This window comes from Chenopodium quinoa, unplaced genomic scaffold (genome assembly GCF_001683475.1).
Source record: "Chenopodium quinoa cultivar QQ74 unplaced genomic scaffold, ASM168347v1, whole genome shotgun sequence".
NCBI lineage: Eukaryota > Viridiplantae > Streptophyta > Magnoliopsida > Caryophyllales > Amaranthaceae > Chenopodium > Chenopodium quinoa.
The window spans coordinates 2,213,979-2,286,067 of NW_018743033.1; the positions used below are offsets into that span (position 1 = coordinate 2,213,979).

General features: G+C 36.5%; 4 protein-coding genes and 1 pseudogene across 4 annotated transcripts; 1 reads left to right on the top strand and 4 right to left on the bottom strand.

Moving 5' to 3' along the window:
* Positions 1–675: 675 nt before the first annotated feature.
* On the top strand, positions 676–3,341 carry LOC110730639. Its single transcript, XM_021910458.1, has 6 exons — positions 676–716; positions 1,218–1,302; positions 1,356–1,407; positions 2,200–2,268; positions 2,477–2,544; positions 3,063–3,341. Exons 1-6 carry the CDS (start codon positions 676–678, stop codon positions 3,339–3,341), a joined length of 594 nt encoding a protein of 197 aa, XP_021766150.1.
* Positions 3,342–6,946: 3,605 nt separating this feature from the next.
* Positions 6,947–9,035, bottom strand: LOC110730472 (zingipain-2-like). Its single transcript, XM_021910270.1, has 2 exons — positions 8,507–9,035; positions 6,947–7,781 (listed from the first exon to the last, which is right to left on the bottom strand). The coding sequence occupies exons 1-2, from the start codon at positions 8,973–8,975 to the stop codon at positions 7,210–7,212; spliced, it is 1,041 nt and encodes a 346-aa protein (XP_021765962.1). The 5' UTR covers positions 8,976–9,035; the 3' UTR covers positions 6,947–7,209.
* A 3,468-nt stretch (positions 9,036–12,503) lies between these two features.
* Positions 12,504–14,199, bottom strand: LOC110730473 (macrodontain-1-like). Its single transcript, XM_021910271.1, has 2 exons — positions 13,393–14,199; positions 12,504–13,305 (listed from the first exon to the last, which is right to left on the bottom strand). Exons 1-2 carry the CDS (start codon positions 13,862–13,864, stop codon positions 12,713–12,715), a joined length of 1,065 nt encoding a protein of 354 aa, XP_021765963.1. The 5' UTR covers positions 13,865–14,199; the 3' UTR covers positions 12,504–12,712.
* LOC110730640 lies at positions 14,197–19,334 on the bottom strand (annotated as a pseudogene).
* Positions 19,335–44,844: 25,510 nt separating this feature from the next.
* On the bottom strand, positions 44,845–45,948 carry LOC110730641. The gene is made up of 2 exons (XM_021910459.1): positions 45,505–45,948; positions 44,845–45,408 (listed from the first exon to the last, which is right to left on the bottom strand). Exons 1-2 carry the CDS (start codon positions 45,946–45,948, stop codon positions 44,845–44,847), a joined length of 1,008 nt encoding a protein of 335 aa, XP_021766151.1.
* Positions 45,949–72,089: the final 26,141 nt, after the last annotated feature.

Sequence of the window (72,089 nt, forward strand, 5' to 3'; positions counted from 1 at the left end):
CTTTTTGGTTTATCTTGTACATGTGGCAATGATATAGTAGAAGGTTCAAAATTTGGGGAAAAAATTAGAGGGAATAAGTGAAATTTTCAGCGCCTCTCCTCATTATTGAATTTCTTTGCCGTTGCATTAGCTTATTTAGCCGTTGTATTAGATTCTTCAACTCAGCTAATGCAACGGATCTAAAATGCCGTTGTATTAGCTCTATCTTATAAAGTGTAAAGTAATATCCGTTGCATTAGCCTAATCTATTGCGACGGTAACAAAAATGGCGTTGACATTAGCCCTTTAATGGCTGTTGCATCCGATTAAAAATATAGTAGTGAAACAAGATCCAACGCTCCACATCTATCCCTGTCAAAATAATGGCATTATTATAAATTTTAGATTGTATATAAGAAAAATTAAAAAAAAATTATCCAGCTTTTTCTCTCTCTAGATATTGATCTAGGTCTTGCCTTTCTCTCTCTTCTATCCCCAAAAATTTCTGAACGAACACTGCTTCGATCGTAATGCTAAGATATCTTTGGATTTCGACTTGAATCTACAACTATAGTTAGGTATTTGCTGTTTTAATTATTTTTCCTTTGATATTTGGCTTCAATTGTTCAAATTTTGGTATTGAATAAGGTTTTTGTGATTTTGTTGAAACCCTAGAAATCGCGAATTCTTCATCAAATGGATTCAACCGAAGCTACTGTTACATATGAACGAATTATGTAAGTATCAATTTATTGATTTACTAGCATTAAGTTTTCTTTAGTGACCTTGATTTGTTTTCTCCATGATTTTGTATGGTAAATTTTTGTTAATTCTTTCTTTTGCTTTTCATAATCAGGTATATAGACTATGGATAAATATCATGTCTCATGTTGCATCTCAAATTCTGGCTAGATTGATGTTTAATTGGAAACATTATTTTCATTCTCTACTTTATACTCCTGTTTTGGATATATGATGCACCAAATTTTTTAGAAAAAAAATAGGACACCCGATTAAATTTATAGAAGTGGTCCTGTCCAAAAAAAAAAAAAATACATCACTTTTTATGTGATTTTTAGTAGTTTGTATCATGTGATGATAGTACGAAGCAATTTTATGAGATTCTGGCTTAATTTTGTTCATTTTCTGGTTTCTTAATGTTTTATACTCGTTCAATTAGTTTGAATGTAAATTGATCGTTGTAATCGATTTATGATTTTTATTGTTATTCATTCTAGGGACTCTGCACCTTTCGATGGGATGTTGGTGGCTTTGGTGGCACTCGTGAGTTTATATTTGCTGTTGGTGGCTTTGGTGGCACTTGTGAGTTTATATTTGTTGTTTGGTACAAGCATTTACACTCATGATTAACACAGGGACAACCTGTTATTCTGCAGTCGTATGAGCTAGAACACGATTTACCCACTGGTAAACCTGCTTAAACAAACAAATTAGTTAAATTGTGCGACTTCAAATGCTTTATAGAAAAGTCAAGGTAAAATAGATATGTTAGCATATAGTTTTGTTTACCAATTGCAATAACAAAAAGGAGCACCAACAGTGCTGATTTGACAGTCTTTTCCATGTCTTTGGATACTTAGGAAGCTATTTGGACTCGAGTTGGTGGAAATTTATTTTGCTTTGTTGTTTCTAAGGATCTGTTTGTCTTCTATTTATAGAGGTTTGAAAAGCACTCGAAACGTGTTAGAGCACTCTTTCACGTATCTTTAAATTTAGGCTTGTAAGTAATTACATTAGTAAATAGAACTTTTTGGTATGTTATGTTGGTTTAGGGAGATGGGAACTTCTCGTTTTGTACAGCAGAGCTGTTTGGTGATGAACATCAATTGGATCTGCATAACCCTCAAAGCTAGTAGAGCTCATCTTAGTAGCTTCATATGTGTGAGGGATCTGTATAACCCTCAAAGCATAAGTAGTGCTTTCATTTTTTTAATTTGTGAACTGTTTTAATTAATGTATGATTAAGCTTATGTCACAAAAAAAAAAAAAACACACACACACAAAACAGAAAAAGATTGAACCTTGTTAATTTTGATCATCATGAGTGATCACTAAGAAATACTTTACAAGTTTGAGATGAATTTATGATGTCTTTATTTTTTAAAAAACCGTATCTTGTTTGGGAAATTGATGTTTAAAGTTAATTTTTGCAAAAATATACTGATATAACAATCTTTCCCATGTCTTCTAATACAACAGAGATCACTGAAGTTAAACAGCAAAAGCACAAGGTTATTCAGAGTTTCAGATGGTCTATCACTCTTATATGTATATATACATTCTAGCTTACATGTTACATCTGCTTCTGTGTTGTAAGCTATCGCCTTAGGATCCATAGTCAGACTATTATTCAAATTTGGAAAAAGTTTAAAATCCAAAAAATTTACCATTGTTTTTAGGTGAGACAGAGGACTTAAATTCTGTTATATTATTCATCTATTTCCCTCTTTTAAGACTTTCTTTTATGAAATGACAGGCTTTAAGAATTTTGAACTGCACTCAGCGATGTATGGATTAATGTCGATGAGAAAAACAAGAAGAAAGGTATTCAGGTTAAGTAAGCAATGCACCATGCCCTTGGTTCAGTAAAGCCTTATTCTAGAATGAAGTTATGAAATTGTACTTGGCCAAATTTGGTCCAATTTGTGTTTTTTATCGTCTTTATCATCTGCCTAAACAATACTTAATGCCAGAGTAGTAAATATGAACCACAAAATATTTTACAGCAATGTGAGTACATGTCCATTTCCTATTACTGTTGACACTCATTGTTCAATGTGAATATTGATGTCTAACGCGTATCAATTTCTTGATCTAATGTCGCCTTTCGTGTTCAATAAGGGAAGGTTACAATGTGAAGCAACTAATGCCAATTCTATTCATAATATGGAGTTAGCTGACAAAATCTTCTTAAGATGTAATCGTTGTCTGGTGGCTCACATCACATTGGTTGTTGCAATGCAAATGTTCAGGTATAAAAGCTGGAGATTGTGAATAAAGACGCATCGGCTTCTGGTGTTGCAGTTTCTATTCATAATATTTGGTGTTTCCTTCGCTTGCAGTCTCAGATGAGTCCTAGTCCTGTAGGGCCACCAAATTCGACTGCTCAGCCTGCTGGACCTGGCCCTGCTAAAGGATGGTACATACCTAAACAACAGGCCCCTGATGCACAACTGCAGTCCAACATCAATTACGTCTGCAGCCAAGGAGTTGATTGCAAACCCATTCAACCAAGTGGTGCTTGTTACAACCCGAACAATGTTAGGGCTCACGCGACCTATGCCATAAACACATTTTACCAGACAAATGAGCAACTGATTTTTTGCTCATTTGTCAAGTGAGCAATTATTTTTTGCTCATTTTTCAAATGAACAAAAAAATTCAATGCTCCTTTGTCAAATGAGCAAACTATTTAATGCTCATTTTTCATATGAGCAATTAATTATTTGCTCATTTGACAAATGAGCAATTAATTTTTTGCTCATTTGTTAAATGAGCAATTAAATTTTTGCTCATTTGTCAAATGAGCAATTAATTTTTTTGTTCATTTGTCAAATGAGCAATTATTTTTTGCTCATTTGTCAAATGAGCAAAAAATTCAATGCTCCTTTGTTTAATGAGCAAACTATTTAATGCTCATTTTTCAAATGAGAAAATGATTCTTGCTCATCTTGTCAAATTAATGCTCATTTGTGAGTGTGTTTGAATGTTTTAAATACGTTAGCCTACTAGCTCAAGGGTAGAGCATTGTGCAAATGCACAAAAGATGTGGATTTGAATCTCACGTAGGTTCATTATGTAATGTGGAGACATAAGTTTGTATGAGAGTTTAATTTTAACAAAGTTTATATAGTTATAAATCATTTCAAACCATTTTTTTGCTCATATAATTAGTACGAATTTGATTTTTTTTTTTTAATTAATTTTGTTTATAAAGATAACCTATGTAGGAATTGAACCTACATCCCCTATGCATTTGCATAGTGCTCTACCAATTGAGCTAATAGGTTCACATATGACATGTTGCAAATTTAAAATCCAACTACACTGCAAATAGGAAATCTCAGGGTTTTAGCTTTAACAAAAGTGATTGCTCATATAGTCGTACTATGTTAACTGCTATATAGGAAAGCATAGCCATATGGATTTCTTGTAATTTACCGCATGTACAGCAACATAAACCACGTTCCAAAACACATACTCCTTATGCCATTCGCACTAGAATCACTATTACACTGTTCGTTGTTGCTAATCATTTCTGCAAAATATTACAAAAAACAAGTTAAGAACATAATAAAGTAGAAAATATAGCTTTAGTTATATTTGCTCATTTTAAATTTTGTTTGCTCATTTTTATTATATTTACTCATTTTAATTCTATTTTGCTCAATAACAAGTTAATCACACAGTAAAAGATAAAACATAATAAGAGAAGAGGGGAGAAGTAGAAGGGTGGCAGCAGTAGCAGGGGGGCAGAATAAGGGGTTGAATAGCAGAAGGTAGACTATGTTCTACACTACAAAGTATGACATGTAAGAACTCCCAATTCAAACCATGTGAAATAATTTTACTACTAATCATAAAAAACACTATATTTGTGTAGCAAAAAGTGAACAAATAATCAACTTTGCCGCCTATAATAGAACATGTATGATATATTTGCTGACTATGATATATTTGATTTTTGCCATTTCTCACCATCTTCCTTACACCATACCATCACCACCACCACCACCACCACCAAACTCCCTCTCCTTCCTCTGCCCCTGCACCCTACCACCACCACCAGCATCACCACAACCTGTCTCACTGTCACTCCCCTGCCACCGTCACTATCCCCTGCACCCTACCATCACTAGCTTATTTTCCTCATTTGCTCATTTTTATATTTGCTTTATTTTTTTTTTTTTTTTTGTATTTGCTCATTTTAATTATGTTTGCTCATTATATTTTTTTTTTATATTATTACACATATTTAGGTTTGCTCATTTTAAATTTGATTGCAAATAAGAACTTAATAACATAGGAGCATAATAACATCATTCGTAAATAAGAACATAATAAGAACATTGTACTGAATATGCTGACCATAAATATAGTACTAAATTTGATTCAGAATAAAAACTAAGCCATTGTCAATGATTGTACAACTCAATTTTTTGAATAACTCAAATAATGCTTCAATTTCATTCACCGTAAGCTCAAAATCAAATTCGAAAACTAGATCCACAAAAAATTAGAATTAAATGAAAATTCATCAAATTTCGGAAACTTACATCGAGATTCACGAGCAAGGCGAGTGAGGTCGGTGTGAACTTGCTTATGATTCCGAAAACAAATCGTCGATCTTCAATTTTTAATGTCCATTGTAATCCCACCTTCAAGTTGTTTTGAACTTATCAAAATTGGAAGAAGATGATTTGAAATTATCAAAATTACAAAAATCAGAATAAGAAGTTTGGGAATTCAATTGAAATTATCAAAATTTAAATCAAATTAAGAGAAATTCGAAAAAGAGAAATCAATTCAGAATTTGAAATTATGTAGCAGTGAAGAAGAGGAGAGTGAAATCTCACCTTCAAGCTTTAAAGAGAGAGAAAGAGGAGTATACAAATTGTACGTAATTTGGGTTTTGGGGGCTGATTTGTTTGTTTTAAGAATTACATTACTGCCATTATTAGTTGAATAATCTCAGCTGTTGGATTAATACAATCTAATGACTGAGATTTACTCTCACATATGAGATGAGTTCTCACATAGGAGGTGGTTCTCACCGGAGCCCGACCCTATATATATATTATATATAGAAAAAGGAGGGAGTAATAAGTAGTTTTTGTGAAAAAATAACTTTTTAAAATGGATAAAATATTATTAAACCTGATCACCGTATGGTAAATGTAATAACGGTACAATTTTTTTAAAAATAAAAAATGAAAAATAAATTAAAAAAAAAAAAAATTCTCACTACAACTCTCCAAATTATATCTCTTCAATTTCGTTCTTTTTTATTTTTATAATTTTTTTTTTATGTCCTCCAATTAACTTTCACCCCTCCAAATAAATTTAAAAAAACAAGCTTTTATTTTTTATTTATTTTTTGTTTTTAATATAACTTTCACTTGTACAGAAAAAGGTACATACACTATATATAATCCGTGCGTTAAGTTAGCGCGAATACACTCTAAATAGCACAATAAAGGAGGCGATGATCAGTAGTAGTACTCACTCTATCAAGATTCTAAGTCAGGAGCCCATGCATTGACATACTTTGTTTTGATTCGTATTCGTTTCAAAATCTTCGGTAATTAACTGGCTATATATTTTTTTAGAGCTGCCAATCTTTTACACGATACGAAAGTACAATCGAAACTGGCATGATACGAAAATGAAGTTACTGAGACAAAACACAAAGTTGACACAACACGACACGAAACCAATCCAAACACGACGACCCGTTTAGATTAAGTGGTCAAATTATGCAATTATCCTACATTTTGAATATTTTTTGATAGATTTTATATACAACACGAAATTGACACGAGATCAAACACGAACACGACACGACACGAATTTTTGCTAACTCTACTACTTTTGCTTTATCATAGAAATAGACATAAAATAAGGAAATTGCAAGCTACGAACCAAGGTACGTATAGTGCCCACTATTTTCTTTTGTGGTACATACTTAATTATTTTACTTTTCATATATCTTTGATTTTTCATATTTTTCTATGAATCATAGATATATTTAATTTTGTATTACTATGTGTAAACAAAGTTGCATTTTAGAAATTGTATTTTGTGACGATTAAAGAAGATTGGTATGTAAGAATGTGACTTATACATAAGATCACCATTTAAAAATTTATGCATTAGATTTATAACTACCAACGCCTAGTTTAGTTCACATTGAAAGGCTTCAAATTTGCACAAAGTCAAAATAGGTAATACTGTTTTTGCTTGTATTCAATCTTTATAGAAATCAACCAAATACATAATTTTAACTCACAAACAATCCATGCATACATTGCATGGTTAACTACTTGAAGAAAATATAATATAAATGTATGTCCGAAGTAGGACTTTTGAAGTAATATAATAACCTAACAAAAGTTTAAAACATAAACTCATTCAATCATAATATAATACTCCGTAGCTAGGCAACCGATCGAAGCTCAAGCAATCTCAAGACCATCCTTTTGACGTAAATCAAACAGGATAAGAAGCGTCCAATGTGAGACCACATTTATTCTGTCCTCGAATAATCCTCATATAGCCATTTTCGCCCCAACTTTCGCCCCACGAGTTCTTCAACAACCAATAATCGATCCCATTAGTATCTGTGCCATACCCGATAGCAGTAACAGCATGAGTAATGTCATTGCCACACTCTCCTTGGAAGACTCCACTTTTGTAGTACATGAACTCATCCCCGCTACCATCGATACCAACCGAGACAGGCTGCTGGGAAACGGCTTTCATTAGGGCACCCTCGTCATTTGGTGGAATTGATTCATAGCCGTTTATTGTCACCATACTTGATTTGACTAGGCATTGACTCGGCATACCATTGGATGCAGTGTATGGGTAATCGTCTTCTGTTGATATACCTTGGTTATTTTCAATGTATTCGAAAGCTGTTTTCATCTCACCGCCTTCACAACCATTGTTACCTTGCACACAATCAACAAGTTGCTCCTCTGAAAGTGAGATTAACTGTCTTGTTTTTATTAGGTTTAGCCCTTCTACTGCTGCAACTACTGAGAATGCCCAACAACACCCTACAATTTTAATCACATGATAAAAAAAACATTTAAATTTAGAGAGAAAAAAATAAAGGGGTAAAATACAAAAAGGAACAGAGTGAAAATTCTGCCATAGTCATCCTTAAAATGAATAATACTACCTACTCAATTTTGATTGGCTGATTTTTTATTTACTTATTTGTTGGTCAAACTTATTAAAGATGATTTTTCTTTCAACGCGTTTTGTATGTGGCTGACCACACCATGTGACCGATTTTAAAAAAACAAAGTATCCCATATAAACTGACTAAGTAACCCATATATCTTGACCGACTAACTCTTATAACACTAATCGAGTAACCCCTATAACACTAACGAAGGTACCCTTATGATAGTTGGCCCACGGTGTGGCCAGCCACATATAAAAGTTGGTGATTTTTTTTTTTTAAAAGTCCATTCATTTTTAAATTTTAATTATTATAATTTTTTATTTGTCTTTTTTAAAAGTCCGTTCATTTTTTATTTTAATTATTAAATTCACAAAAATCTTTTTTTAATTTCATAATTAACTATGAGATTTTTAAAAAGAAAATCATTTTTAAATCAAGTTTGACCACCAAAAAAATAAATAAAAAAAATCAGCCAATTAAAATTGAGAATAATAGTAGACATTTTAAGAATGACTACCGTATATAAACGTTCGGAACAGAGAGTGTAGTAACAATAGGATCATGTAAAACTTTTCTCTAATGATTTCATACCACATTGCCCTTGGTATTTTATCCCTGTGACAGCTCCATATTCTCTCCAATCCATTGAAGGCGTGATGTCAGCGTCAGTAAGGTTTTCGAACCTAAACCTCGTTGTCACCGGACCACCAAATGTGGAATCAGATCGCTTTTTATAACCAGTGTGAGTAGCTACAAACTCCTTAGTGGTTATATCAGTGAACGCATTAGTACCTAATGTGTATAGTTTATTTGAAGATGCATTAGCATTGAAATTTTCTATAAGCTCAACATTCTTTTTGAATATGTTAAAACGATTCTCCTTCTCTATCTCATCCTTGTAGACTCGCCCATGTCGTGCCATCCAAAGCTCGTGTCTCTCTCGTAGAGACGAGGCTTTGTGATGGTCGAGAGGACGAGCCAAAGATTGGGTGGCCCAAAGCCCCGATATAAGGACTAAGGTTAAGCATAAGAATTGGAAATGTTGGTTTGTGAAAGCCATCAAGTAGTTAAGATTATGAGAGAAGGTGTATAATATATATGTTGGGAGATAATAAATGTTGTTAAGTTGGATGCACAAAATGGTATTAATGTGTCTATCTTATATAGGCATCTCTTAATATGAAATGTAAACATATTTCTTAACCAATCTTTACGTTTTACATTACAGTTCATGGAAACTACATAGTTGACGTAGAATGATAATTTGTCTTCCCCTCCGTAATTATTTAGATTTCTTTTAAATGGTCTGTAATAAGAATAAGTCGATAATCAAGAAATGATAACTCCATTTTTTTTTACTTGACCCGCTTTGACTTTTAAATTATTCACCACCCCTTCTTTGACCGTCTTTTATGAATAATGTATAAGGAAAAACATATTCATGTGAGATGTTTAAATACTATCATAATATATAACTTTTATAATTTTTACTTATAGAAAATTAAAATTATTAATCGCTAAAGTTTTGCATCGGCAAGCATGATAAAAGAAACAGGTCAAGTTAAAAAAAAAAAACCAGAGGAAGTATTTAATAATTCGAAGTAATAAGTAATTATACTCGCGTAAAAATTGGTATTATATATTACCATTGACAAATTCAATAATACTTTACATAATTATAATACCCCTCTATTTTTAAATTTTATTATTGTGTCAGGTTCAGATTGTATACATGATTTTTTTTATAATCTATTAACTATTACTAAAACAAAATATTGCTGGCATCATCTGTCCTCAAAACTGTATAAGTGTCGCTTTCTTATTAAAAATTTCCCCGCCTAAAACCATTGATGATGTCATTTTTTTGTGAACTTTTTTAAAAAAAAAGTTTTTTATTTTTTATTTTTTATTTTTTTTTGTGATATTTCGTAAACAAGTTAAGTAAATTCTTTTAGTATCGGTCTTGCGTACAACCGGCTTACATTAGTGTTAATGTAAAACCGGATTCGCACATGCGACAACCTTCTTCAAACTCATCTTCAACCTTCTTCATATTTTATATTAAAAGCAGCGCAAATTTCTTCTTCAACCTTCTTCTTCAAACTTCCTCTCACAATTTCGCAGCCGCAACAAAACATCTCTCAAATTCGCTGCAATTCTCTGCAAAACAGCTATGAATTCTCTAATTCACAAATTATTACAATCTCAAAAACAAATTCAAGCTCCAATTTCAAACGTTGATTGTGCAATTGATGTTGATTGTGCAATTGATTTAAACAACGAATTTTTGCAACAAAACCTAAATAGAAGTATAACTTTAAAAAATAGAAGTGTAACTTTAAGAAATAGAAGTATAACTTTAAGAAATAGAAGTGTGACTTTAAGGAATAGAAGTGTGACTTTATGGAATAGAAGTGTGACTTTAAGGAATAGAAGTATGACTTTAAGAAATAGAAGTGTAACTTTAAGAAATAAAACGTAAAAAAAAAAAAAAAAATTGTTGGACTGGCACGTGTGAGCCCAGTCCAGATGATAGAAGTGGGCCGGTTTTACACTAAGTTAGTGTAATCCGGTCTTTTTCTAGAATTTGTGATTCTTTTAACAACTTTAATCTAGAAAATCAGAGTAAAGTAAATTGAATAGCAACTGTATTCCTTCCAATGAATTTATGACAAATTTGAAAGATTAATTGTATATACGAGTTCTACACTATAATTTATTTTTGTTAAAATCGTGCATCACACGGGAATAATCTAGTACAAAAATATTACAGAGCATTTTGTAGTCCTATGATTTTTTTTTTATTAATTTTTTTTTTTACCTTTTTTGGGAAATTAACCGCTGGGAACCGATTAGCCCTTAATTATGTCATGCTGCTACTACAATGCAGCCACTTCATGTTTACTACAACAGGCATCATGACATTAGTTAGTTTAATTCGTCACAATGTGAATAGAATTATAATTTGTTTTTGCTATTTTTTTTTACATGAGTTTAATAAATGATTTTGCTTATTTCATATAAATCCTTGTTTCTCCAATGTTGGACGTGAGATGCAAGGTCAATAGACCAAGAAATGAGGAATGGTCGCTACACGGTTCCACCGCCGAGCCGCAAACATTTTTTCTTTTTATTATTTCTTCTAGATGACGTGCTTTTGGATTATAACGAAAATTACCTGATTTTTTGCTCCAATCCAAAACCAATTTAAATTTGCAACTTTGAACTCCTTGCTTTGAGAGAAAAGTAAGGGAACTGTTGTAAATTTTCATGTCTTGTGTCACAATGTGTAAAGTGATAATTATTGGTTCTACCACAATGTTTTTTTTTTTGTTATGAGACTTATACGAAGTATATAAAATATCAAATTTTGCTTTTATGATACAATATTGTAGAAAAATTTACAATAACACAAATTCTTATATGCGAATGGTCACATCGTACAGTTAGCCATTAAAAGGGTTACATCATCAGTGCTATAGGGGTAACTCGGTCAATTTCACGGGGTTACTTCATTAGTGCTATAGGGATTACTTAGTCAGTATTATAGGGTTACTCGGTTAGTAATTTAGAGATTACTTTGTTAATTTACAAGCGGTCACATGGGGTGGTCAGCCGCACATAAAACACGTTATTAGAGTAATTATAAGCAAGTACATACTAATCGCGTGCGCTTGATATTTTTTGAAATCTTTATTCCACCAAAACAAATAAGCCAATAAAATCTAGGTCACACTTAACACACAGTACTTCCAAAGTTGAGTATATAAATACATATATTTATTTGGCCTATATAATCTAGAGAAATATCTACTCTCTTTTATTCACAAATAGCAAAATATATTATATTTTTTAAAGTTGATAATTGGCTTAGATGGTTAAATAACCATCCTTCTTAAAAGAGGTATATAGTACGTACATTTTTTTTTCGAGAAAGGGAAAAAAATCCTACCTATTATTTAAGATCATAATATTCTCTTTAAATAAGGTTAATAAGATCATACTCCCTCCGTTTTTAATTACTTGCTCCACTTTTCATTTTCGGTCGTTTTTAATTAATTGCTCCATTTCTTTATTTGAAAAACTTTTACAATATTTAATTCATTTCTCTCAACTAGTAAACCCAACATAAATCATATTTTATTAATTTTAGATTCTTCCGCCTTCAATTCTCTCAACTAGTTTTGCTTTTTGCAAAATTTTATTCTTCTACCAACCCCACTACCTCCATATTTCATTACTTCTCCAATTTCTTTTAAAACTCCGCGCATGGAGAAATAAAGCAATTAATTAAAAATGGAGGGAGTATAGATTATATAAGAAGTGTTGTTTTAGAGTATCCTTAATTGTTAATGATTGACCTTAATCTAAATATATTTCAAGCTATTTATAATGATACAAATATACAACCCATTAAAAATTTAAAATAAGATTAATAGTTCACTATTTATAATGTTTGATGTTGGTATTCAATTAAGTAGGTGTACGTAATATTCATAATTTTATACATCAAAATTTTAAAATACAGTTTACTAAAGAATAAAACGGACACTTCTTGTATAATAAAAAAAGGGCACTTAAATGTACTAATAACAAGCACTAACTATAATACGGATCGGAGCGCCAATCTAACAAGCAAAGCAAAAGCACATTTAGGCTAAATTATTTTAGCCAAAAACAAAATCCTAATTTATGCAACTGACTAACAATTGCTCCTAAACACTGGAACTAACTAACCACTAATTTGACTTACATACTTCAACATTCTTCCATGAATAACATGTAATTAAATAAAAATTATATAGGATAAGAAGCGGCCATGGAAATGCCACATTGATTTTGATCTTTGATGATTCTCATATAACCATTCTCACCCCAGGATTCTCCCCATGAATTTTTGATCAACCAATAGTTAGTCCCATAGGTGTCGTCGTAACCGTACCCGATAATAGTAACAGCATGATTTAAATCGTAATAGGAGGTTCCACACATTTGGTTGTAGTAAATTCCCCCGCTGTAGCTCTTAAAATCTGCAGAGCTAGCGTCGATGCCAGCCGAGACAGGTTGTCGGGAAACGGCCTGCATCAGAGAGATTTCGTCGTTTTGAGGAACATTTTGATAGCCATTAATTGTCACTGTATTGCCTCCAGCGTTCCAAGCTTGGCACTGACCCTGATAGCCGTAGTATGCAGTGTATGGGTACTCACCTTCAGTTGTTATGCCTTGGTTTTGTTGGGTGAATGTGTAAGCTTTCGAGACATCACCGCCACGACAACCGTCTTCTTGAACACAATCGATGAGTTCTTCCTCTGATAGTGAGATTAATTGTCCAAATTTAATTCTATTTAGTCCTTCTACTGCTGCAACCACCGAAAATGCCCAGCAACCCTCTGTAATTTTTTAGCATAATGACTAAATCAAAAATCAATTTTAAGAAAATGCATATATATAAAGTAAATTATAGTTTAATTTCATACCACATTGGCCTTGGTACTTTATCCCTGTAACAGCTCCTTGTTCTCTCCAATCCACTGAAGGCGAGATGTCATAATCGGTAAGGTTTTCGTAACTGAACTCCATTGTCATCGAGCCATTGGATATGGAATGAAATTGCCTCTTATAACCCGTATGCGTGGCTATAAACTCCTCAGTAGTTAAATCAGTGAAAGCATTAACGCCTAATGTGAACATTTTGTTTGATGAAGCATTATTACCATTAAAATTCTCTATGTACTCGATATTTTTCTTAAATATGTTGAAACGTTTCTCCTTCTCTATCTCATCCTTGTAAACGCGACCATGTTGAGTCATCCATTGCTCGTGTCTCTTTCTTATTAGCAAGGCTTTGTGAAGGTCGAGAGGACGAGCTGAGGCTTGAGATGCCCAAAATCCCAAAGCAAGGATGACAAAAGAAATGGAGTGGAAGTGATAATGATTTGAGAAAGCCATTTAGCTTTAGAGAGTATAGCTACTATTAGAGGAGTATGATGTAATTGGGTAATTTAAGTGATATACAAATGAATGGCTATTTTTGAGTGGCAATACTATTTATCTTAATTTCAAAACTAACTATGATCCACTTTGTTCCTATAAACAAGGTTTTTTTAAAATTATAATTTTTTTTATTTCAAATTCTTAATTTTCATTTTTCAAAAAAGTAGTGAACTTTTAAAATCTAATATAAAAGTAACTGGTTGTTCCGTCTTAAAATTAAGCACAAAAATTGTGCTTATTTCTATTTTTATTTATGCAAAATTAATAGAATATCAAAATCAAGCACTTGTACAAGATTTTTTTTTTTTTTGCTTGTATTCAAATTTGCACAAAGTCAAAACAGGTAATATAATTTTTGCTTGTATTCAATCTTTGTAGAAATCAACCAAATACATAATTTTAACACACAAACAATCCATGCATATATTGCATGCTTAACTACTACTTGAAGAAAATATATCATAAATGTATGTCCGAAGTAGGACTTTTGAAGTAATATAATAACCTAACAAAAGTTTAAAACATAAACTCATTCAATCATAATATAACCATCCATTTGACAAGTTTCTTCCATGCATATTATTAGTATGTAATCATACTGGATAAGAAGCGTCCAAAGTGATATCACATTTATTTTGTCCTCTGATAATCCTCATATAACCATTCTCTCCCCAACTTTCGCCCCATAAATTCTTCAACAACCAATAATCGATCCCATTAGTATCGGTGCCATACCCGATAGCGGTAACAACATGAGTAATATCGTCGCTACACTCTCCATGGAAGACTCCACTTTTGTAGTACTTGAACTCATCCCCGCTACCATCGATACCAATCGAGACAGGCTGCTGGGAAACGACTTTCATTAGGGCACCCTCGTCATTTGGTGGAATTGATTCATAGCCGTTTATTGTCACCACACTTGATTTGACTAGGCATTGACTCGGCATACCATTGGATGCAGTGTATGGGTAATCATCTTCTGCTGATATACCTTGGTTATTTTCAATGTATTCGAAAGCTGTTTTCATTTCGCCGCCTTCACAACTATTGGTGTATATAGTGATCAAGGCAAGACAATTCCAAGCATTGATCAAAGTAAGCTGGTTTTTGCATTGATTGCTTGCTTATTGCATGAAGATGATCTAGCTACTAGTATTGAAGATTAGACATGTCAACAATCCTCTAAAGACACACCTCAGCAATCCGTGTGAGTTGTTCATGTCAGCATTCTGTTATTACAGGCTATAACAGAATTCTGCTATGCCATAACAAAATTAGATTCCTTTTGTAACTGATTCTAGTAGCTTCTTTTGTAATACTTGAGCTTGTACCTTCTATAAATACTCTAGCTCTATATCTTTTGTAATTGATTGAGATTACTCTGATTTCAATTAATAAAAACAAGAGTTCTCTTCTCTCTTTAAATTTTCTGGCTTGTTCTTCAATGAAGTTCACAATTCAGTGAACATCAATATGGTATTAGAGCCTAAGAGCTCCTGATTTGTTGTTTTTTCCGCAATTTTTCATTTGATTTTAGTTGAATCTTAATTCGTTTTTCACAATTTTTGTTTCAAATTCAAGAAGAATTTGAAGTTTTATTACACCTAAGGTGTTTCTGATTCAGAAATTCAAGAAGAATTTCATTTGTTTTTGTTATAATTGAATCAAAATGGCTGGTTTGGAATCAAACAATCAAAATCCATGGACATATTTCTTGACAATTGTACATACTCAATAAATACATGGACATTCTTAATGAAAAATAAGTCTGATTCAGTTGATATTCTAGAGAACTTTGTTTAGTATGCTTTTGCTCAGTTTGGAGTGAATGTGAAGAGTATTAGAACAGATAATGCAAAAGAACTCTGTGAAGGTAAAATCTTACATGTTTACAATTCTAATGGGATTGTACATCAGAAAAGTTGTGTTGACACACCACAACAAAATGGTGTTGTGGAAAGGAAGCATAGATATCTTTTGGAGACTGCTAGAGCTTTATACTTTCAGTTTAGAGTTCCTATCAGATTTTGGGGAGAGTGTTTGTTGATAGCAACATACTTAATCAATAGAATGCCTTTGAGTATCATCAATTTTGAGATTCCATTTGAAAGGTTGAATGATAAGAAAGTTGATTTAAGTAATTTGAGGGTGTTTGGGTGTTTAAGATATGTGTCAACCCTAATGAGTAATAGATCCAAGTTTGATGTCAGAGTTGTTCCTTGTGTCCTAGTTGGTTTTCCACCAAATCAAAAGGGATATAAAATGCTTAACCTTGTAAGAAACGAGCATGGATGATTGATTATGTCTATCTTGCTTCAGACAATCTACACTGGTGCAATGTGGTTAAGTTTGATGAGTTACATCACCTCAGAAAGAACACATTAGCCATTCTTCCAAAGTAACTGAGCCTGTAAGTTACCTGGAAGCTTCTCTTGATCCCAGATGGGTTGATGCAATGCAAAAGGAGCTTGATGCTCTCACTGCAAATAATACTTGGGTGTTTACTGATCAGCCCAAAGGAAAGAAAGCCATTTGCTGTAAATGGGTATTTAAGGTGAAATTAAATAAAGTATGGCACTATAAAGAGATTCAAGGCAAGACTAGTTGCTAAAGGCTTCACTCAGAAATATGGTGTTGATTATGCTGAGACTTTCTCTCCATTAGTCAAAATGTCAATTGTCAGATGCCTTATTTCTATTGTTGTGAATAATCAATGGTCTATTCATCAATTGGACATCAACAAATGCCTTTCTACATGGAGAATTGAATGAAGAAATATATATGAAGGTTCCTGATGGTGTTCTAAATCCTGATAAGAAGGTTTGTTTGCTGAAAAAGTCTCTCTATGGCTTAAAACAAGCCAACAGGCAGTGGTTTGCCAAACTTACAGCTAAGTTGATTTCTCTTGGTTATAATCAGTCTAAAAATGACTATTCTCTCTTTATTAAAGACTGTCAAGGTTCAAAAACCATCATTGTTGTTTATGTTGATGATATCTTGATCACAGGAGCCGATCCTTCCTCTATCAACTCTCTTAAAGCTAACTTACATCTTAAGTTCAGTATTAAAGACTTGGATGAGCTCAGCTATTTTCTTGGTATTAAGGTTGCCAAACTTGGTAATGGAGTTGTCATGACTCAAAGGAAATTTACCAAGGAATTTCTTGCCGATTGTGCTACGGATGCTTCAAGGGTGGCCAAGACTCCCTTACCTTTCACACTGAAGCTGCATGAAGATGAACATGAATCCTTTATTGATCCTGTTCAATACAGATGCTTGGTTGGGAAGGTAAACTTCTTAAATCACACTAGGCCTGACATCTTCTTTTTAGTGCAGACTCTGAGTCAGTTTTCGAATTGCCCTAGAGTTTCTCATTACAAGGCCCTTCATCATTTGGTGAGATATGTAACTCACTCTATTGGTCAAGGCATTTTCATATAACCTACACATTAGCTAGTTTTGCAAGGTTACTCAGACTCTGATTGGGCTGCATTCCCTGTTACCAGAAGATCTGTTACTGGCTATATCATGATGTTGGGTAAGAGTCTAATTTCTTGGAAATCGAAAAAGCAAGGCACAATCTCAAAATCATCCTCTGAAGCTGAGTACCTGGCACTTGCAGCTGCAGCATTAGAAATTACATGGCTTATCAAGCTACTATAAGAGTTGGGTGTTAATAATTTGAAACCTGTTCAGTTGAGGTGTGACAATCAATCTACAATTCACATTGGCAAAAATCCAGTCCATCATGAACGGACTAAACATATAGAGTTGGATTGTCATTTTACAAGGGAGAAGGTTATGTAAGGTCTCATTGAGCTGACTTATGTTCCAACCAAAGAACAGTTGGCTGATATCTTGACCAAAATACTTTCTTCTCAGCATCAGGATCTTATGTCCAAGCTAGGAATGCTTGATCTCCAATCATCCTCTAGCTTGAGGTGGGGTATTAGTGTATATAGTGATCAAGGCAAGACAGTTCTAAGCATTGATCAAAGTAAGCTGGTTTCTGCATTGGTTGCTTGCTTATTACATGAAGATGATCTAGCTACTGGTATTGAAGATTGGACATGTCATTAATCCTCTAAAGACACAACTCAGCATTCCGTGTGAGCTGTCCATGTCAGCATTATGTTATTACAGGCTATATCAAAATTCTGTTATGCCATAACAGAATTAGATTCCTTTTGTAACTGATTCTAGTAGCTTCTTTTGTAATACCTGAGCTTGTATTCTTCTATAAATACTCTAGCTCTATATCTTTTGTAATTGATTGAGATTACTCTGCTTTCAATTAATAAAAACAAAAGTTCTTTTCTCTCTCTAAATTTTCTGGTTTGTTCTTCAATGAAGTTCACAATTCAGTGAACATCAATAACAACCATTGTTATCTTGCACACAATCAACAAGTTGCTCCTCTAAGAGTGAGATTAATTGTCTTGTTCATATTTGGTTTAGCCCTTCCACTGCCACAACTACTAAGAATGCCCAACAACACCCTACAATTTTTTAGCACATATCATAACGAAACATTTAATTTTAAGGAATGTAATGTAACAGTAGTAAATACAAGGTTTCTCTCACTGATAAACAAAAATTGTTTATCACATTGCATTTTATTAAATAAATCAACAACTTTTTCATTGATGTGGGCTCCATAAGAGATGGTGATTTGATATATTTGTCGATTTATTTACGAAAATGTCATGTGATAAACATTTTTGTTTATTACTAAGAGAAACTAAGGCAAGCTTGTAAAGTAATACTTCCTCTATTAAAAAAAAAATAAAAAAAAAAAATAGTAACACTTCCTTTGTTCCTTATTACTTGTATTGTTTATCACGTTTGCAATTTTTTTGTGAGAGAAAAAAAAGGTCAAGGTGTAAAACAAAAAAGAGCAGAGGGTGTAGTAACAATAAGATTATGTAATACTTTTCTTTATTGATTTCATACCACATGCCCGTTGGTCCTTTATCCCTGTGACAGCTTCTTGTTCTCTCCAATCCAGTGAAGGCGTGATGTCAGCATCAGTAAGATTTTCGTACCTAAAATTCGTTGTTAATGAACCTCCAAATGTGGAATTAGATCGTTTTTATAACCAGTGTGAGTAGCTACAAACTCCTCATTGGTTAAATCAGCGAAGGCATTAGTACCTAATATGTACAGCTTTTTTGATGATGCATTAGCATTGAAACTTTCTATACGCTCAACATTCTTTTTGAATATGTTGAAATGCTTCTCCTTCTCTATCTCATCCTTGTAGACTCGCCCATGTCGAGCCATCCAAAGCTCATGCTTCTCTCTTAGAGATAAGGCTTTGTGATGGTCGAGAGGACGAGCCAAGGCTTTGGTGGCCTAAAGTCCCAAGATAAGGACTTAAGGCTAAGCAGTAGAGTTGGAAGTGTTGGTTTGTGAAAGCCATTAAGAATTTAAGATTACGAGAGTAGATGTATAGTATGTATGTTGGGTAATAAGTTGGATGCACAAAATGATATCAATGTGTCTATCTTTTAAAGGCATCCCATAATCTAATATCATATCATATCGTATCACTAATAAATAAAGCCGGTCTCGCATCCAGGCCACGAGATAGCGACACTTTGCATTCCAGTTTTTCACCAAGTGTCGCGCCACATAGGAGACAAATATGTATTATTGTGACACATATGATGCTAGGTAAGCGATTCTTGGATAGATTTTTTTAAGATAAAATTGTTTTATAGAGTTTTATTATCACTATACTTCTTATATTTCATATATACAAAATTAATCATAACTTTTAATAAATATCGTATAACTCGATTTTATTTCCATCATAAAATTCGTTTCAAAAAGTTCATTAAAATAAGATCCATTTATTATATATTTAATTTGGTTAAAAAAATAATAAAGAATCAGTAAAAATAAGTTTTAATTGGTAAAAATAATTTTGGTTTGGTAACTGATGTATTCATTTTATATATTATTTTATCCCCGTCCCGTGATCATAGTTAGGAGTATTATTGGCTCTTTAGAGCCAATTTTATTACTAATATGTGTTTTCTAGTGTTTTCGTAGTTGTGGTATTATTCTACAGGAAACTGCAGATTTGGGAACATTTTCCAGCACTTAGTGGAGCCACCGCGAGCATTGGAGACGAGACGCATTTCTATGATCGTATTCCGAAGCCCAGGACCGTATTTGAGGAATTAATCCGGTGATTAAGGGCTCAATGAGGAGATTTGGAGCTTGGGCAATTCGATCCAAGAAGGATGACGAATTGGGCTAAGGTAACAAGGCCCAAAGGACGAAGAAGAGTAAGCCCAAGCATCCGCCCGACCGGGCAGTGCCCTCGCCCTGAGGCGCGCCCAGCCGGGCGAGAGGAGAAGACCATAGGGCGAAGGTTCGCCCGGATTCGCGCCCGACTGGGCGCGAGCAAGGCTTTAAATGTGAAAAAGGCGCGCCCGGCCGGGCGATGCCTCGCCCGACCGGGCGCGTGTTTACTTTAGGATTTTTATTTTGTTTTAAGTTTTTCTTTAATTAGCTTTAAGAGTTTAGTATAAATACGCTTTTGTTAAGTGAGTTTAAGGGCGTCTTTGACACGGACGACTTCCCTTTCTCTCTCTCTCTCTCTTCCCTCTTACTTTCTCTCTCTACACTTTATCTCTCTACACACTCTTGATTTATGCAATTCATTATTTCCTTTAATTTTGGTAACGATTTCTTCCCTCTTTACTTTCAGTAACTCCATTGTTTTGATTTAATTATGCTTTCTTTAATTGCTTGGCCTAGTTTAATATTAAGTATGTGTGAGTAGTTTAATTCTAGGGTTATGGGGATTCATGAATAATACGAAGGGGTATTTTATTATTATTTATTATCGATGATTGATTAATTTCCTATTGATTGATTTAATGCTATGCAATTAGATTAGGCCTGGTTTAATTGTATGAGTTTTGCAATATTGATTCGAGATTCGAGAGATGAGAATTGATGTTAGGCTTAGTTTCAATAGGCATGGTAATCTATTAATGGTTAGGTCGAGATTCGAGAGATGAGATTTAATACCAGTAGATTAATTATGTGATTATAATACGTAGCGACAGCCCTTTATAATCTGGTTAATTTATGCATTGATAGTTGATCGTATGTTTTACCCTGGAGTATTATTTATTGGTGAACCTGTACCCTAGAGCTCTTTATTATTGATTATTCCTTTGATTTATTTGCTTAGTTTTATTATTAGTTTAATTCACACAAACACAACTTGGTTACTTAATAATTTAGATTATAATTGTTGATTAGGAATAAAAGAGCATTGTTTCCCTGTGGAATCGACCCTACTTCCCTATCTGATTTAGTTAGAGAACTTAGGAATTTCTTTTGATTGGGTGATACGACTAAATCCTGTTAGTAACAAGACTTTCAGTTTAATAAAAATAATTTAAGTTCAATAACAATAATTTCAAGTCAATAATAACATAAATATCCATACAAACAAAACTACCAAAAGTACACTATTATATGATATTGTATGTCTACATATCTTGCATTATCAAAAGGGATTATATGTCCATATTTAACATTCAAGCCAAAAGTTTATCCTAAAATTTTATCAACAAATTGGGCATCGCCGAGACATCGACACTTGGCATCGCCGAGACATCGACACTTGGCATTCCAGTTTTTCGCCAAATGTCAAGCCATGCACGTAGGCGACAAATAGATATGATTGTGACACATATGAGGATAAGTAAGCAAATTTCGGATAGAGTTTTTCAAGATAAAAGTATTGTATAGAGTTTTATTATCGATATACTTCTAATATTTCATATATACAAAATTAATCGTAACTTTTAATAAATATCCTATATCTCGGTTCTATTTTCGTCATAAAATTCATTTTAAAAGGTTTTTTAAAATAAGATCCATTTATAATATAATTAATTTATTTAAAAAAATAATAGAGAATTAGTTAAAAAAAATAATTTAAGTTCAATAAAAATAATTTCAAGTCAATAATAACATAGACATTCACAAACAAAACTACAAAAAGTACACCATTATTTAATTAAATAAGCGATATGACATCGTATGTCTAAATTTCCTATATTATCAAAAGGGATTATAGGACCATATTTAACATTCAAGCAAAAAAGTTTATACTGAAATTTTATCAACAATCTGGGCATTGCCGGGGCACAAAACTAGTATATATATAAAGGGGAGTTTTTTCCCAGGATTTTAGAGAGCCACCTAGGATTTTGAGTATTAAAAAATTATTAGAGCGCCATATAGGATTAGTATTTTTAGAGCATTACGTATAAGATTATGCCACGAAGGATTATTATTTTAAAGCGCCACGTAAGATTAAAATAAAAATTTAAATTTATTATAAAAATAAAATACTATCTTTTTAAATTGAAAATTTTATCTAAAAGAAAAGAAACAATTTATTTTATTTTGTATATATAAAAAAAATACTATTAAACATAAAAAATGAAATTCACGTTCAACTGATAATTTTAAAAAAAAAAATTTGGATTAGATAAAAAAAAATAATGAAAATTGACAAGTGATTATAATAAATATTTTATAAAAATATACTAATAAAAATAATAAAATCATGTTCAATTATATGAAGGGGATTTTTTCCCAAGATTATAGGGAGCCCACCTCGGATTTTGATTTTTTAAAAAGTTATTAGAGCACCATGTAGGATAAATATTTTTAGAGCGTTAGGTATAGGATTATTCCACGTAATATTGTTATTTTAAAGCGTCACGTAAGATTAAAATTAAAAATTTAAATTTATTATAAAAATAAAATACCATCTTTTTAAATTGACAATTTTATCTAAGAGAAAAGAAAAAATTAAAATTATTATTATTATTATTATTATATATGTGTGTGTATATATATATATATACACGAAATAATAATAATAATAATATTATGACAAGCTAAGTGATTATAATATAATATTTTATAAAAAGCTAATTATATAAATAAAGTAGGCATATTTGGAGAGCATTCGGAGTGCCACGTAAAAAATATACTTATTTCGACCAATAAGAAGAAAGATTTGTCTTTAATTTTTGAATTAAAAAATTATGTCACCACCTAGATAAAAGTAGCGAATTAGATTTTTGATATATTTAAAATTTCAATGCCACGTAGATTATAATCCACGAATTAAATTATTTTAATGAAAAAAAACAAAGTAAAAATACAGGAAAAGGTAAATTTATTAACGAGTATAGAAATCCAAAAAATATACAGGAAAAGATAAATCTCTAAAAAGATATTTAATTGGGTTCAAATTATGAAAATATCCTACTATTCAAAAATTATCTCCACGTAACTATACTTGGTGGAGAAATATGGTGGGTTTAAATATTAATTTTGTTTTAAAAAGATTTATGATATGGTGAAAATTATCACCACGTAACTAAACTTGGTGGAGAAATATGGTGGGTTCAAATATTAATTTTTTTAATTTATGATATGGTGGAGAAATATGGTGGAGAAATATGGTGGATTCAAATAGAAAAATACATAACTATAATATGATAATTTATGAGTACATGTAGATATGCATGGAATGAGAATATGACTTCATGATAACCCAATAAAATAAATAAAAAATATTCAAATGATAAACGATTATAATAAAGTTTGATACCTACCATTATAAGATAAATTTTAATTATATTTATGATAAGAAATAAAAATTGTTCGTTAATTATAATTAAATCAAAAATTGTGATACCTAGCTACCATTATAAATTGACACATCATACGACACAAACAAAATTTCGTATCAATACAAAACCCAATCAAGTGTTGTGTTAGTTTTTGGTCATCAATGGTCGGTAATTTTTAACTTAATTTCTAAAATCCTATGTTTAAATTTGTATTTGTAATTATTACTTGTGTTAATTTTGGGATACTTAACGATTATATGTTTATGTTTTATTTACTAAATTTTGTTTTTACATGCATATCTAACGCATCATACGACACCAACAAAATTTGTATCAATACAAAACCCAATCAAGCGAATTTTTTGTTAGTTTTAGGTTATTAATGCCCGGGTTATTTTTAAAATCCTATGTTTAAATTTTTATAATTGTAATTAGTACTTACATTGTATTTATTTGGGATACTTAATGATTATCTGTTTATGTTTTGTTTACTGGATTTTGTTTTTACATGCAGATCTAATTTAATTAGAGAATAAAATTCGAGCAAAAATGATTGGAAAATCAAATTACATGTTTCTCGCCTATTTGACATACTAAATTTCTGTAAACAACATAGCTTAAAAGTTTGGAATTTGGATATGGTCCTAATGGAAGAGGAGGTATTTTTTTTTAATTTTTTTTAAAATTGTTTAATTTACATTTATTATATTTTTTTATAAACCTCTTTGGTTTTTTATTAATTAATTTTATTAAAAAAAAATTAAATTGTAATTTAAGTGGCTTAATCAAGTTATTAAAATAACTTCTTTTTTTTTAATTATAGGGTGATTACGTTCATGCCTCAATTAACACCAGCTTTGTTCAACACTTTCATCCAAAATTGATTGAAGAAAAAGTTTACTTCTGTAGATACTTTTCAATTGTTCCAATCCAATGCCTTGATTTTTGTCATTATATTGATTTAATAAAAGTTCCATGCATGAATAAACACAGGGATGGACCGCATTTTAATTGCAATTAGTGGTCTTGATCTAATTGATGCAATAATTCATATCATACTACTTTTGATTAAAGATGTAATGGATGTATATTCTTCACGACATTGTAGACTAAATATAACAATGTGGAAGCTAGCTAATTGTTGACTAGCTTAGTTTAGTTACTAAGAAATTTTATGTTGAACATTGTTAAGCATATGTGGTTGAAATTAATTTCTTATTTGGTTAAAAATACCAATGCATAGATTTGATTTTATTTCGCAACAATTTTTCATTTATTAGTAAATATATTGATTCACTTTATATATATGTAAAGATTTAATTTATATCAATTTTATTTTTTCTAACATAAATAATGAATAATGAATTAGGATTTAAATTAATTAAACAATTAAAAATTTATCTTTTCACATTAAAGATTTTAGGTAACGGATGAAATATCATACTTATAATTTATTTATATTTGATAAATTCAATTATAATGAATAAAGTTGTATTATTACCAGTAGGTCTAAGTCCTTCTCTAACTAGAAGAGCAGCAAATCGTCTGCTCACTAAATAAATTACAGTAAAAAAAAATAAAATTAAACTTTTGTAATTTTGTCTGAAATTATTAATACATTAAAGCAAATAATTTAAAAACCTTAGATGAAAAAACCGTGCATCGCACGGGCTTTCATCTAGTATACTAGTAAGAAAAAGGATATCACGTTCAATTAAAAAAAATTCAGTTTTCTAAAAAAAAAAAAAAAAGGTTTTGGAATAGATACAAAAATAAGAAAAAATCATTGATATTAAAAAAAATGTCCTTTCTCTTTTTCTAGCAAAAAAACGTTCATCATTTATCATTTATTCGTCTTAAAGATTAACTTCTGTGTTAACAAAATTTATCATATCTAGTAATAAACTTTATTATGAATTGATTTCATCTTATGATTTGTTATTATTATAAATAGGTATTAATTCCAATTAAATAAGAGATTTGTAATTTCTTTTAGACTTAAATAATTCAAATGCCATAAGTAAAATTGGCGAATGAGATTTTAAAGTTTAAATTAATTAAATATAAAATATTATCTTTTGATATTAGAAAATTCATCTTAACATTTAATAAATGAGAGAATATTCACAATTTATTTTAAAATAAATAAAATAAAAATGTTAACTGCGAATATGATATACTACGTACAATGAATAAATAAAGTAACATATTTTATCACAAATATGCGAAAAAAATATAAATTGCAAAAAAATACAAATAAACCGTACATTGCATGAGTTTCATCTAGTATGAAATGTAATCATATTTCTTAACCAATCTTTACGTTTTATATTACAGTCATGGAAATTATATAGTTGACTTAGAATGATAATTTTTATTCCCCTCCATAATTTGCGGGTGTCAATGTTAATTCGTTTCCTTTCAAACGGTTTATAATAAGATTCAATCGATAATCAAGAAAGGATGACTCATCTGTATGCACAATACTGTATATATGACACTTAGTTGACCATTAATATTTAATTATACGAAGTAATCAATAATAATAATAATACTCGTGTAAAAATTGGTACTCATATTAATATTATATATCACGATTGAAAAATTCAGTAATAACTTACATACTTATAATAAAAATGAAAATTTGGTTTTTATTTAGTATGTTATAGAAATTTCGTTCGAAATATACAAGTGAATAATATCGATGTTAATAAGGTGTATAATACTCCCTTCAATTCATTTTTATTTTATATGTGTGTCATGTTCTTATTGTATACCTGTTTGTTTTTTAGAACCAAAAATATTATATGGGTTTTTAATATATCAATTTCGATACAGTTATAAATTAAAAGCCAGAAAGGAAAGAAATGTTGGAAGTTCTTGAGTGAAAAACAAATAAAGAAGATTGAAAAGTGAGGAAAAGTCCCACAATACAATACTACTAAATGCTTCCTTCGTTAATGATAGATTGAGAGTAGTAATTTACTACAACTTATTTATGAAAAGTGGTAAGAGACTAGGAGGGAGAATGCCCTATAAAGGTGCATGCGTGCCAAGCTGGGCTGGCTTGAGTGTTGGGGAATGTGATAGCGCGTAGGAGTGTCAATTCGAGAAAAATGTTCGATTTCGGGTTGGGTTTATCGGTTTTGAGTTTGAACGGGTCGGTTTATAATGGGTTGAAATAATTGGGTTTGGGTCGATTTTGAAAATTATCGGATCAGTTCATTTTTTTTTTTTTTTTTTTTGTGGTTTCTATTAGAATCGGGTTGTAATTGGTTTGGATAATAATCAGTTCGGGTTGAACTAGGTTGGTTTTAAAACGGGTTAAGCCAGTTTCGATTCAAACAATTCGGTACCTAATCAAGTCGGGTTGTAATCGGTTCGGGTCATAATCAGTTTGGGTTGAAGTGGTTAATTGGTTTCAAAATTGTTTTTGGTTCAAAACAATTCTGGTGAAATCAGGTCGGGTCATTATCTGTTTAGGTCATATTCGGTTTGGATTAAACTAGGTCGGTTTGAAAACGGGTATATCCAGTTTGAAGAGGGTTTTAGTTCAAATCATATCGAGTTAATTCGGATCGAAACATTATTGAGGTAGGTTAGTTTGATAATGGGTAGGAACGGGTCAAGTTATAATTGAGTTAAGTCTTAAATAAGTTGGGTTTATCGTAGTGGCTTGAAACAGATCGGATCATAAACATATTGTGTTACAGGTTGTAAACAACTCTATCATAACGGATTACGGGTTATAAACGGTTTCTCCTCAACGAGTTTACAGGTTGGAAAAGTTTTGGTCTCAAGGGTTACAGGTTGAAAATAGTTCGGTCACAACAGGTTACGGGTTATAAACGGTTTGGTCTCAACGGGTCACAGGTTGGAACGGTTCGGATTTATCGGATTTTCGTCGGGTTTTAACAGTTACAGTTTGAAATAGGTCGGTTATTATCGGGTTCGGACGTTATCGGTTGGGCTTGTTTTCGATTTCGGGTTGTAACGGTTGGGCTTGATAACAGGTCGGGTTGGGTCATTAACAATTTGCAGCAATTCAGTTCGGTTCAGTACTGATTGGAAAAAATTGGATCAGGTCGGTTTTCGATTTTCAAAAATAGGTTTTTAATAATTAGGTTCCTTTTTGGATCGGTTCAGAGCAGTCGGGTTTAACGATTCGGATTAGAAATTGACAACTCCGGATGGGTGTGTTAAGACCATCCTATCCTTAGGTTTTTGGGTGCTCATCTTTAAGGACTCTTAAAGTTGTTATTTTCTATTATGCAAATTTATGTTATAGCAGTTTGGTTTTTTTCAATTTAATTTTATTTGAGAAATTTGACCACTGAGAATTGGTTAGCCCTTAATTTCGTGCTAGTCCTACAAGGCAACCACTTCACGTCGTGACATTTGTTACTTTGTTAGTTTGGTTCGTCGCAACATGAAAATATTTATAACTTGTTTTTGCTTTTTCTTTTTTTCCTTTTTTTCTTATTATTTTTTTACATGAGCTTAATAAATGTTTTTGCTTATTTTTTTTTTATTTTTTTTTTTGAGATAAATGTTTTTGCTTATTTTATAACAAGAAATATGTTTAAAGCCATTTTTTCTCCAATCTTGGATGTTCTTTGAAAAGTTAAAACATAAGTTTTGATGAGTGGACGTGAGATACAAGGTCATTTATTAGACCAAGAAACGAGGAATAATTCAACTTAATGTGGAGTAGCAATAAGCAATTAGTCTAATAGTCATTACGCTAACGGCTAACACGGTCTACTGCCGAGCCCCACACATTTATTTCCTTTCTAGATGACGACATGACGTGCTTTTGAATTTCAACGAAAATTAACTGATTTTTGCTCCAAAATCCGGAACCAATTCAATTTGCAACTTTGAACTCCTCGCGAAAACTAGGGGAATTGTTGTAAATTTTTCATATCTTGCAGCACAATGTGTAAAGTGATAATTATTGGTTCTACCATATTGTCTTTTTTAAGGTGAGTACGGGTCATGCATGCCAACATGCCTCGTGTAGTCTTGCACAAATAAGTCGTATCTAAAATTAATGAATTAATAAATTAATGAATTAATAAATTAATGAAATTGAAAGTGAGCAATATTTCACTTGGTTAGGGCTTCTCTTCTGATTTCTATTTCCTTTTATTCATTGCACTTTTACTTATTCAATATTGACTTTTGACTTTATACCTTTACCCCCTTTAAACTATAAAACAAACTATTTGCTTTTGCTACTTGCGTTTTTTTCATAATCCTTTAAGATATTTGTTACAACATTTATATATAAAATATCAATTTTTTGATTCTATGATACAATATTCTAGAACAATTTAGGCATCGTTTGGTTGCATTAGAGAAATAGAAACCCATAGGAATTTATAATTCGTGGGAAGTTTCCTAGAAAATGCTAAAATCATGTTTGGTTGATATGAAGGAAATTGTATTTCCCATGAATACATTTCCTATGTTTTGTTTGGTTGACCTTATATAATTCTCATATATTATAACTACCATAACTGCTTTTCCAATTTTTTGAGGCAAAAATTATAATTTTATCCAAAAATACATAAGGGAATTTTGATTGATCAAGCCATAGTGGGGAATTAAATTCTCATGTTTTTGAGGAATTTCCATTTACCAAGGAAATTCAACTTCCCACATATATATTAACCAAACAATTATGCATATACTCTCTTCGCATGATTCTATTTCCACCAATAGTAAAGTGTAACCAAACAAGGATTTAGAATAAACATGAGCAAGTACATACTAATCTTGCTTGATATCCACCAAAACAAATAAGCCAATAAAATTTGGGTCACACCTAACACTCCTATATTTATTTGGGCTAGATAATCTAGAGAAGTATCTACTCTTTGTTATTCACAATGTGACAAAGAGAAAAATATATATAGTACATTTTTTTGAGAGGAAGGGAAAAACATCCTAGCTATGATGGATGATTTTATGGTAGTTATCCTTAAAATGACTATCATTATATTAATTTTTTATTAGCTGATTTTGATTTTTTTTAATGTCAAAATTATTTATAAATCATTTATCTAATTTTGAAATCTATTGATTAATTGGAAATAATTTTTGAATTGTTTTTATAATTTTCCTAATTAATTTTCAAAATTCTGTTTTTATTATTAGTGAAATTAAAAAAGTAGTTCATAACTAAATTTTAAAAACTTACAAAAATAAAAATAAAAAAATAAATTTTGAAAGTATGAATTAATATTTATAATTAATTTTGACATAAAAACTAAATAAAAAATCAGCTAATAATAAATTTGTATAATGGTAGTCATTTTAAGGATGGCTACCATAGAATTTTTACTTAAAATAAGGTTAATAAGATCATATAGATTCCCGCAAAGTATCACTACTATAGCGGCTCAAAAAAGAAAATAGATCATATACAACCTCTGTTTCATATTTTTTGCAACTTTAGGATATTATTTGTAAGATATGAAATATATCAAAGTTGCAAAAAATATGAAACAGAGGTAGTAGATTTTTTTTTTTAAGACAGATCATGTAGATTATATGAGTGTTGTTTTAGAGTATCCTAAATAGTTAATGATTGACCTTAATCTAAATATATTTCAAGTTATATTAATGATACATATATACAGTACAATCCATTAAATATTTAAGAAAATTTAATAGCTTGTATTTAATCAAGTTGGTGCACGTAATATTTAGAGAATTTTGTCAACAACTGCCATTTAAATGACCAATTTTGAAAACAACTATCTTTTTAATTTTTTTTTTTTGAAAAAACTACCACAAGAACACAAAAACTTTGAGTAGCACTACCATATATAGTTTTTCGGCAAGATTCTCCGTTTTGGGGGCCTATTTTGTAAAATTTCCCTCCAAAAAACCAATACAAAAAAATGTCCATATAGAAACAAAATTCTAGCGACAGAATTCAATCCGTTTCTAAATTAGAGACGAAATTAAAAATTTGTTTCTAGATTAATTTAGAAAAGAAATTTAAAAAAAAATATGTTTCTAAATTGGAGACTGAATTAAAAAATCTGTCTCTAAATTAGAAACGGATTTTTTTCCGTTACTAATTAGAAATGGATTATTTTTCCGTTGCTAAATTTAGAGACGGAATTTTTTTTTTCGTTGCTAAATTAGAGTTTTTTTTTTTTTTTTTTTTTTTTTTTTTTTTTTTTAATAATATGAGCGACAGATTTTTAATTCTGTCTCTAAATTATTTTCAAAACAAATTATGTAAATTATTACTTTAGAGACGAATTATGTAAACTAGTCTCTGAACTAGAGACGGATTTGAAAATCCGTTTCTAAAGTAGAGACGGATTTTAAATTTCGTCTCTAATAATTCTTTCAGTTATTATTAATTATGTGCGTAGAAGTAAACAAATAATATTTGGTACAGTTGGTAAGAGTTTCACTATGTGACTTTGAGGTCACAGGTTCGACTTCTACCTATAGCGATTCTTGAGATTGGGGATTCAAGGAGCCTTACATGCAAAGCCGAGTCGGGTTGACCCGAGTGAGGCTGAACCGAATAGCATATATTATAGACACAAAAAAAAAAAATTTCCATTGCTAAATTTAGAGACAGATTTTTTAATTTTTCCGTTGCTAAATTTAGAGACGGATTTTTTTTTTCCGTTGCTGTATGAGCGACGGATTTTTTTTTTCAGTTGCTAAATTTAGAGACAGATATTTTTTTCCGTTGCTAATACCAACGACAGATAAAAATAATTTGTTGCTAAAACCAGCGACGGAAATAAAAATCCGTTGCTAAGTTAAGCAACGAAAAACAAATACAACGTCACTAGTCTTATTTAGCGACAACAGCTTTGCCAAAGGAGTAATTTTGAATCAAAATTTGTCACTACCTATATTTAGCGACATAAAAGCACAATCTAGCAACGGATTTGACCTGTTGCTAAATGTCTATTCTTTTTTGTGGTAACTCATATTAGATGACAACATTGATCTACATTAAGTAATACACTTCAATTGCCCCAAACCCCCCAATTTCATAAAACCCCAAATTCATTTTTTGACCAAGAACCCTAATTTTGAGATTCAATTGAGAAATCAAATCAACTACAACGAGAAATTAAAGACAATTGACCTATAATTGTGTTCGGCTACCAAATTCCTATTTTCTCTATCGCAATTGATTTAAATTTTACAAAGTATGGTCTCTCATCCGGAGATTCTTACCGGAAAATTAAATGTGGTAGTGCTACTTAAAGTACGTTTTTGAGTTTTTGTGGTTGTTTTTCAAAAAAAAAAATTAAAAGGTAGTTATTTTCAAAATTGGTCACATAAATGATAGCTGTAGTAAATCCCCCGCTGTAGCTTTTAAAATCTGTAGAGCTAGCATCGATGCCACCCGAGACGCAGGTTGTCAGGAAACGGCCTGCATTAGAAAGATTTCGTTGTTTTGAGAAATATTTTGATAGCCGCTGACTGTCACTGTATTACCTCCAGAATTCCAACCTTGGCATTGACCCTGATAGCCGTAGTATGCAGTGTATGCGAGCTAAGATTTTTATTAAATATGTTCCAACGTTTCTCCTTCTCAGACTCATCCTTTTAATCGCGACTGTTCCGGATAAGATCCGACAACCCGCATCCGAGATCCATGACGACCCTATCGTCCGACTGAGCACCTACACAGGAAATAAGGATTAGCTAACCCCGGAATGAATCTGGGGATAACTACTCTGATGACAAAGTCAAAAAGTGTTTAAGAAAAGGAGAAGAGAAGATATCAAGAGAGAGAGAGAGAGATTAAGAGAGTGAGAGAAACAGAGTAATAAATGCTACCTCTTTATGAAGAATTAAGTTGGCTATTTATAGAAGACTCAACTGCCACATGACTGCATGCCATGTAGATAATGTTCTTGCCAAGTGTTGGTCGCCTAATGCCACGTGTTATTCATCTGACAACCGTTATTTATGTCGTTATAGTAGAATGTCGTTATACGCATTATGACCTTTAATAGGTACCCGCTCAATCTGTGATGATAGTTGATATCGGCGTGTATCTATCTATTATCGGTATCTCCCTGTACAACTAGCCCCGCAAGTGAGGACGTCAGTGTAATTGTTGTTCTCACTTTTAAATCTTGTAAGTAGCGAATTGTGTTTTTGGTAGTTTGTTTATTGTGTCAACATTGTTGCGTCAACTTTTTTATTAGACTGAGTGCTTTCTTAAATTTAATCATTTCAACCTTAGGAGACTGAGTTCTCATTTAATGTTATTCACTTGCCAACTCAGTATTATATGTTTCTTGCACTCTGTAGTGCACTTTTCTTCCTACACTCTTTTTTGTTAAATTCAGGCCAAGAGCAAAATACCTCTGTGAGCCTGTCTGCCGATAGCATATAAGCTCTACTTAATTTTCGGGCTGAGAGCAAAAAACCTCTGATTTGCCCCCCAAGTGAGCTTGTCTACCGATAGTAGATAAGCTCTGATTATCCAAGAAGGATATCAATCGCCATTCAAACCAAAATTAAACTTTTCTTTTCTTTTCCTTTTTTTCGACTATTGTTGGGATACTTGTCTTAAATCTAGCTGAGCAATTTTGAATTGGCTAAAACAATCTAGCCGTTGGATCTCTGACCAACCCGTCATATCAACCGTCACCTCCTAAGCCCTATATATTAAGTTTTTCTCTTCCTTTTTTTTTTTCCTTTTCTTTATCTTCCCAAAAGTCTTATCGAAATTGAACTGAAGCGAACTTGGAGCATTTGTTTGTGCGATTGGTAACGACTACTCAACTTTTTAAAGCGTAACCAAGACTTGAAGTTCGGCACCTTGTTGATTCTAAGTGTATTTGTTGTTTAGATTTTCGAAGGTACTTATGAACTCTGAATTTTAATTTTGCATGTTTTCGATTTTTACGATTTTAGCATAGGTTTCCGTTATAGATATCTGATAATAGTTTTGAGGTGGAACGACCTACCCTTAGCACTGTTAGGCATCGCCTTATTAGGCAATCTTTGGGTAATGATATCAGTAAATCTCAAGGAACAGCGTCGTCTCTTTCTGAAAAAACTGACGATCCCTTTCAACCGCTAAGTGCTCAAGAACAAAAACGGGCCTATATTTGGCATAAGATAATAGCCAATTGTGAGAAGGCTTTTCGTCCCGACAACCCTGATTTGCCTTACGATATTGAAGTTCTTGACGTTAAGCCGGTTAGCGTCCTTTATCACCTGCGCAGTTTCGCAGATAAGCCAGATCTTGATCAGTACAGTACCAACGTCGGTCATATCGAGATTAGTACTTGTACAATGCCAGGGATTAAACAAACCAGTTATCAACCCCATGATGCACTTGATCATTCTCCCGATAGGGCCGAACCCAACAGAAGGCTGGGTAAAGCCCAGGTGGTAAGTTCCATTGAGTCTGGATCTGAATCTAATGACCGTGAGACTAGTCAACATGACGAGAGGCAGTCCCAATCTCCCGTACATGAGTCTGCTGTAAATTCTGTTCCGGCGAGATGACGAGGGTGAGGAGGTAAACCAGAAAGAAAACCTGGATGCTGGTGAAAAGGAGGATGTTATCGACTTAATGGAAGAAGTTACCTAGGAGGAGGGTCTAGATGAAGGTTACAATTCTGAAATTGACGATGCCGAGCACCGACAACCTCTTGTGCTACCGGCCAACAGCAAAGTTGCTAAGGCTAAGATTAACAAAGCTTGGCACAAGCTAGCTTCGAAAAAAGACTATTACCGGCATGCCAAATGTTTTTACAAGCTGCCTGAAGGGTATGAGCTGACTCTCCCTCCTCTTGAGTCTTCCGTGCTAGACTGCCCTACTGGGCATGTTGCTATTTATACGAAGCACTTCGACTTCGGCCTCCGCTTTCCCCTTCACCGATTTATTGTTATAATTTTAAGGGCTTGGAATGTGTGTCTTGTACATCTAACCCTCCCCCCCCCACTATTTGAGCCATGGTTGCCTTGGTATGGATCATGTTATATAAAAATTTTCCTCTAACCCTTAATCTATCTCGGAGGCTGTTATGGCTTAAGAGAGATGGCCAATCTAAGGGATGGTGGTCACTGTATACAACTCCCCATAAATACACAGTGCACCCTAAACTATCCAGCTGTAAAGGCTGGCAAGACAAGTTTTTCTCTATGCGTGTTCCTGACAACTTACTATCCTCACCCTATGTTGGACACAATTGCCGACAGGGGCCTCGGTAAGCAAGAACATAAGGTCTTTGACTATTTTGATGTCGAGGAAATTGATGTCGGTGACGACCGTGTTCGAATTTCTCCAAAGGTGTGGGTGCCAAGCGTGAAGTATATTCTCGGCAATGCCCCTTTGTCTCGTGTCGCTTTATGCTGAACCAACAATTATGGTACTTATCTTGTGTTTTGGTGTCATTCTTACTTTTGTAATTTTCAACTTTTGTATCTGTAGGATTTGTTTTATTATTTTGTTGTTGCCCTCTTTCTTATGCACATGTATATATATGCATCATCTAACCAGTACGATATATGTCCCTTTTATTTTAGGGGTTGATAAATTGGATAAGAAAATTCTGGGTTTATCTGCCAATGGTAAGAGAGTAATAAAGTGTTGTCCGAAATCGCCCACACCGAGCTACGACACTCTTGTCACTTACTACAGCCGCTCCGCAGTAGGCAATCCGAAAAGAAGAACTGAAGAGATGGCTGATGAGAATGCCAGAAGAAGCGGCAGGCGGATACTATCTCTTGCCAACCGTCGTGGCGGAAGAAGTGGGGCTGCTCAGTCAAGGAAGGAGGATGAGCAGCCTACCAAGAAGTCCAAGTAGGATGATGGTCAGCAAAAGCCGCCATCTCTAAAACGGCAAGCTGAGATTAAAAAAGAACAGCTGGCTGACCCCGCTATCTAGCCTACAAAGAAGGCAGTGCTGGATGGGGCAACTATGGTGGACATTGAGGATTCTCCACTTCGGGAACAACCCACTGCCGTAATCCAGCCCGAAGCATAGGCTAAGGGTCCTACCGGCTCTGATGTGAGCGCTCTCGGCATTATATATCGGGCCAATCAATGGATAGAGCGGCCATCCGGTAAGATCCCTGATGAGGTTGCTAAGAGGTTCGCCGTCCCAGGTGGTCGGTCCCAAGACCGGTGGCAGCCAGAGCTGGACGTATGCCGCAATGAGTTCATCTTTACCGATGACCCACTGCGGGGTGGCACTTTAGGATACCGGCTACTCCGTAACTTGGCTACCCCCATTGATAGGCCCGCTGGTCTTGTCGGCCCAGTTGCTGCCCAACACATGCACGACTTAATGAAGGTATCTTATCGTCCTATATTGATGCCATTGTTATTATTCTCATTATTCTAACCAACTTGGTCACTTATTTTTTGGTATGCAGACTGTTGCCTCTGGTACCGAACTTGTTAAGATGTATCGGTACTACCAGGAGCAACACCATCAAGCCACACTAAATCAGCAAACTTCGAAGACAGCTCTGAAAAATGCACAAAAGGCTCTTGACGGAATTAGGGCAACGAAGAAGAAGGATGACAAAGAGTTAAAAGATCTTAGGGAAAAGACAGGCAAGATTAAAGCCGCCGAGGATGAGATTAATGGTCTTCGTTTTCAACTAGACAAGAAGTCCAAATCTGCTGACAGGCTGCCGCTAGTGCAAAAAGAGCTTGATGATGCCAAGGGTACTATCGGCCTCTTGGAGGAGAAGGTCCAAAAAATGGAGGCTGACAAACCTGACATTCGGGAAAGAGCTGTCAGTCGGTACCTGAGTTCCGCCGAATTCATAGAGAGACTACAAAACTGCTATGATGGTGGGTGGACTACATCTCAAAGATGTGTGGTTCGGGTTACTGGTTGGACAAAACCTGAATGGGCCAAGGTTGAGGCAGCCTTCACCAAGAGGGCTCATGAGCATGCTACCGGGTTCGAATAGCAACAATTTACCGATGAAGATATCTTCAACGCCGAACCCAGCGAAGACAATGCTCTAGTGGACCCCAACGTCTTGAATTCTCCAATACCTGAGGGGCCGGAAGCACCTCAAGCTTGTAGGGGCGGGCAGTCATCACCAATATCATCATGTGGCTCTTGTGTATATGGGCCTTATCAGAATTAACGCTTTTGAAATTTCTCTTATTGTGCAAAACTCTTTCTTTTGATTGTGCTGTTTATCGGCATGTACCCCTATTTATGGTGATGCCTATTAGTTGTAAACTTTTTAAACTGTTTTTCTACTTTGACTATGTTTACTTGCGTCTACACAAGATATTATCATAAAAAAACAACGCTTAATTATTTTAAGCTTAATTACTGTAGTGACCATGGAATCTTGCAAACGACCTACGTCTCAAAAAAGCCGTTTGTGCAATATATTAATGTTTTATATTAGGCTATCTATACTATCTGCTCCCCTTTAGAGAATGTACCTGCACAGCTGGTGCATTCTTTAAAGAGTTCGATCCATGTGCTACGCGCATTTTAGTTTCCGTTTTCTTTATTATGCATTTCATTTCCGTTTTCAACCTACTTAACTAGCTTCTAGCTAAATGTTTCCTGATAACTATTTTTACAATCTTCCAGTGGGTAAGGAGCTATAATTTGCTGGTTTTAATATTTATCAGCCATATCAGCTGTTTTCGGCGGTCTTTGCCATGGTTGCATGTCATATCGGCATATACCATGGTCGGAGGAGGCCGGTTTATTACCTTGGAAGTTCAAATTATTACACTGGCCATTTTAGTGGTGTCAGGTTACACCCACTGAAATGCCTTTCTCGGCGATCCTTGTCATGGCTACACCTCATGTCGGCGTATACCATGACGTGATTTGGCCGGTATTATACTTTGAACCTACAGCTTCACAAAGAGTAAATGTTCACAGTTGATCAGACCATGAGCTCATCACTTTCGAGGGAGTGGTTTTTAGCTGTCCATCCCATTTGATAATGTTACTTCAAATGGAGGATGCCTAATCAACATATTAATATCAGATGTGGTACCCTTTTTATTTTTATCGTCAGTACTATCTGATTAAGATAGTTCAAAAGACATACATGTTACACCGAGTAAATTAAACATAAATCTTTTTAAGTACTACAACGTTCCACACATTCTTTAATGGCTTGCCCTCCATTGTTTCCAGATGATATGATCCTTGTCGAACCGTGTCACTGATCTTGTACGGTTCATCCAAGTTTACCGACAACTTGCCATCCAAACTACCCTTTCCTGTTGCTGCAGTTCTTTGTAATACCAAATCCCCAGTTATTAAGGGATGATGATTGACACTTTTTTTGTAAGCCCTGGACACACTACAAGAAAACAGCTTAATTCCGACGGAAAAATTCCGTCGGAGAATTGAAAAATCCGTCGGAATCGGCCTTTCCGACGGAATTTCGTTAGAAGATGTCTGTCGTAACTACCCTTGTCGGAAAATGGACATTTTCCGCTGAAAATTCCGTCGGAAGCAACTTTTCCGACGAACTTTCCGACGGAATAACGTCTGTCGGAGCTGATTTTGACTTAAAATGAAAGTCCGTCGCAACATTCCGACGAACTTATTTCTGTCGTAAATGGGAAGGCTTTCGACGGAATATTCCCTCGGAATATCTTACCTTCCAACGGAATTAGTTCATCGGAAAAGTGCGTGTTCCGACGGAATTGTTTGTCGGAAATGTATACCTTCCGACGGATTATTCCGTCGGAACATGATAGGTTCTGACGGAAATATCCGTCGGAACCTCTTATGTTCCGATGAATTATTCCGTCGGAAGGTATTCATTTCCGACAAACAATGCCGTCGGAAGGTTCCTGTTTAATAAGCAATTTAATTATTTAATTCGATTTTTCTCACCTATATCCTACACCTAATTTGGGTTAATTTTGAATTGACGATTTAAATATTAAAATATTTTCATATATATATTAACAATAATATTAATGTATATATTTTAATTTGTGCAACTATACAACATAATTTAAAACTAAATACATGTCCAATTATGTACACAAATTCTAAGCTACAGTACCTATCCCTGCACCGCCGCTACCTGGGTCGTCGTTCGTGGGGTCTCGACGCTGATGTGGAATGTTGGAACATGAGTCGTTGCTGGAGAATCGACGCATCATCTCTTCATACCTCTCTTGGTTTCTCCTTTCTATTTCGGCCAATCGAGTCTCCATCTCGACTTCCATTTCACTCCGCATCGCTCGCACCCTCTCCTCCAACCTCTGCTCCACCCTCTGGTCCATCTGATCTTGCATCCGGGAAAGAAAGGAAGGCGTGTACTGCTGGGAAAACTTGGAACTCTTCCGGCTGCCGTAATACAGCTCCGCACCTTGGCCAAGTCCCTTCACACGACGCTTCTTGTTTCGACCACCTACAGTTTCCCAGTACAACTCATTTGGACTCTTCTGAATCCCTTGGGTGCTTCCTTATTCAACTTTCTTCTGGTAGGTCTCCTACAAGATAGACATATGAAAAGTTGCACAAATTAAATATGTAAGCTAAAATCAAAATCCTTTGCCTAATTTCTACATTTGTTAATAAATGAATCATTTCTTTGTCATACCATGTTTATTATAGATATTTTTAGATGTATATTCCATGAAATCACAAAAAAAACCAAGTCTCAAAGGTTTGGGAGCGAATACGACCAAAATCCAACCAATAGACCCCTAAATGACCTATCCTTTGCCTATTATCTACATTTCTAACTAAATGTTCCATTTTTTTATCATAACATGTCTATTATAGGTATTTGGGATTGTGTATGCCTTGAAATCACAAAAAAAACCAAGTCTCAAAGGTTTGGGAGCGAATACGACTAAAATCCAACCAATAGACCCCTAAATGACCTATCCTTTGCCTATTATCTACATTTCTAACTAAATGATCCATTTATTTGTCATAACATGTCTATTATAGGTATTTGGGATTGTGTATGCCTTGAAATCACAAAAAAAACCAAGTCTCAAAGGTTTTGGAGCGAATACGACCAAAATCCAACCAATAGACCCCTAAATGACCTATCCTTTCCCTATTATCTATATTTCTAACTAAATGATCCATTTATTTGTCATAACATGTCTATTATAGGTATTTGGGATTGTTTATGCCTTGAAATAACAAAAAAAACCAAGTCTCAAAGGTTTGGGAGCGAATACGACCAAAATCCAACCAATAGACCCCTAAATGACCTATCCTTTGCCTATTATCTACATTTTTAACTAAATGATCCATTTATTTGTCATAACATGTCTATTATAGGTATTTGGGATCGTGTATGCCTTGAAATCACAAAAAAAAAACCAAGTCTCAAAGGTTTGGGAGCGAATACGACCAAAATCCAACCAATAGACACCTAAATGACCTATCCTTTGCCTATTATCTACATTTCTAACTAAATTATCCATTTATTTGTCATAACATGTCTATTATAGGTATTTGGGATTGTGTATGCCTTGAAATCACAAAAAAAACCAAGTCTCAAAGGTTTGGGAGCGAATACGACCAAAATCCAACCAATAGACCCCTAAATGACCTATCCTTTGCCTATTATCTACATTTCTAACTAAATGATCCATTTATTTGTCATAAAATGTCTATTATAGGTATTTTGGATTGTGTATGCCTTGAAATCACAAAAAAAAAAAACCAAGTCTCAAAGGTTTGGGAGCGAATACGACCAAAATCCAACCAATAGACCCCTAAATGACCTATCCTTTGCCTATTTTCTACGTTTCTTACCAAATGAACCAATTCTTTGTCATAACATGCATATAATAGGTTGTTTTAGATGTATATGCCTTGAAATCACAAAAATAAGCACGTGTCTAAGTTTTGGGACCCTAAATGACTACAAATCAACCAATAGACCCCTAAATGACCTATCACTTGCCTATTTTCTGCGTTTCTTACCAAATGAACCAATTCTTTGTCATAACATGCATATCATAGGTTGTTTTAGATTTATATGCCTTGAAATCACAAAAATAAGCATGTGTCTATGTTTTGGGACCCTAAATGACTACAAATCAACCAATAGACCCCTAAATGACCTATCACTTGCCTATTTTCTACGTTCCTTACCAAATGAACCAATTCTTTGTCATAACATGCATATCATAGGTTGTTTCAGATGTATATGTCTTGAAATCACAAAAATAAGCACGTGTCTATGTTTTGGGACCCTAAATGACTACATACACAAAATTAAACTAAATATTAAACTAAATTAACTAACATACACAAAATTAAACTAAATATTTTAAAATAAACTAAACTAAAATAAAATAAACTAAACTAGCATACATTATTATAATAAACTAAACCAAACTATGTTAACATGTTATTATACAATAATTAAAAACTAAACTTAAATAAACTAAACTAAACTAACATATCATAACACATACACTTTTTTTTTTCTAAAATTTCAACTTATTATAATATAGATACAATAAATTGTATACACTACACTTAAAAAAAACAATAAATCAACATATATCTAAATACAGTTACCGACTAACATGCCAAGTATAAACTAAACTTATAATATTAGGTTTTACATAGTCTCTAACCTGTAGATCTGCACTTGTTATTGCCAAAGAACAAAGTGAATCTACAAAACCTAAAAAAATATCAAATTATCCCAATTAGTAACATAGAATGTGATGCCTATGTATATTAAAAAATGATTAAATGGTAACAAATTATAATGAAAAAAAGAAAGGAAAAATAAATAAAAAAACAGAGGGAAACACCACCTGCTAGCGGCGGTGGCTGGGCGACCCCTTGGTTGCAGACCGGCGCCCGGCTGGTGTCGTGGCTGTGGGGTTCCTCACTAGAATTCCAAAACCAAAAAGAAAGGGTTAAGTACAAAAAAAAAACCCCAAAAAACCTCAAAAAAACCCCAAAAACCCTCAAAAATACTTACCACTACCCGGCGGTGACAATGGTGTTTTTTGGTGAATATTTCGCGGCTGTGGTGGCTAATAGTGAATTCCGTCACAACCTAGGTGGGGGTGGTGGTTAGGGTATTCAATAACTTTAGTAAAAAAAAAAAAATTAAACCAAAAAAACGGCGACTTACCGGCGGCGGCAACCCGGCAGCAGGTGGTGGCGACCTCCTTCCCCTTTCTCCTTCTCCCTTTCTCCTTCTCTCTTTCCCTTTCTCCCTTTCTCTCTCTTCCTCTTTCTCCCTGCCCAGTTTCCGTTTCGTGAAACAATTCAAATCGCCTTTATTTTTTTTTTTAATTACTGAAAGGTTCCGACGGAAATTAATCCCTCGGAAATACCCCCTTCCGACGGAATTTTCCGTCGGAACATATTTTTCCGGCGGAAAATTCCGTCGGAAGGGTGTATTTCCTTGGGCATATAAAATTTCTTTGGGCGCATTCTGACGGATATTTCCATCGGAAGAACAAATTTCCAAGGGAATAAGGTCCGTCGGAATGATTCTGGCGGATTTTTCCGTCGAAAATAATGCTTTCCGACGGATTTTTCGTATAATCTAAAATTCCGCCGGAATTTCCTATTTTTGCGAGGGAATTGGAGTCCGTCGGAATTTAGCCTATTTCTAGTAGTGACATTCTTTCCTTATATGCTACTGACTTAACTGCAGATTTTTCCCGAAGTTCCGGCAAAAAATCTAACTGCTACCGTAACAGAAGATCATTTTGTTCTTCATAGTAATGCTGAATTCTGAATTTCGGAGGCCCTACCTCAGCCGATATCACCGCTTTTGTGCCAAATACCAGGTTAAAGGGGGATTCACTAGTTTCCTCTCTTGTTGTGGTGCGATTTGCCCACAGTATTTCCAGTATGATATCAGCCCACAATCCCTTCGCATCTTCTATTTTCTTTTTCAGTGCTGTTAAGATCTGTTTGTTGGCAGCCTCTGCTTGGCCGTTTGACTGTGGATGGCACACTGCCGCAAATGCAAACTTTACCTTGTACATTCCCAAAAGGCCCTTTACCGGCTTACAGTCGAATTGCGATCCATAATAAAAAAAAACCATTGCCATCGGCAGCCCAAATCTAGTGAGGATACTCTTCCAGATGAACTTTTTTACCTCAAATGCAGATATCTTTGTTAGCAGTTCCGCCTCTATCCATTTTGAAAAGTAGTCAATTCCCACTTTCAAGAACTTTCTTCCCCCAGTGGCTGACGGAAAAGGCCCCACTATATCCATTCTTCTTTGTGTAAACGGGAATGGATTCAGTATCAGCGTTAAATCATTAGGTAGAAGATTGATAACTAGTGCATATTTCTGACACTTCTCACACTATTTCACATATTCCAAAGCATCTTCATTCATTGTCGGCTTGTAGTACCCTCGTTTCATTGCTTCCAACGACAAAGCTCGGCCTCCAATATGATTGCCGCAAGTACCCTCATGTATCTCTTTAATGAGTTTTGCTGACTTTAAAGCCGTTATGCACCTCTAAAGAGGCAATGAGAATCCCCTTTTATATAACCATACACTGTCTCGCCTTAGCTTCTGTAAGTCGGCCTTATCTGCCGGCAACGCTCCATACAATAAGTATCCCAGAATTTTGTCATTATTTGAAGCCTTAAACTTGAACTTCAAAGCATACTCAAACACATCCCCCTGTGGCGATGTTATCATATACCGACTCCCGATCCAGCTGTAGTTGCAGATCCATCCATCGATACCTGCTACGTTCCCATTTTCTCTTCCTCATCATTATATGAGGCTTCCACAATGAAGTTCGATAATGCTTATGCCTTGATTGAAACTCTAGGCTTATAGACCAACTCGTATTCCGATAGCTCAATCGCCCATTTTAACAATCGGCCTAAAGTATCCATCTTTTGCAATGACTTTTCTAACGGCTGATTGGTTAACACCTGTATTACATGGGCATAAAAATAAGAGCATAACTTCCTTGCTACAATTACAACGGCATAAGCCATCTTCTCTATTACCGGATACTTGCGTTCTACAACATTCAGAACATGACTGACAAAATATATCGGCATCTGTTGTTTATTTCTTTCCACCAACAATACCGCTGCTACTGTTTTAGAGATGGTGAAATGTATAATTGCAACTGCTCCCTACGTTCTGGTCTTGCTACTGTCGGCGACGACCTCATATGATTTCTAACGACCTTTAACGCTTCACCCTGATCTTTTACCCATTCAAAGGTTTTGTTTTGCCGCAATATCACAAAAAACGGAAGTACCTTATCAGCGGATTTACTGACAAACCGGGTTAAGGCTGCCATTTGTCTTGTAAGCCGCTGTATGTCACGTATTGTCTTCGGTTGCTTCATATCAAGTATGGAAACAACCTTGTCAAGGTTTGAATCAATACCTCGCTCACTCACCATAAACCTCAAGAACTTGCCTGAACGAACCCCTAATACACATTTTTCTAGATTCAATTTCATATGATATTTCCGTAAGGTGTAAAAGGTTTCCCTTAGGTCAGCAATGTGATCCTTTTCAAGTCGGCTTTAATTTTTACAACCATGTCATCCACATATACCTCCATATTTTGCCCCTTTTGCGTTTCAAAGATCTTATCAACTAGCTTCTGATAAGTTGCTCCTACATTCTTTAACCCGAACGGCATGACCTTATAGCAATAGACTCCTGCAACCGTTATGACGCTGCCTTTGCCCTGTCTGACTCATGAAGGCTGACTTGATGGTATCCCAAGAGGGCATTTAAAAAGCTGAGCATAGTGTGGCCTGACTTCTGTAAGCAAACACATTCACATTTTCCCGCAGCAAACTAATCAGATTACACCTCATGTCTGAATCCATATCTGAACTGCCTTCACCGTTCAGCCTGGAACACCTGGCTGGAGCTCAACTTGCACTGTTTCACCCCCAGGGGCCGGCCTAGGGATCGATACCGGCCTTGTGTCAAAGTTCTCTATTGACAGATCACGCACTGATAGCTCTCTGTCCTTTTTCGGACTATTCAATGCTGGCGCCCCTCGAGTGGGTTGTTTTAAAGTAGTTACATAAAGGATTTTGCCATCTCATGTCCTCCATGCACCTTCTCTACACGCCCTGAGTTCGATACGTAGGCCATTGTGCAATGGTATGTCGACACTACAGCCTGTGTATCATGAATAACCGGTCTGCTGAGAATTGCATTATACGCCGATGGTACATCAACTACTATGAACTCAGCCATTACATCCCTTGTTGTCGGCCCTTCACCAAATCGAACCGGTAAGACGATACTGCCCTATTGCCTTACAGTCGAGCCATTAAACCCAATCACAGGATAAGCGACCTTTGTTAGGTATTGCCTGCCTATCATCATTGCATCAAAGGCCTTCATAAATAAGATATTCGCAAAGCTTCCGCCATCAACTAAAACTCGCTTTATCTCAGCCCCATTTATCATAAAAATCAACACCAGAGGATCATCACGAGGAAAAACAATTCCCCTTGCATCCCCTTTTGTGAAGGTGACGCTAGGAATATCAGAAGGCCGAGAACGGTTGTCAACATCCAGCGGATTCACTATATGCCGATGTTTAGACAAACTCTTTCTTGCTCCGCTTGTCGTTCCCTCATGCACTAGCCCGCCAGTAATCACATCAACTACAATGTTCTTTCCGGATGATAATGGGGGCTGCCTCCCATCTCCCTGTTGGTTCATCCCGCCTTGCTGCCTATCATTTCTAATCTCTGGTTGCTGGTACTCTATCTGACGAAAAGGTATGGGTGGCTGACCTCCCCCCGAATGCAGACGATATTGAGTTAGATACCCTATTCTTATCAGCTCTTCTATGTTATCTTTCAACTGCGTACATTCTTAAGTGTAATGGCTGACATCACGATGAAACATGCAATACTTCTTCATATCTCTACCCTTCGCCTTCATCGGTGTTGTTCTTACCCAATCTTCTCTATTCTGATTCACCAAATAAATAGCGGCCCTCAGCGTGTTCAAAGGGGTAAAATTATTGTACCGTGCCGGTTCTCTTGCACCTTTTACTTCATGCCGGCTTCCACCCCCTCTCACCGGACTTGGGGCTCTCGACCTATTACTTCCAGACGTTGTTTCATCAGACGGATGTTGATTTTTATCTATTGGCATAGCTCTATTACTTGTCTTCAACAACTCTTCACTTTTTATGTAATCATGAGCCTTGTTAAAGGCCGCTACTAATGTCGGGAGACTCTTCCATGTCAAGTAGTGTTTGAACTCACAATTGTTACGGTCGTTCATCAACGCCATAACTACAATCTCCTGTTGTAACTTTGGAATTGTGTTTGTTTCATTGTTGAACCTCCTAATGTAGTCCCTTAAAGACTCATCTAACCTTTTCTCCACTGCCATCAGCTCTCCTGATGTTCGTTGGCGGACACTGTTACTGATTTACTGCCATACAATTATCTCTGTTAACTTCTCAAAGCTGTCAATCGTCCCGCACCCCAAGTTGGGAAACCAATCGTGCCTTTGTTTCCCGGCCGGTTGTATGCGTCTTTACCGGTGACGCCTCTCGGGATGGACGCCTCGGCGAACCAGTCGCGGCGAAACTGGCTATCAAGATTTATCATAGGTACCACTCCTCCAACCTGCTCATTATCGACCCCTGCCTCTTTTCTTTTTCTACTCATTGCCCTTATTACTCTGGATGTTATCTCCAGCTCTTCTTGAGTGAACTCGGCTAATGGGTCCGACACTACATCGTTATTCCGTTATAGTGTTATTGGCATATTGAACTGATTTTGTTCTAAGGTATGAGTCTCATCCTCTATCACAACTTCCGGGACACTCGTGCCATTTCCAGCTGTTACATTAAAGTTTGTTATTTTTCTGATTCCGTTATCATTTCCAAGTGTTTCTTTGCCTTTGGTCATAATTTTACTGAGTTAGGTTCTCAGGCAATAAAAGAAATCACTACCCCCTCTTTCTAGCGCCAAACTGTTCCATATAAGACCCGACAACCCGCATCCGAGATCCGTGACGACCCTATCGTCTAGTTGAGCACCTACACAGGAAATAAGGATTAGCTAACCCCGGGGTGAATCCGGGGATAACCACTCAGATGACAAAGTCAGAAAGTGTTTAAGAAGAAGGAGAAAAGAAGATATCAAGAGAGAGAGAGAGAGATTAAGAGAGTGAGAGAAAGAGAGTGATAAATTCTACCTCTTTATGAAGAATTAAGTTGGCTATTTATAGAAGACTCAACTACCACGTAGCTGCATGCCATGCAGATAATGTTCTTGCCAAGTGTTGGTCGCCTGATGCCACGTGTTATTCATCTGACGACCGTTATCTGTGCCGTTATAGTAGAATGTCGTTATACGCATTATGGCCTTTAATAGGTACCCGCTCAATCTGTTATGATAGTTGATATCGGCGTGTATTTATCCATTATCGGTATCTCCCCATACAACTAGCCCCGGAAGTGAGCATGTTAGTGTAATTGATGTTCTCACTTTTAACTTGATCTTGTAAGTAGCGAATTGTTTTTTTGGTAGTTTTTTTATTGTGTCAACGTTGCTGCGTCAACTTAGAGAGAAAATATAATTGAATGGCTTGCCTTCTCATTAATTGTATCACAATTACAATCTTCCTAATCCTAGTATCAAAGGATATCCTTAGGGGTGTATATTCGGGTCGATAAACAGTTCAGGTTTGGTTAGGTTTATTAGTTTCGGGTTATAACGGGTTGAAATGATTAGCAGATTGGTTTGGGTCGGTTTTGAAAATCATTGAATTAGTTTGGTTTGGTCTTTTTTATTTCGGCTTCTATTCGGCTCGAGTCCTAATCGTGTCGGGTTGTAGTTGGTTCGAGTCATAGTCAGTTTGGGTTGAATCGGGTCGGTTTGAAAACACGTTTAGCCACTTTAAAGTGGGTTTCGATATAAAATAGTTCGGGTTCTAATCGGGTCAGGTTATAATCGGTTTGGGTCATAATTATTTTGGGTTAAACTGGGTCGGTTTGAAAATGGGTTTCGATTCAAAATAGATCGGGTGAAATCGGGGTGCCGATCATTATCGCTTCAGGTCATAATCGGTTTGGATTGAACTTGGTCGGTTTGAAAACGGGTTTACCTAGATGCGGGTTTAAGTCCAAAACATATTGGGTTAAAATTGAGTCAGGTCATTATCAAGTTGAGTTAGTTAGATAATGGGTAGGAACAAGTCATGATATAATCAAGTTAAGTCATAAATAAGTTGGGTTTATCGAGTAGTGGGTTAAAACGGATCAGATCATAAATATATTGGGTTACCGGTAGTAAACGACTCAGTCATAACAGGTTACCGGTCGTAAACGGTTCGATCTCAATGGGTTACGGGTCATAAACAGTTCGATCTCAACGGGTTACGGGTTGGAAACGGTTCGATCATAACGGGTTACGGGTTATAAATGGTTCGGTCACAACGGGTAACAGGTTGGACCGGTTCAAGTTCATCAGATTTTTGCCGGGTTTAAACGAATTTCAGTTTAAAATAGGTCGGGTTACTATCGGGCTCAGACGTAATCAGTTCTGGTTGTTTTCAGTTTCGGATTATAATGGTTTGGCTTGATAACGGGTCGGGTTAGTAACGGTTCATACAAATTCGGTTCAGTTCAGTTTCGGGTTAGGAAAAATTAGGTCGGGTCGGTTTTCGGTTTCCAAAAAACTGGTTTTTAATGGTTTAGTTCCTTTTTGGATCGGTTTGAAACAGTCGGGTTTAACGATTCGGGTCAAAAACTAACAACTCTAGATATCCTAGAATATTAGGAAGTTAACTTGAATACAAAAGATAATATTTGCTAATATATATCTTCACCAAAATATATTATACGATATATCTCATTATCCCCCCCCCCCCCCTCAAGTTGGAGCATGCGGGTCCGAAATACCCAATTTTGAAAGAAGATAATCAAATTGTGATTTTCCGAGAGCCTTGGTAAAAATATCAGCTACCTGAGACTTTGTCGAAACATGAGAGGGTGAAATCAAGCCTTCATTAATTGCATCCCGAACAAAGGGACAATCAACTTCAATGTGCTTCGTTCGTTCATGAAAAACTGGGTTCTTTTGATGTGTAATGATGACTCACTATCACAAAATAATTTGATTGCTTTTGGATGTTGAACATTCAAACTTAACAACAAGGCTTTGAGTCACTTTAGCTCACAAGTGACGGCTGCCATGGACCTGTATTCGGCTTTAGCCGAGGAAAGAGAAATATAGGCTGGTTTTTTATTTTCCATGAGATAGGGGATTTGCCAAGAAACACGAGCCAACTAGATAGAGAACACCGAGTGAGGGGACAGGCAACCCAATTAGAGTCACACCACCCCTGCAGATTCAAGTCGCAATCAAAACTCAAAAGTATACCCTGACCCGTAGTGCCTTTTAAATAGCTAACACCCTCAAAGCAGCATCTTAATGCTCACTACGAGGTTCTTGCATAAATTGAGACAATATGTGAACCAAATAAGCTAAATTAGGGCGAGTTACCGCAAGGTATATCAAGCGCCCTACTAGCCTGTGATATGACTCCGGATCCGGTAGAAGTTCGCCACTAGCTATACTGAGTTTGTGGTTTTGCTCTATCGAAAATCCACTAGGCTTTGCACCCAACAATCCAGCCTCATAAATGATATCCAACGTATATTTACGTTGACATATAAACAAGCCTGTAGAGCTACGAGCAACTTCGATGCCCAAAAAATATATCAAAGGACTAAGGGCCTTCGTCTTGAAATAATCACTAAGATAGGCTTTAAAAACAGTAAGAGCTAGCGGCGGAATCGTTCCCAAAAATAATGAGATCATCAACGTAAACCAAGACGTTTATTTGAACATTAGCCTCAGCATATGTAAATAATGAATAATCTGAATAAGATTGTAGAAAGCCGTACTGTTTTAAAGTCGTAACAAGTTTTACAAACCAACATCTGGGAGCTTATTTCAAGCCGTATAAAGACTTGCGCAATCTGCAAACCACATTAAGATTTGAGCTTTCAAACCCGGGTGGAAGTTTCATGTAAACATCCTCATCATCACCATGCAAGAATGCGTTATGAACATCCATCTGATGTAGCTCCCAAGTTTTTAAAGCTGCAATATTTTGGATCCTTGCTTTGAATAACAGCTGTAATAAATTTCTGATAATTCACAACGGAGTACCTGGAGACTGATTGGAAGAACGAGGCGGACTCTTAGCCACAATCGTGTGTGTAACAAAGTCACGCAGCAAAATCGAAGGATATTTTTCCCTGAAACCGCGACCCAACTCGCTGTGTGTCTGCTATGCCGTGGGGTCAGCTTGCTGGTGAGCTGTGACCTGCTCGGTTTGCTGGTGCTGGGCAGTGGCAACATCATCTAAGTGCTACTTGGACTGTATTGGCTAAGTAGTGGCAACCTCGGCTAGCTACTAATGGGCAGTGGCAGCCTCTACTTGCTGCTGCTCGTATTGCTGCTGCTGTTGGCAACAAAAGTGGTTGGGACAGGGGACTCCGCAACCCCCTTGCAGTTAGCAACATTATGCCGTAGGGTGGATACGGAGTGGTCTGTTTCCCTCCTTTCCAGTGTAGTGTTTGTGTCCTTAATATCATGTGCACCATTGTCATCATAACTCAAATCAAAATCAGCAAACTTAACATGAATATCATCCTCCGTATCACCGAAGTTTGCCTCAATATTAACATCATTCGGGCTACCAAAGGGAAACATATCTTCGACAAATTTCACATCACGAGAGACAAAAAATTCCTTTGTTTCAAGATCAAATAGTTTCCATCCTTTCTTCCCAAAAGGATACCCCATAAATACACATTTACGACTCCTACTAGCAAACTTATCTCCCCTAGTCTTTTGATTGTGAGCAAAACACAAGCAACCAAAAGTCCAAATAGCTTCAAAGGAGGGTGATTTATTGAAGAGAATATCAAAAGGAGTTTTGTTATGTAGGAAAAGAGTAGGAGTTCGATTAATCAAATGAGCCTCGGCTAAAACACACTCTCCTCAAAAACAAATTGGTAATTTGGCTTGAAATCTCAAGGCTCTAGCAACATTAAGAATGTGTTTTTGTTTTCTCTCTACCCTCCCATTTTGTTGAGGAATCCCTATACACGAGGTTTGGAAGAGAATACCAGTTGTAACAAAATAATCATTCAAACAATTAAGTTCGGTTCCATTATCACTTTGAACAATTTTAATTGTTTGAGTAAATTGTCTATCAACCACAGCAACAAACGCCATAGACATCTTAAAAACTTCCCTTTTATCAATCAACAAATAAATCCAAATGGCTCTTGAATAATCATCAACAATAGTAAAAAAATAACGAGCTCCACACAACGAAACATGTCTATATGGACCCCATAAATCACAATGTATTTTTTCAAAAATTCTAGAAGCTTTATTGTCACTTAAAGGAAATTTGTCTCTAGGGTGTTGGGCATGGAAATGCACTTTACATCCTTTTGCCAAACTATTTTTATTATTGCTAATATGAGGAAGCAACTTAACTACTCTCTTTGAAGGATTCCCTATCCTTCTGTGCCAAAGATCCAAATTTGATGTTGCTCCCACCACAGACACACGTTGCACCACATCCGGTTTGCTAAGATAATAGAGCCCGTCTCGCCTAAGTCTCGTTCCAATCAGCTCCTTCATTTGGTCTTATATAGCACACATATATGAGTTAAATTGGACAACAACTTCCAACTGGTCGCTAAGTTGAGAGACAGAAATTAAATTGCCATTCACATTCGGAACAAAAAGTACTACAGAGACAGTAATTTTATTAGTCAAGCAAACAAAGCCGGCTAGAGTAGCGAGAACACTTTCACCATTAGGTAACCTAACTGGACAGTCAACATTGTGAGTGTCAAATAGCCAAGATTTGTTACCGGTTACATGATGGGTTGCTCCGGTATCGATAAACCAACTAGTATCATCGAACTTACCATTTAGGCGATTTTCAAGAATTTTTGTATTACCCATAAAACCGGCAAGTGCCTTCTATTGTTCGGTGGAAAAAACTTGCCCCAAAAGAGGAGCCTGTGAGTCTGCCATGGCTGTATTAGCACGAGCCCTTCCTCGGTTGTGGGGAGTCCAGCCCTCGGGATACCTAGTGATTTCATAACATTTGTTGGGTCGTGGCCCTTTTTCTGACAATGAGGACATAGAGTTCGAAACCAGAAACTAGAGACTTCATGACCCGATTTTTTACAATAATGAGAAAAATTTTTGACGCCACACCCTCCAGTAGAAGCAACACGAACAGCAAAGCCGAGGGCCTCGGCCGGCTGTTTTTCCTCGGTTCTTGTGTGGCTGTACGCACCCTTTCTTCTTGGGTCATAAGCTGATAAGCCCTATCAAAGCTAGGCAAAGGATCTTGCAACAAGATGTTAGTCCGCAAGGAAGAATAATAACCCGCATACAAGCCCATCAAAAAACCATGATGTTTAGATTGCTCTCGTCTAATCTTGTGTAAACGATCCGCCGTGCAACTGGTACAACAACTGCAAGAATTTAAGAGCTCATGATGGTTTAACTCTTTCCATAAGGCATGTAATTTGTCATAATAAACTGACACATACATGGTCTTAGTTTGCTCACACTTGGCTAGGGAAGAGTGAAGTTGTTGTACTACTCTCGGTCCATTGGTCTGCGCAAATCTCTTCTTGAGGTGATCGTCCCAAAATGGTTTCACCTCTCGAAATTTAGAAAGGGAGGACTTCGACTTCAGCATCAATAGTATTCGTGATCCATGAAATTAACATGGCGTTAATGGTTGTCCAATCGGACTTTGTACATGGAGGTTGCGGCTCCGTGATTGTACCGTCCAAGAAATCAAATTTGCGTCTTGCTTCGAGTGCGGTTTGAATATCGGCCGCCCATTCTTCACAATTGTCACCTTTGAGACTAGTTGGTGTGAAAAAATCCCTGGGTCGGTCTTGAGGACCAAGGAAATACGGAGAATTTGATTCAATTTTATTAGGTGGTGGCGGCGGCGGTGGTGTATCATCGCCGGTCATGGTTGTTTATGAGAAAAAAAAAATCAACCTGCTCTTGATACCATGACAAACTAGAGAGAAAATATAATTGAATGGCTTGCCTTCTCATTAATCGTATCACAAAATATATAATAGTTACAATTTTCCTAACCCTAGTATCAAAGGATATCCTAGAATATTAGGAAGTTAACTAGAATACAAAAGATAATATTTGCTAATAAATATCTTCACCAATATATATTATACGATATATCTCATTAACTTCACACGTGGTCTTACATTTCATCTACTTGTCTTAATTTTTGTTCAAAATAATGAAAAATGGGACGTAATAAAGAGAAGTTGGGAGCAATATATTACACTCATATAAGATTAATTCATCACTAGCAAAATATTTTATATAATGCACTAAGTATAAGATTGATTCATATCTTATACACTACGAACATAATTAAATATACGGGTTTTTTACCATATAACCCTGAGTTTTTAGTTTATACACTATATAACCATGAACTTTCTTAAATACACCATGTACCCTTGAGTTTTCACAAAAAAATGCACCGTATACCCTTAATGACTACAAGATGAGTGAAGTTTGGTTAATTATGCTCCAAAACCACCCAGATCCCTTCCCTCAACCCAAAAACCACACATCTCCCTTTCTTCCACCCTTGAAACCACTCTAGATATTCAAAACCATGTCCATATAATTGATTTCAAGGGTGGGGAAGGATATTTGGGGTGGTTTCAATTTGGGGGTGGGGAAAGGAGTGTAGGTGAATTTCGGGGGTGGGAAATGTATCTAGGGTGGTTTCGGATCATAATTAACTCTTATAACTAACTGAGCTAATATTTATTAGTCATTAAAATTACATGGTGTATTTTTTTGAAAACATTGGGGTGTATGATGTATTAAAAAAAGTCTATTGATATATGGTGAATAAACAAAAAATTCAGATATATATGGTGAAAAAACCGTTTAATATATGCAGAGGTAAAGACACATTAGGGCCATTAGAGGCTCAGGCTCCATTAATAGTGGCCTAACTTCACATCTCAATTATTTTCTTAGTTGGTCCCTATAGAAAATTAGAAATGAGTTAAAATAACTTAACTCCACATCTAAAGTATATATGGTTCTAATGGAAATGAGTTTAACAAAATCTTGAAACAAGTATCTATCTCACTTATTAATCTTTCAATTTTGTCTCACTACAAAAAAAATATATGATTGCTCCAAGTGGCAACACTTAAACCAAATTTTATTCCAACCAAAAATTTATATTTACCTCAACATTGTATCTCATCTACCCCATACAAAAAATATAATTAATCTTAAGAATCAAGATTATTTTTAATCATTAATCTTTTTTTATTTTATTTTTGCTTATAGATTTGTCTTAGAGCATCTCTCATGGTTAATTTTAGGGATTAACTTGCAATTTTCAAATATAGCTAAGCAACTATCTAACCATTGGATCATTTATGTATTTTTTTTTTTTTGAGGGAATTGGAGCATTTATATAGTATTAACCATACTAAGCAAATTAGCTCTACAAAGCTAATTAGCTTGAAAAAAAAAAAGAAATAAATTTCTTTATTTAGTTTGCTAAAAGAGTGAATTAAATACTAAATTAATATATAATAAATTTTTTAAAAAAATATCTTAAACAACTTGCGAACCATTGGAGCACATTATAGCTAGATTGAAAGGAGAATAGCTTGAGAATATTATATGACATATTAAACTAATAAGTATATTAGCCAGCCAATAAAGTTGCTCTGATGGTGAGATAATCAATCAAATAGATATAAAAAGCAACAATACTTGAGCAAAATATTGTAAAATATAAATATAAAAAAAAAATTGTACAAAATTTCTAAATAATTAAATTGCAAATAGTAAGTATCTTTATTTCTCTATTGTTTTCATCACGCATTATGAAGTTTATCCTAAAAATTTCCTAATGTCATAACCGGCAAGGTTTTCATTCTTAAACTTGTTTGTCATTGACTGCTACAAAATTGGCCAAAGAGACCTTAAGTAAGAGATCATTTAATTAAATATGTAGTCTCTTAGTTTCAAGAGACCCAATATCCTAAATATGTGGTCTCTTTGGTAACGGCTTAGGAAGATGAAAACTTTCGGGAGACCATTTATTTGAGATAATAGGTCTCTCGTAGTTTTTTAAAGTTTTAATTTAAAACTGCAGAGATTATTTTTCTACATAAGTGGTGTCTTTTTTTTAAATACATAAAAAATAAAAACCCGAGAGACCGTTGGAAAGTCTAAAATAGTCTTCGTTATTTTCCCTTCATTCAACAAATTCCTAATCAATTTTCATTTTTCACGCAATCAAACCGCCAAAAAAAACATACCAGCATCTTCCTCCACCATTTTTCATCTTCCTTTTCCATTTTCATCTTCCTCCATTTTTATTTCCAAACCCATTTTATGAAATTCATTTAACTTTTGAAGTTCAAAACCCATTTCCAAACCTTCTTCATTGTTCTGGATTTTTATATTTCTCTTGGCCACAAACCCTTAAACACACGAACCGACCCTCGCAATCGCTCCACCACCTAGGGTCGCACGGCTAGCCGGAAAACACCACCTACAGTCGCCTACTACTGCGCTGCTAGCACCACCTAGGGTAGAAATCGATTGATTGTTTTGGGCATTGAATTCGCAACTCCATTACTACTGCCCTAGTCGCACAACATTGCCAGCCTCCGCAATCGACTACTGACGCATTCTACCTTCGGCCAACCCCTGTCAACAGGACCAGACGAAAAACCCTAACCGGCCCCATTAGGGTTACCGCAACTAAGCTAGGTATCATATTTATTTTGATTGTTTTATGTAGATATTATTTTGAATATGATTTGTGTAATTGTGTTTATTATTGTTTGCTATGATGTTATATTGTTATAGCAATCTGCTCTTGTTCACATATGAATCCCGTTTTCAATCATACTATAGTTATTGGATTTTAATTTTTCCGCGAAAGTTTGGATTTTTTTAAAGTTGAATAAAATATTTGCTATAAGGTATGCCCACTTTTTTACCATAATATTTTCTATCTATTCCTACCAGTGCATTGTAATGCTCTTCTCTGCTTTCCCTGCCACATTTAGAATGGTTTGATTGCTAGAAGTATTTTCTTTTCCATTAGTGATTAGGGTTTTATTGTTCGTTTCTGGCAAATAATGCTCAGGGTTTATGTGGATTTAGTTGCCACCAATTACATACCTTCCTCTGTTTTTATTGTGATTTTGGTCTTGCTGTTATGTGTATTCTGAGAATGACCCATGTATATCAGCTTGTTTTCATTTAAAAGCAAAGATACTGTTTCCAGTGTCACCAAGGCTTACCACTCTATCCTCTTCTATCAATAATTAACATGTTTTGAGATATAATAAGGACATAAGATATGAAAATGTATATATTGTCATGAAAATGTACATATGTCATGAAATTAGGACATAAGACATGAAAATGTATATATTGTCATGAAATTAACATGTGTTAATAGATTTTGAGGAGTTCGTGTTTTGTTCTTCGTGCTTAGAAATGGATTGAAGTTTAATAACAACAACAAAGCCAGGTGACCCTGAATATCAACAAGGTGTTAAGGAATTTATTAAATTTGCATTTGAAAATAGTGAAGGTCGTCCAAGCTACGTTGTCCTTGTTTAATGTGTCATAATTTTTTTGCATAAGAGACCAGATGAAATTCTCATTCATTTAAATAAATGGGCATTTGATAGAACATATACCCATTGGATTTGGCATGGGGAACATAGGGACATGCATGCGGGTGATAGTGGTGAGACTAGGGATAATGTGCGTGGAGTTCATGATATTGATGAGGGTGATCAGTTGGAGGACATGTTGCATGCGGTTGAGGATCAATTTGATGACAACCCTTCAATGCTTGAGAGCTTGTTAAGCGACTCTGAAAAGCCGTTGTATGAAAGTTGCACAAAGTACACGCGATTATCCCCTATACTCAAGTTACATAACTTGAAGGCTGGTCATGGTTGGACTGACACTAGTTTTAATATGTTATTGTAGTTAGTGAAAGATATGCTTCCCAAAGATAATGTTCTTCCTGATGGTACTTTCACCAACATTGCTTTTTGTCTCTTCTTGCTTTCACCAACATTGATGCAACAATCACCTTGCTCCACTACTTGTGCATTCCCCTCTCCTGCAAAACAGAGTATTAATTGGCTTTGTTCTTTAGTAGTGACTCATGAGCCACTTGTGCTTCCTCTCTTTGTAACTTGGCTTTGAGCTGCTTTCTCTTCCTTGTTTATTGAATCAGAATAGGCAGCTTAGTTAGGCCACATCACATGGATCTTCTATAGACCTTAGTAAATGTCATGTCATTCTTAATTGGCCTAAATTACATATTTGGTGTGAATAAGGAAGCCATGTATTCCTACTGGTTGTATGTTAGACAACAATTCTTATTTATTGCCCACCTCAGCAAACATTTTGGTGAGCTAAGGGTGTGGATTGAGGATGTTCCTCAAGATGCTCTTTGCTTTGTTATGTCTGATTTTTCAGCTTTTGGTTAATATCTCTGATTTCCGTCAAAAATAAATAATAATACTTTTATTTGATGGCATATGTTGTAGGTCTTTCCCTGGGATCGTTGTACATATTCTTCGGAAGACATTGATGAAATGCAAGATTTGTGGATTAAATATGTTCTTGATCATGAGCCAGATGAAGAAGCTTCGTGATGGATGAGCTTAATGATGAATGAGTTGAGCTTGAGTACGAGATTAGCTTAGTGTTAATCATTGTACTTGTGAATCTCTACTTTTGAATTTTGTTTTTGGATATTAGAATTAATGTAAATTTTGGGTTATAATTCTATTGCACAGAATTAGTCTTTGTATTAAAGCTTTTATATATATATATATATATATATATATATATATATATATATATATATATATATATATATATTGAAAATGGCGATTCAGTAGGTACACGAACATATACTGGTGCCAAAAATTATTGCAAGGATCATAATATGCGAAAGGGATATTAATATAAAATATAATTATTTTATTTAAAACAAAAAAAAAAGCGAGAGAGAGACCAACCTTTTTAAATGGGTGGTATTATTTTTTAAAAATCAGAGACCACACAATTTAAATACAGAGAACGCCTATTTGAAAAATTGGGTCTCTTATCCCTCTAATATTATTAATTATTAAACTATAAAAAGAGACCATCTATTTTAGCTAGGTGGTCACAGGTATTGCAAAGTTAGACCACTTTTAACAACATGGTCTCTTTGGCCAAAGAGACCTGTGAGTTAGAAACCACACCTAAGGTAGTCTTTTTGGCCAATTTTGTAGTAGTGATTGAACCTTTGATACATGTAATGAAATTGTCTCTTATAAACTAGTTATTCTGGATGGAACTACATACAATCTCATCAGTGGTTAAATCAATGAATGCATTGACAATTAATGAAAACATTTTGTTTGATAAAGCATTACCATTAAATTTCTCTATATACTCAAGACTTTTATTAAATATGTTGAAACGTTTCTCCTTTATTTCTCATCCTTGTAGAAACGACTATGTTAAGACATCCAAATTTTGTGCCTCTCTCTTATTGACAAGGCTTTGTAAAGTTTGAAAGGATGAGATATAGCTTAGGAGTTAGGATGCCCCAAATTCAAAAGAAATGACGATAAAGCGAATGAGTTTTGTTTTTTTTTTTTTTTGGTGCAAATGAGGGGCGAACCCCAAAAACGAGAGAAAACTATTAAAAATTAGAAAGAATAAACGAAACAAAAGCAGCAGAAAAGGAAAAACAAAAGCAAACAAAATAAACTACAACTAAACATCTCGAAGCCAAGATCACTGGATGCCACTAGATGGCACCATCCTAGGCCTCGTTACCCCTCCTAAATCTTCCAATAAAAAGGCTTGAAGATCCTCCGGGACCGCCTCAAAGAGAATTAATTTCGCATTAGACACCACTCCAATGTTAGCCAATTTATCTGCCACTTGATTGGCTTCCCTGTAACAATGTCCAACAGTAACTTCCCAACCACTACGAGTGATAAGAGATTTGCACTTGCGAATCAAATGAATAAAAGGAGAGTTTGAGGGAGTAGGATCCACCAACATTCGGATTATAGTCTCCGAATCAACTGTAACTTGCACCCTTCTATGGCCACCATTCCAAGCAATCTCTAGGCCTCTCATTACCCCCAAAAGTTTTGCCTTAGTACATGAGTAGATTCCACAATTAATAGCAAACATCTTGTGAAGTTCTCCTCGATGGCCACGGATAACTCCACCTGCCCCTGCTGGTCCTGGATTCCCTTTTGAAGCCTCATCCGTGTTGAGATGCACCCATCCTTCTCTTGGGAATTCCCAACGCACAAGTATTTCACTATACTTTCTTTTTCCCAGCACATTCCCCATGATATTATTTTCGAAGGCTCTTCGAATTTCTCCCACTCTAGCCATAATAAAGCAGTTCTGATCAATTGGGATAGACACATCTCTATTAAAGGTGCCCTCATTACGCCACCGCCACTACCACCAGCAAATAGTGGCAAAAACCAGAGACCATTCATCACTATCCCACGCACCCTTCGAACTCAAATTATCCTCTATCCACTGCCTAGTCGAAGCACTCTACCACTTCGCATCAAATTGAATACCAAATTTCGCCCAGATTATTCTGACAGTTGGACAATCACGCAATATGTGACTTACATTCTCTTCAACAAAACCACACATAAAACACCTTGGGTCACCTGTTAAATGACGAAGGAATCGGGTAGCATTGTCATCAATTTTCCATGGCTAGCCAACCATAGAAAAAATCGTATTCTTTACGGTGATTTCAATTGCCAGATGTGCTTCCACCTTGATCGATCTTCATCCTCACTCACTTTATTATTGCGTATAATTTGAATGGTCGATTTAATAGAGAAGCCCCCATAAGGGGTACCCTTCCAAGAGATACAGTTAATCGCATCTTCATCTATCATTAACTCATGAGATTGGATCACTTTCAAGATATCACTCGAAAGAAAATCCGCAAATAGTTCCAGTTTCCACCCCCGGTTTTCATCCCACATGTGGTTATACCTTGTACTCAAGAATGTCATCAGAGGGTCTAGCCACTGTATACTCGATTAAAGGGTCATTAGTTGCCCATCTATGCCGCCAAAAATCTGTAGCCATGCCATTTTCAACTGCAGATTTAATACCCTTCTTAAGAATATCCATATTTTCAACAATCCCTCGCCAAGCGTTCAATGCATCATGCTTGTGAGAAAACATATCGACATCACATCTTCCGCGACAATACTTGCTGCGCATAACTCTAGACCATAGGGACTGCGGCTCCGTGAGCAGCCGCCACACTAATTTGCATAAAAAAGCAGAGTTCACCTGTCGCATGGATTTGAAACCAAGTCCACCTTGGTTTTTTAGGCTAGTCACCGTTTCCCAATTCACCAAGTGTATCCTCTTCTTTTCATCAGAGCTTCCCCAAAGAAAGCTTCTATCTTTGCTTTCAATTTTGTCGCACACACCCTTGGAATTCGAGTGGACTGCATTGCATAATAGGGGATAGAAGATAAAGAGGATTGAACAAGAGTATCCCTCCCTGCCAAAGAAAGAGTCTTAAATTTCCAACCTTCAAGCTTCGAATTGACTCTCTCTTCCAAAAACTAATAGTTTTCATTGGTAACCCAGCCATTAATAGTCGGAACCCCTAAGTACTTTACGAAATCATCTGTTTCCTCCATGCCTAGCACATTACAGATTTCACCTCTAGTCTCAAGAGTAGTATTTTTAAAGAAATAAATACTACTCTTGTTAATACTCACTTTACTCCCTGAAGATTGACAGAATTTTTCGAGACAACTATTCTTCAATTCGGCTTGCTCCTTGGATGCTTCACAAAATAAAATTAGGTCGTCAGCAAAGGCAAGATTCGAGATTGGAGGACCATCCCTACTAGCCCTTACCAGTTTCCAAGTCCCAAGTCTGCACTCCTTGTCAATCAAATGAGCTAGGCGTTCCATGAAAATAACATACAAATAGGGAAATAAAGGATCTCCCTGTCGTATCCCCCTTGAAGGAATAAAGGACTCAGTTAGTTCTCCATTCCACAGAATTCGAAGATTCGTTGAGCAAATGCATAACATTACAATGTCGATAATGTTTTGCGGCAATCGCAACTCCATTAAAGAATCTTGAATAAAAGACCATCATAATCAATCATAGGCTTTCTCAAATTCTATCTTGACTGCCATAAAGCCCACCTTGCCTTGTTTTCTCCGCATTGTGTGAAACATTTCTTGGACAATTATAATGTTGTCCGTAATTTATCTCTTTGGCACAAAACTACACTGTGTAGGAGAAATCAAAGTAGGGAGAAGGGGTTTTAGACTATAAACCATCACTTTCGTCACAATTTTATAAGTGATGTTGCACAAACCAATGGGACAAAAGTCTTTAGCCGATTGAGGAACCTCCACCTTTGGAATTAAACCAAGAAAGCATTCGTTAATCTTTGAGGAAAGCTTGGGCCTTCAAGGATATCTGTGATAGTGCGGATCAAACTTGGGTGCACTAAGTTCCAAAACCGTTGGTAAAAGAGGGGTTGGAAGCCATCTGGGCCTGGGGCCTTATACGGGTCCATACTCATTAAGGCTTTCTTGATTTCACAGCTTGCAAATGGTCTATTAAGAGTTTCCCAATCATCATCAGTTATGCGAGGGAAGTAGTTGCACAGCAGGTCCGACCAAGAAGCTCCTTGATTGTCTTCAGTGAACAAGTCGCGCCAATAATCAACCATAACCGACTTAACTTCATCAGGTTCTGTAACCCACACATCATCAGCATTTTGAAGAGTCTTAATGCGATTTCTTCTTCTTCGCACAATGGTCGATAAGTGAAAATACCGAGTGTTTCTATCACCATCAACAATAGCCGCGACTCGAGATTTTTGAAACCATAGTAGCTCTTCTTGCTCTAACACTTCCATCATTTTTTTCTTCAAATCAGCTTCTAATTTTAATAAATAATGGGGGGCGCCATTAGCCATAGCTTTTTGGATGCCCTCTAGTCTCGCCCACAGCTCCGCTTTTTTTTCTGAAAATATTGTGAAAATGTTCTTTATTCCAAGAACTCAACTGATTTGCAAATGTCTTCAAGAAAGGGATTAAAGGCTCATTGTTGTTCCACTTAACCTTTACAAAGTCATCAAAAGTCTCATGCTTTATCCACGCGGCTTGAAAACGAAATGGTTTTAAAGCTATAGGAAGAGGAGCAAAACCATTTGTATTAATAAAAAAAGGACAATGGTCCGAGGTGATTTTTGTTAAGTTTCGAACAACCGCTTCATCAAACCTCAACCTCCATTCTTCATTGGAAAAACCATGGTCTAATCTAGCTGCCTTGTAAGTACTCAAAGACAAGCCCCTACTGCAAGTAAATTCAGGCCTCGAACATCCTATGTCAAGAAGGTTGTTAGTATTAACCCAATCAGAGAATTCACGACATCTCCTTTCCATTTCTGAACCTCCATTCCCCACCCTTTCCGAAAGATTAAGGGTGTCATTGAAATCCCCTGCCAATATCCAAGGGCCATTAAAAGATCGCTTGATATTGTGTTAAGCATCCCAGAGATCTTTTTGAAGAGTTGAGTCCGGGCTAGCATAAATTGCAGAGAACATCCATGGGTCTTCACCTCTCTTCTGAATTTCCACAGTGATGTGTTGAGTGTGGTTGTCTAACACCGTCACCGAAAAAATTTCTTCTCTCCAAAAAAGCCAAATTCCACCATTAAATCATTGAGCATCAACTCTAAATTGGCCAGAGAAGCCAATACGATCACATATTTTCTGAGCTTGATCTCCACTGATATGAGTCTCCACTAAAGTTAAGATTGTTAGACCCTTAATTCTAATTAGCTCACGAATCGCTGCTAATTTGCTTCCTACACCTTGTACATTTCATACCATAATTTTTAACGACATATTAAACATCGGAAAGTTAGGGTAGAAATCATAAGCGTTCATATGAACGCTAGGCAGAATACTCAAGAACTCGTCCCTCATAGCTTTCATGGGGGCATCGGTTCTCATTGGTATCTCTATTGTGAACAACATATCCGGGGGGATTGTGTCTTGGTGGCAGGAACGTACTCACTTGGAGATGAGCTTTGTTCGCTAACGGATGGACTAAGACCTGGGTTGGTTCGTCCATCGGGTAATCCATGAACGATGTGTACGATGGGGGGATTCGGGTCTCCAAAGTTATTGGGACACTAGGACAATTCATCCTGGTTAACAGATAAGGAGTTTGAGTGACACCAAAGAGCAGTAGGTGTGTGAGAAGCTATTGAGTACTCTGGCTGAATTATTGGAGGGCTAGAAGATTTCGAATTCTCTGAAAAAGATTTGAGAATATCCTTTCCAAAACTTTCATTAATCTTTGGGTCGATATTTTCCTTAAATTTAGGAAAATTATTTTTATTTTTTTTTTTTTTTTAATGCCAAGAGTATTATTTTTAGGTGTAGATTTCGAATCTTTTATTTTTGGTTGGGGGTGCCTATCTTTTTTCAAAGGTTCTGCTAAATCAACCTGTGATTGGCTTTCCAAATCTATTTCCATCTCATTCAGAGTTTTTTTGCTGAAGAGGATTATCCTCCTTCTCTAACGAAATATCTTCTCCCAAATTTATCGCCCCATTCATAATATTGCCGCTTCCCTCGGTCAAAGATTTGACATTTTCTCCATAAATATTTCCTGTAGGTTTAACTTTGAGAATCTCCTCGCTGGCTTCCATATCTTCCTCCCGGTCTAAAACCGTGAACCTAGACCCAGCAGGTACCTCCTTGTATCTTGTCCCTCGCTGCCCTTGGCTAGAGATAGTAGCCACTTTCGTTTGTGCCTTAGCCATTTCCTAACCTTTAGCACTAGTCCCAGCATCCTTAGACTTACTACTCTCAGCCTGCTTCTTTGTGTCCGTCTTGTTCTTTGCTACATACTTCAATTTGTCCTCTGAACTAGCATCCAAGACCCGTCATTCTCCTCAGGTCTGACCCTAGGTTGCACAGGTTGTTTTGGCCCATCCACCTTCTGAAGACGTTGCTCACCATTCTCATCAACAACAACTTGCAAAGAGCATTCATGCTCTTTATGGCCTAATTTTCCACATTTGAAACAAATTTGCTTCAATTCTTCGTACTGAATTCTCCAAACTCGCCCATTTAATTTGAATTTCGAAAGCAAGGGTTTGGATAAATCAACTTCAATACTAAACCTGACATATTGACCTCTACTCATAGCCTCGGTGTTCCTATCAATGTCAATAATACGACCAATCCACTACTAGAAATAGGCTGATTTCCAACGGACAGCTTTCAACGGACACGTTTTTCCGACGGATTTTTATTCTGTCGGAAATTTTCGACGAATTCAAACAATCCGTCGGAAATTTCTGACGGAATATAAATCCGTCAGAATAATAGTATTTTCCAACGGAATAATCCGTCGAAAATTGAAATCTCCAACGAAAAATTCCGTCGGAAGGTAATTAAAAAAAAATGAAACTCTACCCTCTAACCTAAAACGACAGCCCTTCCCTTATTTCATCTTTTCTTTATCTTTCCACCTCCTACTTCTTTCTCTTTCACTCTCCTCTTCTCTCTCTTCTCCGCCCATTTTCCCTCTCTTCTGTTTCTCGTTCTTCTCCCCTTCTCATCCCTCCTCTTTCCTATTCTCTTCTAGGAAATTTCCTCTTCTCCGTCTCCCACCTCGATCTTTCTCGTCTTCTCACTCTCGATCCCCCTTTTCTCTTTCCATCCACCACCGTCAACAACAACAATATCAAGCACCGTCAACAACAACAACGGTACAACACCAACAATAACATCAAGCACCGTCAACCACCACCAACATCAACCGCAACAACAACGGCGCAACACCGTCAACCACTCTCAAGGTCTTTAATTTGTAGATCTTGATTTAATTTAAGTTCGATTGTAGATCTAGTTAATTTCTTATGTAAATTGTAATGTTAGTTTTTAAATTTTATTAGATAATTGTATATTTATATAATTAATTTAATTTTTTTTGGTCGATTATCGTTTTTTTTTTAATTATGAAATTCTTATTAAATATGTAGATCTACTAGTTTTTTTTGTGCTATTTTTCGATTTTTTGAGTTAATTTTCCTATTTTTGGGCTAATTTTCGTTTTTCGGGGCAAATTTTCGGCTTTTTGGGGCTTTTCGTTTTTTTGGGGTTGATTTTCGTTTTTTGTGGTTAATTTTTGGTGTGTGGTGGTGTTGGTGGTGGTGTATAGTGGTGGGATAGGGGCTAGTGTAAGTGGTAGTGGGTGAGTAGGTGGTTGAGGTCGGTGTGCAGTAGGGTCTGGTTGGGTGGGCCGGTGGTCCTGGGGTGGGGGCTAGCGGTGTGGGCGGTGGCGATGCAATTTTTTTTTTAATAGGATTCTCCGACAAAAAAGACAGACTTTACCAGGCCAGCAATTCACTTCCCACAGAAAAATTTCGTCGGAAATTCCGTCGAAAACTGGTTCCGACGGAATTTCCGTTGGAAAAGGTCGTTTTCCCTACAAAATCTTTTCGACAACCGCTTCCGATGGAAATTCCGTCGAAAACGGGTTTTCCGACGGAATTTTTCCATCGAAAATCACCTGTTTTCTAGTAGTGATCTTCGATCCAATTCTATGTAGGAACTTGTTTTAGGTAAAAATACCCAGACCACATGGCCCAATCAGAGGGTGACACGTGTCACCTTAGGAGAGGTTCAAAATGAACCAATCCTCAGCTGATACGTGGCACTCCCAATCAGCAGGGAAAAAGACGGCCTTCAGGGCCCAATTCCCAAGAAAAGCCGCAAAACGGCATAGCCCACCAAATCTAGGTCATAATGGCCTAGGTAGGGGCACATTTACCAACGACCCTATAAATAGGGAGATTTCCCCATTTTGGGGACACGTTCATTTATTACAAACAATCAGTTCTCTCGAAAACAAAGAAATCACCTGATCTCAGAATCCGAGAAGATCTACTTTTACTTTCCGCACTTTTACATCAATCCGAACACTTTCCAACTTGATCGTCGGAGGCGGAACTCCGAACACCCAAAGCTTCCGTTGTTTTGCAAGTACAGCCGGCGAGAAATCAGTTTTGGTGACGTAACTCTCCCGAGGGACAAAAAGCCACGAAACATTTGGCACCGTCTGTGGGGAGAGTGCCTATAAAATGGTTTCTCAAGAGATTGTACCGCCTCCTGAGAATAAGCAGCCTACAGCCGAGGTTTATTCAGACCATGATCTAGAACCAGAGGTCAAAACATTATGGCCGCAGATGAATCCCCCATTACAAGGCGCATCCATTCTAAAGACAACAAGGAACGGGGCGATGGTCAAGCAGGTCCGAGTAAGTCATCCGGCCAGCCCCAAGTGCCAGGACAGTCTGCTCACACCACCCGAGACGAATTCATAAAATTCATGACAAGTTTCAAGGGAGAGATGAAGGACCTGATCTCCAAGAGGACGACTGGTCCCAATAAGGGTCAGTCGGTCAATAAGAAGCCTTCTCGCTCTGAGAAGGCTAAGTCGATCAAGGATAGGGAGCCCACTTCGCAGCCAAAAACAAAGGAGGGGACCCGGCCTTTGATTGATTGGACCGAATTCCGCCTCTCTGAGCCGGGGAAGAGGAAGTTCATCCGGCACACACAGCCGGATAGCAGCAAGAAGACTATCTCTAATGCTGGACTTATTATTGAGCAAAAGAGAAACCAGCAACTGTCTAACTTGGCTTCAACGTCGACGTTCCCAGACAGCTTCAAGAATACCTCGATGAGGTATTCTTAATCTATTCAGGAGAGCCTGTCAGGCGGCCCGTCCGTCCATACAGGTCATCAAATGATCGGCTTGGCCCCGTATGTGCCCCAGCAGCCATACAGGCCGTATGCCCAGCCTTACATGCAGCCTGCCCTTTTCGGGGGACATGCTGCATATAACGTCCAGCCATTGGACTGGTAGCTCCGTCTGCTAAAACTTGGGGAACAACCTTCTGCGTTATCCAAGGAGATAACCGAGGCGGCATAGCGACCAAGGTTAATAATGTCATGGTGGGTACTTACGATGGTACCACCAACCCAGAAGACCACCTGTTGGCAAACACACACCTCATGTACTTGCAGGGGTTGGATGACACCACATGGTGCAGGTGCTTCCCAGCAACGCTGAAGGGCATTGCCCAGCAGTGGTTGGGAAATTTGCCGGCTTGGTGCATCAACAACTTTAGGGCGCTTGCATTTTTGTTCGCCTTAAACTTCTCCATGAACATACCCGCCAAAACGACAAGCCTTAACTTGGGCGTGGTACAACAAGGAGACAGGGAGGGGCTCCGCTCATATGTCAGGCGGTTCAATCTAGTGAGAATCCAGATCCAAGGATTGTCTGACGATGTTGCTTACACAGACTTCTTCAAGGGTATGAAAGACGGGTCGGCCTTCAAGTTCGACCTCGTTCGGAAGAGGATTCCACTCTTCGGGAAGCACTGATGGAGGCAGAAACCTATATACATGAGACTGAGCTCTATCCCACCAGCAAGCAGTCAGACTCAAGGAAGTCCAACAAACAAAAAGGGAGTTAGCAAGAACATCCGGCTCACAAAGCTGAAGAAAGCAAGAAGAGAAAAGAAATCTAGGCGGTTGAGGATTCTGATCAGCCGTCCCAGATGAAAAAGAAAGAGTTTAAACCGTACATCCTAAAGTACGAGTTTAATAAAGACTTCTACTCCATCCTCATTGGGATAAAAGACCGAGTGACCATTGAGAAGCCCGCAACAATGAAAGGTCTAGCCAAAAACCGGAATAAAGACAAGTACTGCCACTTCCATGAGGATATTGGTCATGACACCAACGATTGCTATAGCCACAAGCGGATGTTGGATAGATTGGTTGATAAGGGGGTGTTGAAATGTGACCCTGAAGACGGACCCTAGAAAGCCGTCAAAAAAGCCAGCAAAGCCTACTAGTAGTTCGGACACTGACAAGAAGCCAATCTACACCATAGCAGGCGGCTTTGCCGATGGGGGGGGGGCGACAATCAAGGGCACCAAGGACCATGTCAGACGGCTGGATGTCAGCTCCATCGATAAGGGCCTAGCGTCTACCGACACATTCCCCGTGGTCATCATCACTAAAAAGGACCGGGGCAAAGTCCGCCGGTCGCATGATGACCCCATTGTCATAGAATGCAAGGTGAAAATCCAGAAGGTCGGCCGGATCCTCATTGATATCGGTAGCTCGTCTGACATCATCAGCTACAAGTGTCTGTCCAAGCTAAAGTACAGGCCCAGAAGCATGCACAAGGTCACTCACCCCTTGGTTGGTTTTGGGGGTGGAGTTGTGCAACAAGTCGGACGAATTGATCTACCCATCCGACTGGGAGAGAAGGGAGAGGGGCGCCACATGGTCGTCCGGTTCTTGGTCGTGGAAGAGTTGACCGCCTATAATATGATTTTGGGTCGTCCGACTCTGAACAAATCCAAGGCCGTCATTTTCCTATCCCTCATGCTGCTGAAGTTTGATAAAGTTGACAGTTTTATTTGCTCCTTGAATGGGGACCAGAAGACGGCTCGAGAGTGCTATCTCTCAGACATTAAGCCCACGGCGGCAGTATCCGGCTAGGGTGAGGAGCCAATAGACCTTGACGATGTCAAGGAGCAAGAGCCTGCCCCACCAGCAGCCGGCAAGAAAAGAATGGCCGACCAGCAGGTGGCTGTCAAAAAAGATAAGCAATAGCAATCACTAACCGGGAAACGGTCAGATAACCTCCATCCCCAACCGACTGGAGAACATATGGATATCGTTCTGGATGACACATGTCCGAAGCGTACTGTAAAGGTTGGAACGGTTGCATTTGCAAAACTGGGTGCAGACTTGCACCATTTGCTGAAAGAATTCAAGGATATTTTTGCCTTTGAAAAGGAAGAGATGCCATGCATCAGCCCGAATCTCGCTGTCCACAAACTCGCCGTGGATCCAAAAAAGAAGCCTGTTAGGCAAATGAAAAGAAATCATGGCGAGGAGAGATCTCAGGTGGCAGCCGCCGAGGTCAAGAAGTTGTTAGACGCCGGGTTCATTCGGCGATGTCACTTCGTAGACTGGGTACGAATGTTGTCCTTGTTAAAAAGTCGAATGGTACTTGACGCATGTGTGTTGATTACACTGATCTGAACAAGGCATGTCCGAAGGACAGTTACCCGCTTCCAAAGATTGACAGTCTGGTTGATTCAACAGCCGGAAGTGCTTTAATGAGTTTTATGGATGCCTATTCCGGCTTCCATCAGATACCCTTGTGGAAAAAAGATCAAGAGAAGATGACATTCGTCACTGATCAAGGGTTATTCTGCTATACTGTGATGTCGTTTGGCTTGAAGAATGCGCCTGCTACTTTCCAACGTATAATTAACTTGGTCTTCATTAATCAGATTGGAAGGAATTTAGAAGTGTACATTGATGACATGATAGTCAAATCCAAGCTACAGACGGATCACCTTGCTGACCTTCGAAAAACCTTCACCACACTCAGGCAGCACAAGGTCATGCTCAATCCCAAGAAGTGTGTCTTTGGTGTTGAGTTTGGGAAGTTTATCAAATTTTTGATTGATCAAAGGGGGATAGAGGCAAACACAGAGAAGATACAAGCGGTTATTGACATGAAGTCACCTCGCACTGTAAAGGAAGTTCAAAAATTAACTGGTTGTTTGGCGGCATTGGGGAGATTCCTCAGCCGGTCAGGCGACAAGTGCCTCTATTTTTTCCAAGCGATCAGAAAGAAGACTATGTTTGAATGGGGGGATGATGCTCAGGCGGCCTTTCAAATATTGAAACAACATTTGCACTCCTTTCCAAGGCTTGTCAGCCCTTTGCCCAAGGAGACGCTTTACATGTACTTAGCCGTCTCAAATCATCCTCTCACTGCTGTTCTCCTTGCTGAAAGAGATGACAATCAGCTCCTGGTCTATTTCATTAGCCATATGCTTTGAAATGCAGAGCTTCGGTACTCTATGATTGAAAAATTCGGTCTCGCCTTGTTCATGGTAGTCAAGAAGTTGAAACCTTACTTCTTGGCACATCCGGTGGTAGTCTATACAGACCAACCCCTCAAGCGGCTAATGACAATTTTAGAGGCATCCGGTCGAATGCTCAAATGGGATATTGAAATGCAAAGTCTTGAAATCACGTTCGAATCGAGGAAGTTAGTGAAGGGTCAGGCGTTCACCGACTTCATTGTTGAAATCACAAGACCGGTTGAACAGGAAAATCTTGTTCAGGTTTGGAAAGTGTATGTAGACGTGAGCTCTACCATGAAAGGTTGTGGAGCAGGGATAATATGTCAGTCTCCTGAGGGGGAAGAATATGAATATGCACTGAGATTCAAGTTCCAAGCCTCAAATAATGAGTCTGAATATGAAGCCTTGTTAGTCGGCATCTGCATATGCAAGGCGGCAGTAGCAAGAAAAATTGACGCTTGCTCTGATTCTCAATAGGTAGTTAGCTAATACCATGGTGACTATGAGGCCACCCATCTGACTATGATCAAATACTTGCAGGTGGTCAGAGCAGAGGCTGGGACACTTGATGAATTTCATCTAAGTCAAGTGCCATGGTTGGAGAACAATCAGGCGAATGCTCTTTCTAAGTTGGCATCATCCGCCTCCTATGATACGCCTCGGCTAGTCTTCTAGGAGGTAATGGAAAAACAAAGTATTGAGGAAGATCCCATTGGATTTCTTGACTGGAGTTCAACCTTCATGGACGGCATCCGGGCATATCTGCTAGACGGCACTCTGCCGGATACATATCCAGAAATGGCTGCAATGAAAAAGCGTGCGGCCAACTTTGAGATTCGTAAAGGAGAACTTTTCAAGAAGGGCTTTCTGCAACCTCTCTTGAAATGCATCACCCAGGAAACGGGGCGGGAGATTCTGAAAGACTTGCATTCGGGCTTTTGTGCCTCGCACATAGGCGGGAGAACTCTAGCAGAAAGGGTCAGGCGGCAAGGCTACTTCTGGCCCACTGTTGAGGCAGACGCCTTGGAAATGGTGAAGAAGTGTGATAAGTGTCAAAGATTCGGCAGACTCATACACCGTCCGGCCACTAATCTGACGGCCATTCATAGCTCAGTACCATTTACCAAATGGGGCATGGACATTCTAGGTTCGTATACGCTTGTGTCAGGCAGACGGTGGTATATTCTAGTTGCCGTTGACTACTTCACCAAGTGGGTAGAGGCAGAGGCAGTTAAAGGCATTAAGACAAAGGATGTCATCTCCTTTATCAGAAAGAACATCATCACCCGGTTTGGGGTACCTATGTCTATGGTTTTTGACAATGGCCCTCAATTTGAGACACCTACCCTCAAGAATTGGCTGGGAGACCAAGGGATCTCCCACTAATTTACGTCAGTCGGTCGTCCCTAAGAAAATAGCTAGGTTGAAGCCTTCAACAAGCTAATCTCATACAACATAAAAAAGAAAATTGAAAGGGCTAGCGGTCTATGGGCAGAAGAGTTAACTCATGTCCTATGGGCCATCAGAACAACAGAAAAAGGGGCAACTGGCGAAACCCCATTTCTCATGGTGTATGGTGCTGAAGCCATCTTTCCTATTCAACATTATGAGCCGACTCTTCGAGTCATGTTGTACGATGAAGAGGCAAACTGGGAGGCCATACGGCTGGCATTGGACTCACTTCCAGAACGCAGGGGCAATGCCGCCTTGCATCTTGAGATATACCGTCTGAGAATGACAAGAGCCTACAACAAAAGAGTGCACAAACGGCCCTTAAAATTAGGGGACTTTGTGTTACGGAAAATGGAGGCAACCAGTAGGGCCAATGAGCAAGGCAAGTTGACGCCCAATTGGGAAGGTCCCTACCGGATCTATGAAGAAGTAAGAGGCAGCACCTACCGCCTGGAAACTCTAGATGGAAAGAAGCTAGCCAGAACTTAGAATGTAGACAATCTAAAGATGTACTACTTCTAATACTTGTAAATTTTTTGTAAATGAAAAGCCTATCAATGAAAAATTGCTTTTTGTTTTCAATTTTGATTACTTATAAACCAACCGTTTGCTCCAATATGAGTACGACATACGGTGACGCCCATTCGAGTGATTTCGTCGCAAAGAACATCTCCCATTTAGGTGGCACATTGCTCTATAAACTCAAAGACAAATGGCAAAGACTGACTAACCCAATAGGGGCTAGTTCATAGCTGTTTGACTTGAATAATCTAAAATGGAACCTAGACGGCGTAAGAAAACTGCATATCCTATTGACACCACTCGGTATCCGGCCGTTATTCCAACTTAGATTAAAAGCTAATAATAATTTTATAACTCAAGAAATTCCCCTACTGGGGTAAAAGGACGCTTGAATATATTCATGG

Bases quoted from the DNA above. Each gene is read 5' to 3' on its own strand.
- LOC110730639 (XM_021910458.1), top strand. From the start codon at position 676: ATGGATTCAACCGAAGCTACTGTTACATATGAACGAATTAT. The intron at 1,303-1,355 runs GTGAGTTTATAT...TGATTAACACAG, and splicing joins TGGTGGCTTTGGTGGCACTT to GGACAACCTGTTATTCTGCA. The intron at 2,269-2,476 runs GTATATATACAT...ATGAAATGACAG, and splicing joins ATGGTCTATCACTCTTATAT to GCTTTAAGAATTTTGAACTG.
- LOC110730472 (XM_021910270.1), bottom strand. From the start codon at position 8,975: ATGGCTTTCACAAACCAACATTTCCAATTCTTATGCTTAACCTTAGTC. The intron at 7,782-8,506 runs GTATGAAATCAT...TTAAAATTGTAG, and splicing joins AAAATACCAAGGGCAATGTG to GGTGTTGTTGGGCATTCTCA.
- LOC110730473 (XM_021910271.1), bottom strand. From the start codon at position 13,864: ATGGCTTTCTCAAATCATTATCACTTCCACTCCATTTCTTTTGTCATC. The intron at 13,306-13,392 runs GTATGAAATTAA...AAAAAATTACAG, and splicing joins AAAGTACCAAGGCCAATGTG to AGGGTTGCTGGGCATTTTCG.
- LOC110730641 (XM_021910459.1), bottom strand. From the start codon at position 45,948: ATGGCAGTGGAGAAAAGGTTAGATGAGTCTTTAAGGGACTACATTAGG. The intron at 45,409-45,504 runs GTAAGAACAACA...GAATGTACGCAG, and splicing joins ATCAGAATAGAGAAGATTGG to TTGAAAGATAACATAGAAGA.